This window comes from Crocuta crocuta, unplaced genomic scaffold, assembly GCF_008692635.1.
Source record: "Crocuta crocuta isolate KB4526 unplaced genomic scaffold, BGI_CrCroc_1.0 scaffold242, whole genome shotgun sequence".
NCBI lineage: Eukaryota > Metazoa > Chordata > Mammalia > Carnivora > Hyaenidae > Crocuta > Crocuta crocuta.
This window is the reverse complement of record NW_027528614.1, coordinates 465007-528736: the sequence shown is the minus strand read 5'-3', so window position 1 is coordinate 528736 and position 63730 is coordinate 465007. Positions and strand designations below refer to the sequence as shown.

Genomic DNA, 63730 nt, shown 5'->3' with positions numbered 1-63730 from the left:
CCATTGGATACTCTTCCTTTCTTTCTCAACGACTGCTTGGCTGTCGGTCTTTGGGTCCAATTTGGGGTTCTCCGTTCGAGTCCACAGGTCTCGGGGTCTCTTTTTGTGCCTNTTGTTGAGGAGTTGGGCGTCTGTATTCCTCAAGGAGATTGGCCTGTAGTTTTCTTTTTTTGGAGGCGTCTATTCTGGTTTGGGAACCCAAGTGATACTGGCTTCATCAAATGACTCCGGAAGGTTTCTTTCGGTTTCTGTTCCTTGCAATAGCTTGAGAAGAATGGATATTCATTCTGTTTTCAATAACTGGGGTAGGATTTCCCAGGGCAGCCATCTGGCCCAGGGCTCTTATATGTTGCGATATGATTTGGAGAACGGAATCAATGTCTTTAGGAGCTATGGGTCTGTTCTGATTTTCTCTCTCTTCCAGTGTGAATTTTGGTAGTGAGTGGGTGTTTAGGATTTTGTCTCTTTCTTTGAAGTAGTCCAGTGTGCTGGCACATAATTTTTCATAACGTTCCTTGGTCATTTCTTGTATTGCTGAGGGGTCGGTGGTCCTAAGTCCATTTTCATTCATGATTGGGTCTCTTGGAGTGCTCTCTTCTTTTTCAAGAGCCTGGCAAGAGGTTTGTCAATGTGTTTCTTTTTGCAAAAATACCACCTCTTGGTTTCATTGATCTGTTCCATTGTTTCTTTGGTTTCTGTTTTTTTCTTTCCGCTCTGATTCTTTTTTTTTTTTTTTACTATTTCTCTTCTCCTCCTGGGTTTGGGTCGCTCTTGTGGCGCTCCCCCTGGTTCCTTTAAGTGAGCTGTAAGTGTCTGCCTTTGTGCCTTGCTGACTTCTTAAAATAGGCCTTGAGTACAATGTACTCTCCTCTTAGGACTGCCTTTGCCTCATCTCCGAGAGTTGGTTGTTAGATTATCGTTTGCATTTTTTTCCGTATAGTTTTGTATCTGAATGCAGAATTCAAATGGTTCCCTCACAGTGTTCTTTCCAATGTGGAGTATATAACACTTAGCTTATATTTCCAAAAATCACTAACTTAGTGAAATAATATGGTAACAGAACGGTGCATTCAGCAGAGCGTTGTTACTTAGAGCTTTGGACCCTGCACGCCCTTCACTGGTCTCCACATCTGTTTTCTAACACTACTAACTTAGTGAAATAAGATGGTCTTTAATGATGGGTTCCTCACAGTCTTCATTTACAGAGTTGAGTATGTATCATTGACCTTATACTTCCATGCATCTGGTTTCAAACATTCCTTTCTTTGTGAAACAAGATGGTAACTGAATGTTGCATTCAGCACAGTGTGGTTTCACAGCACTCGGGAAACTACACTTCCCTTAGTGGTCTCAGCACCTGTTTTCTAACACCCCCAACATAGTGAAACAAGATGTTAGTTGCATGTAGAGTTACACAGCTTTTTGTTTCAACGAGTTGAGTATCGAATACCTACGTTACATTTCCATGTTTGTGTTTTCAAGCATTACTGAATTAGTGAAACAAATAGTAACTTAAAGCTGCAGTCGGCATAGTGTTCTCCTTTGCGTGAGGGCACTACACTCCTCTTATTAGTCTCCACATTTGTTTCCTAACACTACTAACTTAGTGAAACAAGATTTTAGTTGAATGATGGGTTCCCCTCAGTGTGGTTTCACAAACTTCAATCCATCACACTTACCTTATATATAGCTCCATGTATGTGTTTTCAAACCTTTGAACTTAGTGAAATAAGATGGTAACAGAATGGTGCTTTCAGCGTTGTGTTGTTTCACAGAGCTAGGATACTGTACGTCCCTCATTGTTCTCCGAATCTGTTTTCTAACACTCCTAACTTAGCGAAATAAGATTTATTTGAATGATGGTTTTGCCACACAGTGTTCTTCTCAAAGTGGAATATATAACCCTTGCCTTATAGTTCCATGCATGTGTTTTCAAACATTACTAACTTAGAGAATCAAGTTGTTAACTGGATGCTTACATGCCGCTCACTGTTGTTTCGCAGAGCTGAGAATACTACACTATTCTCATTGGTCTCTGTATCTGTTTTCTAACACTTCTAATCTAGTAAAACGAGATGTTAGTTGAATGATCAGTTCCCCTCCCCCCAGTATTTTTTTTCGTAGAATTGAGTATAGATCACCTACCTTAAACTTCCATGCGTGTGTTTTCAAATATTACCTACTTAGTGACATATGGTACCTGAATGCTACACCCTGCACAGCGTTCTTCATAGAGCTGAAGAGTCTCCGCGTCTGTTTTCTAACACTTCTGACTTAGTAAAATCACTTGGTATTTGAATGATGGGTTGCCCACAATGACCTCTTACAGAGTTGAGTAGATAACATTTATCATATAGTGCCATGCATATGTTTTCAGATATTCCTAACTTAGTGAAAGACAATGGTAACTGAATCCTGCATTCCATACAGTGGTGTTTTAGTGAGAGGAGGATACTGCACTTCTCTCATTGGTCTCTGCATCTGTTTTCTAATGCTACTAATAGAGTGAAACATGTTAGTTGGATGATGGGTTCTCCACAGAGTTCTTTCACACAGTTGAGTATAAATCACTTACCCTATACACTAGGCATATGTTTCCGAACATCCTTAACTTAGTGAAACAAGACAGTAACTGAATGTTGCATTCTGCACAATGTTGTTTCACAGAGCTCAGGAAACTGCACTTTCCTGAATAATCTCAGTATCTGTTTTCTAATAGGACTCACATAGTGAAACAAGATGGTAGTTGCATGTTGGTTTCCACACAGTGTTCTTTCAAGGAGTCGAGTATGATACACTTATGTTACGCTTACATGCTTGTTGTTTCAAGCCTCACTAGTTTAATGATACAATATGGTAACTGAATGCTGCATTCTGCACACTGTTCTTCCTTGAGCTGAGGATACTGCACTTCTCTCATTTGTCTCCACGTCTGTTTTCTAACACTTCTAACATAATGATACAAGATTTTAGTGAAATGATTAGGTCCCTAAGTATCTTTCACAGAGTTGAGGATATATCACTTATCTTTTATTCCATGCATGTAGTACAATCATTACTACCTTAATGAAATAAGGTGGTAATTGAATGATGCATTCCATACAATGTTGTTTCATAGAGCTGAGGATACTGCAATTTCCCTATTGGTCTCCACATCTCTTTTCTCACACGACTCATTTCGAGCGATAAATTGGAATTATAATAATGGGTTCCCCACTGTGTTCTTTCACGGAGAAGAGTACATAACACTCACCTTAGAGTTCCTTATGTGTGTTTTCAAAATTACGAACTTAGTGATACAAAATGGTGACAGAATCCTGCATTCACCCTAGTGCTCTTTGTCAGACTTGAAGATACTGCACTTATTCTTTGGTGTTGTATATGTTTTCTAACACTACCGACATAGTGAAACAAGATGGTAATTGAATGATGGGGTCACCACAGTGTTCTTTCACGGTTTTAGGTACATAACACCTACCTTAACTTCCATGCATGTGTTTTCAAGCATTGTTTGGTGAAATAAGATGGTTACTGAATGCTGCATTCCACACAGTGTTCTTTCACATGACTGAGCATACAGCACTTCCTTCACTGGTCTTTGCATCTGTTTTCTCTTTTTTTCCTTAAATATTTTATTGTCAACTTGGTTTCCATAATACCCAGTGATCATCCCGACAAGTGCCCTCCTCCATGCCCATCTCCCCTCTTCCTGTCCCCCCCAAACTCATCAGTCTTCAGTTTGTTCTCCGCATTCAAGAGTCTCTCATGGTTTGCCTCCATCCCTCTCCCTCACTGATTCCCTCCCATTCTTCTCCCCCACAGTCCTCTGTTAAGTTCCTTCTAATCCTCCTATATTTGCAAACATATGGTAGTTGTCCCTCTCTACGTGACTTTTTTCACTCAGCATAATACCCTCAAGATCCATCCATGTTGCTACACATGGCCAGATTTCATTCTCATTGTCATGTAGTATTCCATTGTACAGATAAACCACATCTTCTTGATCCATTCGTCCGTTGATGGACACTTAGGCTCTTTCCATGTTTTGGCTATTGTTGAGAGTGTTGCTATGAACATTGGGGTACATTTAACCCTATGCGTCAGCACTCCTGTATCCCTTGGGTCAATTCTTAACAGCTCTATTCCTGGGTCATAGGGGGTTACATTGTTAATTTTTCCCATCTGTTTTCTGACACTACAAACATAGTGAAACAACATGTTAGTTGAATGACAGATTCCCAACAGTGTTTTTAACAAACTGAAGTATATAACCCATACACCTCCATGCATGTGTTTTCAACTATTCCTAACTTAGTGAAAGTTAGATAACTGAATTCTGCATTCTCCACTTTGTTTTTTCACACAGTTGAGGACACTGCACTTCTCTCCTCTGTCTCTTCATCTGTTTTCTAACACTTTGAAAACAGTATAACAAGATGTTAGTGGAATACTAACATTGCCCACAGTGTTTGCTCACAGAGTTGAGTAAATGACACTTATTTTATACATTCATGCATGTGTTTTTGAAACATTCCTGACTTAGTGAAACAAGACAGTAGCTGAATGTTGCATTCCACACAGTGTTGTTTCACAGAGCTGAGGGAAATGCACTTCATTGACAATCTTAGCATCTGTTTTCTATACTACCAACATAGTGAAACAAGATGTTCATTGCATGTTGGGTTCCCCATAGTGTTGTTTCGATGAGTTGACTTTAGAACCCTATGTTACACTTTCATGCTTGTGGTTTCTTTTTTTTTTTTAATTTTTAATGTTTATTTATTAAGAGAGTGGAGAGGATGTGCAAAGGAGGGACAGAAAGAAAGAGACAGAGATCCAAAGCAGACTTTGCACAGTGAGCACAGAGCTTAACATGGGTTCAGACTCCCAAACTGTGACATCATGATCTGAGCCGAAGCCAGACTCTTAAATGACTGAGCCACTCAGGTAACCCCAAGCTTGTGGTTTAAAGCATTGCTACTTAGTGAAACAACATGGTTATTGAATGCTGCATTCTGCACAGTGTTCTTCCTTGGCTTGAGGGTACTGAATTTCTCTCATTGGCTTCCTTATCTATTTTCTAACAATACTAATGTAGGGAAACAAGATTGGAACAGAATGGTGCATTCAGCACACTTGATTCCCATAGCTGTGGATACAGCACATCTTTCATTGTTCCATGCATCTGTTTCATAACACTACTAACTTAGTGAAATAAGATCTTTGTTAAATGAGGGATTCCCATAGTGTCTTTCACAGTGTTCAGTAAATGACATGCATGTGTTTTCACACATTATTAACAACTTAGTAAAACAAGATGATAACAGTGCTGAATTCCTTACATGTGGTCATAAAGGCCTGAGGATACTGAATTCCTTTATTGCTCTCTGCATCTCTTTTCTAACAATACTAACATAGTGAAAAAAAATGTTAGCTCAAAGATGGATTCCACCAAGTGATCCTTCACAGAGTAAATAACACTTACCTTATACTCCCATGCATGTGTTCCAAACGCTACTCACAAGACGTTAACTGAATGCTGCATCCCCAACAGTGTTGTTTCTGCATCCCCAACAGCTGAGGATACTGCACTGCCCTTCTTGGTCTCTGCACCTGTTTTCGAACTCTTCTAACATAGTGAAACAAGATGTTCCTTGAATAATGGGTCCTCTACAGTGTTCTTTCACAGATTTGAGTATATATCACAAGCCTTTTCCTTCCGTGCATGTTGTCCAACCATAACTACCGTAGTGAAAGGAGGTGGTCACTGAATGATGCCTTCTGGACAGTATGGTTTCCTAGACTTGAATCCACTGCGTTTTCCTCATTGGTCTCCAGATATGTTGTCCAACACTCCTGTTATAGTCGAACGGGATGTTCATTGTAGGATGGGTTCTCCAGAGTGATCCTTCACAGAATTGAGTCAGTAACACTAGCCATATACTTTTATGCATCTGTTCTCTACCATTGGTAACTTAGTGAACGAAGTTGGAAACTCAATGATGTCTTTGCACACTGTCTTTTCACACACTGGAATATACTACACTTACCCTTTTGGTCTCCTATCTGCTTGCAAACATTTCTAACTTCGTGAAACAAAATGGGTACTGAATGATGCCTTCTGCACAGTGCTGTCTGACCGAGTTGTGTATAGTGGACCTCATCATGGGTCTCCACGTCTGTTTCAAACACTGCTAACATAGTTAAATCAGAATTGTGGAATGATGGTTTTCTAGCCGTGTTTCTTCCCAGGGTTGAGTGTATAATAACACTTAACTTATAAATCCATGTATGTGTGCTCAAACATGACTCACTCAAGAACAAGGTGGCAGGTGAGGGTTCCATTCCGCACAAAGTTGTTTCACAGAGCTAAGGATACCCCTTTTCCTCATGATCCTTGCATCTGTTTTCAAAACACTGCACACTTCTTGAAACAGGCTGTTTGTTGATTTGTTTCCTACAGTGCTCTTTCCCAGAATTGAGTGTGTATTACGTCCCTTATCCTTCCATGCATGTGTTTCCAAAGGTTACTAACTAGTGCAACAAGAAGATGACCGAATGTTACTTTGGCCAGAGTGTTGTTGCACAGAACTGAGAACACGGTACTTCCTTCTTTGGTCTGCGCATCTGTTTTCTAACAGTACTAACATAGTGAAACAAAAAGTCAGTACAGCGATGGGTTCCCCACAGTGTTCTTTCACAGAGTATATAACACTTACCCTATACTCCCATACATGTGTTCCAAACATTACTCACTTACAAGATGCTACCTGAATGCTCCATCCCCCACAGTGTTGTCACACCTAGCTGAGGATACTGCACCGTCCTCCTTGGTCTTCACACCTGTTTTCGAACACTTTTAACATAGTGAAACAAGATGTTCCTTGATTAATCTGTCCTCTACAGTATTCTTTCACAAATTTGAGTATATATCACAAGCCTTATCCTTTTCTACATGTGGTCTAACCGTAAGTGAAAGGTAATCCTCTGATTTGCTCATTTTTAGCCACTCTGACTGGCGTGAGGTGATATCTCAGTGTGGTTTTGATTTGTATTTCCCTGATGTGGAGATATGTGTTTCATCTGTCAGTTGGCCATCTGAATGTCCTCTTTGGAGTAGTGTCTGTTCATATCTTCTGACATTTCTTCACTGGATTGTTTGTTTATTGGGGGTGGATTTTGGTGAGTTACTTATAGATTTTGGATACTAGTCCTTTATCTGATATGTCATTTGCAACTCTTTTTACCCATTCCGTCAGTTGCCTTAAATTGGTTTTATGGATTGTTTCCTTTGCCGTGCAGAACCTTTTCATCTTGATGAGGTCCCAAGGGTTCATTTTTGCTCTTGATTCCCTTGGGTCAAGGAAGAAATAGCTGCAGTTGAGGTCAAGGAGGTTGTTTCCTCTAGGGTTTTGATGGTTTCCTGTCTCACATTCAGGTCCTTTATCCATTTTAAGTTTATTTTTATGTATGGTGTGAGAAAGTGATCTAATTTCATTCTTCTGCATGTTGCTGTCGAGTTCTCCCAGCACCATCTGTTAAAGAGGCTCTGTTTTTTCCATTGGATACTCTTTCCTGCTTTGTCAAAGATTAGTTTTCTGTACACTTTTGGGTCCAAATGTGAGTGCTCTATTCTAGTCCATTGGTCTATGTGTCTGTTTTTGTGCCAGTACCATACTGTCTTGATGATGACAGGTTTGTAATAAAGGCTAAAGTCTGGGATGGTGATGCCTCCCGTTTTGGTTTTATTCTTCAATATTGCTTCGGGTATTCGGGGTCTTGTGTGGCTCCATACAAATTTTAGGATAGTTTGTTCTAGTTTTGAAAGAATGCTAGTGTAATTTTTGAATTAGATCGCATTGAATGTGTAGACTGCTTTGGGTTGTAATGCCTTTTTAAGTATATTTATTCTTCCAATCCATGAGCATGGAATGGTTTTCTATTTCTTTGTGTCTTCTTCAATTTCCTTCATAAGTTTTCTATAGTTTTCATCATATAGATCTCTTATGTCTTTGGTTACATTTATATCCTAGGTATTTAATGGTTTTTTCACAATTGTGAATGAGGTCAGTCTCTTGATTTCTCTTTCTGTTCCTTCATTGTTAGTGTATAAAAATGCAACCGATTTCTGTACGTTGATTTTGTACCCAGCAGCTTTGCTGAATTCATGGGTCAGTTCTAGTAGGCTTCTGGTGGAGTCTGTCAGGTTTTCTATGTAGAGTATCATGTCACCTGCGAAAAGTGAAAGTTTGACTTCTTTTCCAATTCTGATGCCTTTTATTTCCTTTTGTTGTCTGATAGCTGATGCCAGGACTTCCAGCACTATGTTAAACAACAGTGGTGAGAGTGGACATCCTTGTCGTGTTCCTGATCTCAGGGGGAAAGCTCTCAGTTTTTCCTCTTTTAGGATGATGTTAGCTGAGGGCTTTTCATAGAAGACTTTTACGATGTTTAAGTAAGCTCCTTCTATCCCGACTTTCTCGAGGGTCTTTATTAAGAAGGGATGCTGTAGGGGCGCCTGGGTGGCTTAGTTGGTTAGGCATCCGACTTTCACTTAGGTCATGATCTCGCAGTTCGTGGGTTCGAGCCCCGCATCGGGCTCTGTGCTGACTGCCATCTCAGAGCCTGGAGCCTATTTCAGAGTCTGTGGCTCCCTCTCTCTCTGACCCTTCCCTGCTCACGCTGTCTCTCTCTCTCTCTCCTAGAAATAAATAAAAACTATTTTTTTAAAAAAAAGAAGGGTTGCTGTGTTTTGTCAAATGCTTTTTCTACATCCTTTGACAGGATCTTATGGTTTTATCTTTTCTTTTGTTGATGTGATGGATCACATTGATTGGTTTGCGAATATTGAACCAGCCCTGTTACCGAGGAATGAATCCTACTTGGTCTTGGTGGATAATTCTTTTTATGTGCTTTTGAATTCGATTTGCAAGTATCTTGTTTAGGATTTTTGCATCTGTATTCATCAAGAATATTGGCCTGTAGTTATCTTTTTTTCTTTTTCCTTTTTTTTTTCTTGGTCTCTCTCTCTGGTTTGAGAATCAAAGTGATGCTGAATTCATAAAATGAATCCGGAAGTTTTCTTTTGATTTCTATTTTTTGGAATGGTTGGAGAAGAATGGGTATTAATACTGTTTTAAGGGTCTGNAACCGACTAAGCCACCCAGGCGCCCCATTTGTTGGGAGATTTTTGATAACTGTGTCTATTTCCTCACTAGTTATGGTTCTGTTCAGGTTTTCTATCTCTTCCGTGTGAATTTTGGTAGTGAGTGTGTGTTCAGGAATTTGTCCATTTCTTTTAAGTTGTCCAACTTGATAGCATATAATTTTTCATAATATTCTCTGATAATTGTTTGTATTTCTGAGGGGTCGTTTTTAATTAGTCTATTTTCATTCATGATTTTGTCTATTTGGGTGCTCTCTCTTTTCTTTTTGAGAAGCCTGGCTAGAGGTTTGTCAAATTTGTTTATTTTTTCAAAAAACCAACTCTTGGTTTCATTGATCTGTTCAACTGTTTCTTTGGTTTCTATATTGTTTATTTCTGCCCTGATTTTTATTCTTTCTCTTCTCCTACTAGTTTGGGTGCTCTTGTTGCTCTCCCTCTAGTTCCTTTAGGTGTGCTGTTAGATTTTGCACTTGCTCTTTTTCTAATTTCTTGAAATAGGCCTGGAGTGCAATGTACTTTCTTCTAAGGACTGCCTTTGCCATATCCCATAGTATTTGGATTGTTGTATTTTCATTTTCACATATTTTTAAATTTCTCCTCTAATTGCCTGATTGGCCCACTCATTTTTTAGTAGGGTGTTCTCTTACCTCAATGTTTTGGGAGGTTTTCCAGACTTCTTTCTGTGGTTGATTCAAGTTTCATAACATTGGGATCTGAAAGTGTGCATGGTATGATCTCAATTCTTTTATATTTATTAAGGGCTGTTTTATGTCCCAGTTTGTGATCTATCTTGGAGAATGTGCCATGTGCACTTGAGAAGAAAGTGAATTCCATGGCTTCAGGATGTAGAGTTCTAAATGTATCTGTCAGATCCATCTGGTTCAATGGGTCGTTCAAGTCCATTGTGTCTATAGTGATTTTCTGCCTAGTTGATCTCCATTGCTGTAAGTGGAGTATTAAAGTCCCCTGCTATTAGCACATTCTTACCCATCAGATCATTTCTGTTTGTGATTATTTGTTTTATATATTTAGGTGTTCTCATATTCAGTTCATAGACATTTATAATTGTTAGTTCTTCCTGATGGATAGACCCTGTAATTTTTATATAATGCCCTTCTTCATCCTTTGTTACAGCCTTTACTTTAAAGTCCAGTTTGTCTATGTAAGTATCTACTCCAGCTTTCTTTTGCCTTCCAGTAGCATGATAGATATTTCTCCACCCCCTTACTTTTTTTTTTTAAATGTTTTTTTATTTATTTCCAGGAGAGAGAGAGAGACAGCGCGAGCAGGGGAGGGTCATAGAGAGAGGGAGTCACAGAATCCGAAACAGGCTCCAGGCTCTGAGCTGGCAGCCAGCACAGAGCCCGACGCGGGGCTCGAACCCACGAACCGCGAGACCATGACCTAAGCGAAAGTTGGACGCTTAACCGACTAAGCCACCCAGGCGCCCCTCCACCCCCTTACTTTTAATCTAAAGGTGTCCTCCGGCCTAAAATGAGTTTCTTGTAGACAGTAAATAGATAAGTTTTGTTTTTTTTATACATCCTGCCACGCTATGTCTTTTTATTGGAGCATACAGCCCATTTACATTCAGTGTTATTATCGAAATATATGGGTTTAGAGTCATCGTGTCCTTTGTGGGATCCATGCTTGTGGTGATGTCTCTTGTATCTTGTGATCCTTGCAACATTTCCCTCAGAGAGTCCCCCTCAGGATTTCTTGTAAGGCTGGTTTAGTCGTGATAAATTCTTTCAATTTTTGTTTATTTGGAAAGACTTTATCTCTCCTATTCTGAATGACAGGCTTGCTGGATAGAGGAAACTTGTTGCATATTTTTTTCTGTTCATCACAGTGAAGATTTCCTGCCATTCCTTTCTTGCCTGCCAAGTTTCAGTAGATAGGTCTGTCAGCACTCTGATAAGTTTCCTTTTGTATGTTAGGGCCGTCTTCTCCCTAGCTGCTTTCAGAATTCTCTCTTTGTCTTTATATTTTGCCAGTTTCACTATGATATGTCTTGCAGAAGGTTGATTCAAGTTATGTCTCAGGGGAGTTCTCTGTGCCTCTTGAATTTAACGTCTACTTCCCTCTCCAGGTTGAGGAAGTCCTTTGCTATAATTTGTTCCAGGACTCCTTCAGCACCTTTTTCTCTCTCTTCCTCTTCTGGAGTTCCTATGATATGGATATTGTTCCATTTGATTATATCCCTGAGCCTTCGAATTCTTCTTTCATGTTCCTGAATCAGTTTATCTCTCTTTTTTCTCAGATTCCTCTTTTTCTATAATTATGTCTTCTAAATCACTTATTCTCCTTTCTGTGTCTTCAATCCGTGCATTGGATACCTTAATTTTATTATGTATCTCCTTTATAGCATTTTTTAATTCATCACAACTATTTTTAAACTCCATAGTCTTTGTAGCAATAGTTTCTCTGATGTCTTCCATGCTTTTTTCAAGCTCAGTGATTAATTTTATGACTGTTGTTCTGAATTCTTGTTCAGTTATGTTGCTTACATCTGTTTTGAGCAGTTCTTTAGCTGTCATTTCTTCCTGGAATTTCTTTGGAAGAGGGTTCTTCTGTTTCGTTATTTTGGTTAGTTTTCTATCTCTTGTTAATTTTAAAACCTTGTTGTGCACTTTGCCCTTGCAGGTTCTGCTGTAATAAAGAGGGCTTTTGACCCTCAGGGTCTGCCCATTCAGGATGTGTTCTTTGAATGGTGTCTCTTGGTTTCTCTTGTTGAGACTTTGGTTATTTTGTTTTCCTACCCATAGTGGTATTTGGGACTCTCCAACATGTGTACTTTGGCTTGCTTCTTGAGGTAGCCTTGGAAAAAGAAAACAGACAACCACACAGGGAACAAAGGTACACAAACGCACAGACAAATCCAAAAAACACGCAAACTCAAAGAGAAAAAGAAAAAGAAAAAAAGAATGGGACAAAAAACCAAAACAATACAAAAAAGAAAAAAGAGGAAGAAGGGCAGACAGATAACAAAAATCAAAATTAATAAAAAATTGAAAAAAGAAGGAAGAAAAAGATAAAACCCAAAAGACAAAGGACAATCTAAAGGCATAAAACCAGAATTCCCAGCTACAAATAAACAGCCAGGTGTATGCAGTGTTGACTGAAGAGCATACAGAAAAAGAGAAATGACAGGGCGGGGATGAAGCCAAACTGGAAATGAAGTGATCAGGTAGAGAGAGTAAGAGGCACTCAGAGAAACTATATAGTCTGATTACTCCAGAGAGAGAGAAAAAGGTAGCGGTGGAGGTGTAGAGTGTACATCTAGAGAATGGATTAAATGTGACTGTTTAAGCCAACAAGTGACCAGAGTGCCCCAACCAGCAGAGTGGAGGGTTACGAATGAGAAAATGGAGATTGTATCTGAAGAGAAAGAATTATCTAAGATTAATCATGGCAGTGCATCCATGTTGGTCTTGCTCTAGGCTCAGGTGCAAAATAATAATAATAAAAACAACAACAACAAAAACAGCTCTCTGGCAGGGATCGTCGTTGTGTTTTGGTGTAGGCAGGCCTCGCCTCCACTGTGTCCCACTGACGCTGGCCGCTCCCTGAGGCCCCGCCTTGGTGGTTGTGGGGAGAAAATGGACTTGCTTCAGTCCCTTCTCAACCTAGCGTTACAAATCACTCCTTTGAGTCTGATCTCCCTGTGCTGAGGATGTAGCCAAGGTGGGCTGAGTTCTATGCCCCACGCCCCACCTTGTTTCCAGGTCCCAGTCTGCAGGCTTTGTTTATATGGCCCGAAACAGTCCCACAGGTCACTGCCTCCCTGCTGCTGGGGGTTGAGTGCGAGGTGGGGGAAGTGTCGCAGCCTCAGATCCGCAAGGGTCAAGCAGGGATACAACCTGGGATCGAGGCCTCCGTGCCCAACATGCATGCGGGGATCGCAGCAGGCTCAGGCCCCATATCCCTTCCACATTGATCACATTCCTATTAGATGGAATATTGATTGCACTTTGGTCCAGGCTGGAACTATTCCCTTTCCTTTACTGTCATTCTGACTCAGTCTTTTTTCAACCTTAGGAGCCATGGAGCTGGTACTCAGTGGGCACCAAGGGGTGGGCGTTGGTTACCCATTCAGTCCCATGCTAGCAACAGCCATGAGCATCGGAGATCCCAAAGGAGAATATCCCTTATCCCTGAGCTTATGGAGGGGTTGTTTGTAGCAAGGGGTGGGGGAGAGGGGACGGTTTGCCTCATTAGTCTGCCTGATGGAGGGGCCTTCCTTCTGAAAAGCAGACAATTCACACAGGAGCAGGAGGCTCCAGAAGGTGATCAGCACAGAAAGAGCCCTTTGCAGGAAGAGGACCCTGTGCCCCTTTCCACACTTTGAAGGAAAACCCGGGGGCAACGGAAGGCTACAGCACTATCACTGCTTACTCCATTCAATCATGGGAAAAGTAAGAAAAAGCAAAGTCCAGAGCTCCCTGTTGCTGACAGGATTAGCAGATGCAGACACTAGATGGCGGTGTTACCTAAGGCTTCTGTGGTTTCTTCTTCCCATAGCCAGGTTGCCAGGAGCTGGTGCTGAACACTTCCTACTCCATGTAATTCTTCCAGTGTCTGAAGAGCTCTGACCCTCCTTATCCACCTTTACACATTTTTGTTCTCTTGTAGAAACAAACTTCTTCCCACAATCCGTTCAGAGTCAGTGTCTCACGGTCATAATCCTCTGCCTTCCACCTGGGAGTCTGACTCAGTCCTGGAGACTGTGGGAAAGATTTTGGTCACAGGACTCCATCTTTATTAATTCTTTGGACTCCAGAACTATGTGGTCATTCAGAGACATAGGTCAGCAGAGAATGTTTGTATGTAGGTTGGGTGAGTGATTTGGGCACAGAGCTGGCCTTCTTTGGGGCCAATGGCAAATGAAGTAAGACACCTTCTTTCCAAATCGATCCCAATTCTCACTGGATATGTCGAGCTTTGGCCCTCCTTGTGCCCATTTCCTTCACCTTGCTGCATTTCCGGCAATTCTTTTGTCTCCCTTAGGTGTTATGGCACTATCAGAAACTCAGGTAGGTAGACATCAAACTCCCACTCTACTCCTGAGCTCAGGGAGAGCTCTCGGCCTCTGAACTAACAAAGGAAAGATGGCCTTTAGTCCCTGGAAGATTGGTAATTGGCCTGCGGTAGTATGGAAGGGGAAGGGGCCAGCCTACATCATTGTCCTGGATGACTGTGTTGCCTTCATTCTCAGAAGCAGACAATTTGCACATGAGCAGTATGCATAAGGAGAAGGTCAGTACACGGGAAGCCCTTTCCAGGAACAGGGAATGATTTCCTTGTTCCATGCTCCTGAGTAGGAGCCAGCAGAACGGAATATCGAGAGCTCAAAACTGGGGCTGGCATCAACTGATAGAACATGTAGGAGGGATAGACATAGCTGAAATCTCTGTCTTCTAAGAGCAGAATGCAAGGTTCCCAAGTGTATTCCTTTAGAGGGCTCCCTTTGCCTAAGCCCACAGGCATTTCTTATTCCAGATACAACCAGGTTGATAGGACACTGTGCTGGGTACTTATTCTCAAAATTCCCCATATCTCATGTGTGAAAAAGAACTCTGGCAGTCTGTGCCTCAATGTCCACCACTTACCGTTTTCTTGAAAAACAGTGCTGCATGAATTTATCAGAGCCAGTGTCTTTGAACAATATCCTCTTCTTACAGCACCAGAGTCCGGTGATGTCCTTGTGATTATCATGTAGATATTGCAATAGGCCCCTCTTAATTTGGTTTCAGAATTCTGTGACCATCTGCAAACCTAGGGTGTGTGAAGGTTCCCGGGCAAAATGCTTGTGGGTAGGCTCAGCCAGAAGTTTGGGGTAGATCCTGCTTCACGTGTTCTTAGAGGCTGAGGGAAGATAGATATCTCTTTTCTCGATTTGAACAGTGGCCTTTTGAATGCAGAACTTTGACTCACCTGGTAGTCATTCTTATCCCATTTCTGCTTTTCTAATTTGACCTTACCTCACATTTCAAGACCCTAGGGCTGTCCTGTAAGCAAGCAAGTTCCAAGGATAGGCATGTAGGTTCCAGACCACACCTGAGTCAAGGCAGGGCTCTCAGAGTCTGATATCACTAAGAAGAGCTATATATTCTGTCTTTAAGCCCTCAGGTTCAGGCTACTGTATCATGGGAATGGGTAGCCACATGGACACCCAACTCTAATTGATGGACATGCCCTCATGTGGAAAAAAAGTCAGACTGTGCATGAGCAGCATACTCCATGACCTGACCAGCGCTCAAAAAGTATGTGGGCTTTTGAATATTTCCTGTACCAGGCCTGTTCCCACAACTTGATCCTCCCATGGAAGCACATTCTTCATATCTCAGTGTCACTAGGGTCTCTCTCTTCTGATATGATGGGCAGAAACACACAAAAAGCCACTGTTTCCCTCTACTTCTTAAGGGAGAATGTGGGTCTCTTGCTCACAGGGCTCCAAGTGGCTCCCTTTGGACAACTCCTGTACATATCCCACAAAAGGTCTGATTTCTCAGCAAGCCAGCTTGCTAATATATTGTGTCAGTCCATTTATTCTAAACATTATCTTATTCTCATCCTTAATGAAGAAATCTTGCCCTAGGCTTATCAAGTCTCCTGACATTGCTTTTTATACATCAAGGTTTATCTTGGGCTGCATACAGATTCAGTCTTGCAGACTCATAGATCTGCCTTGCAAATATCCAATGTGGACCACCCCTTGTGACTGTGGGACAGGTTGAGGTAAAGGCGCCAGCATATTAGTTTCAGGACTACACAGATATCCAGAGACTTAGGACATGGAAAGGGATCCAACCCAGATCATTTTCTGTGGAGGATGGGTCAGAGAGGTATTAGGCACGAGCCGGGCTTCATGTTGGGCCTAGGGGAAATGAGGTTGAACATGTGCCATCACATTGATCACATTCCCATTGGATGGAAGTATTGCACACTTGGGCCTTGGCTGCAGCCATTCAATTTCCCTTAATGTCTTTCTGACTCAGTCTTTGTTCACCTTACAAATCATGGAGCTGGCAGTCACTCAGCGGGCAGCAAGGGGTGGGCATCGACTACCCACTTGGTCCTGTGCTCAGTGACAGCCCTGAGCATCAGCTATTCCAAAGGAGAATAGCCCTCCAATCCCTGAGCTTAGTGCTTGACTGTTTGTAGCAAGAGGTGGCAGGAGAAGAGCCAGCTTGCCTCATTGCTCTGCCTGATGGAAGGGCCTTCCTTCTGAAAAGCAGACAGTTGACACAGAAGCAGGAGGCTCCAGAAGCTGGTCAGTCCAGAAAGAGCTCTTTACAAGAAGAGGGCCCCAATACCCCTTTCCACACTTTGGAGGAAGACCTGACGGCATCTGAAGTCTATAGCACTATCACTGCTCACTCCATTCAATAAAGGAAAAAGCAAGAAGGGCAGCCAAAGTCCAGGGCTCTCTAAGTCCTTGTGAATGAAGAAGACAAGCCTGTTGCTTTCAGGACTCTGAGATGCAGGCGCTAGAGAGCACTTTTCACTAAGCCTAGGAGTGTTTCTTCTTCCCATAGCTAGGTTGCCAGGAGCTGGTGCTGGGCCCTTCTATCAGCATATAATTCTCCTTCCAATCTCTGCAGAGCTCTNTGATGCTAGGACTTCCAGCACTATGTTAAACAACAGTGGTGAGAGTGGGCATCCCTGTCGTGTTCCTGATCTCAGGGGGAAAAGAGCTCTGGCTTTTCTTACCCACGTTACACAATGTTTTTTCTCCCTTGGGAGCCATGGATCCATCACTCATTCAGCTGCCACCCCATGATAAGCCGCAAACTCCCACTCTGTTCCTGTGCTCGTTGAAAGGCATCAGGCTCTGATCTAACAAAGAAAAGATGGTCTTTAGTCTCGAGTGCGTGGCAATTGGCCTGCTAGGGTCTGAAAGGGGAAGGCTAGGTAGCCTCCCTCATTGACCTGGATGACGATGGAGTTGTCTTCATTCTGAGAAGCAGATAGTTTGCACATGGGTGGTATGGGTCAGTATGGGGCCAACACAGAGAAAGCTATTTTGAGGGACAGGGGAAAAACAGTCCTTGTTTCAGACTCTTGAGAAAGAACCAGAAGAAACCAGTAGCTACAGCTCAACACCGATAGCTCCATCAACTCAGAAAAAGTGGGAGGGAGAGACATAGCCAGAAATCACTGGCTCCAGAGGAAAGAATGCAGACTTCTTGCTGACAGAGATCCTGATGTAGTGGTTCACAGGGTTCCCTTTCCCTTTCCCTATAGTCATTTCTTATTCCAGACACAACGAGTTGATAGGAGCTTGTGCTGGGTACTTCCATTTCAACATCTCCTACATCTCATGTGTGATGAAGAACTCAGGCTGTCTCCATGTGCACCCATTACCCTGCTTTTTAAATAAGGTTCTGAATGTCATGTATTTAGAACCACTGTCTTAGAGGAATATTCTCTTCTTTCGGCTTGTCAGCCTGGTGGAGTCCCTGTGAATGTGAGATAGGTATTGCGATGGGCCACTTTCAGTCTGGTTTCAGAACGATGTGACTATTGCCAAACCTTCTTAGTGTGAAGGCGCTGAGGCAGTACTTGTGGGTAGACACAGCCAGAGGTTAGGGGTGGATCCTGCCTCATGTGTGGGAAGATAGTAGGGATGATAGACATATCCTTCCTCGATTGCACCCGCAGAGCTTTGGCTGAACTGGGAGTCATTACTGCTTTTCTAATGTGGTCTCAGTTCACACATCAAGGCCATGAAGCTGTCTCATTCACAACCAGTGTCCATGGACTGGAGGTGAGTTTCCAGGCAGTTCCTGAACCAATGCAGCATACTAACCTATGCTACTGACTGTGTCCCCAAGTCTCAAAGCTTCTCAAATGAAGGACAGAAAAAAAAATGACACCTCTAAGCCAGATGACTGTCTAGAAGACCTTCACATACTTGAACATTATCCTCATCTCTTAAACTCATTGAATTATTTTAATCACACTTATCTCAGTTGTGACCCCACTAGAATAAACACAAATAACATAACTTAAGGACTTCAATGGAGTGCTCCAGAGTCAGGGAACTCTTTTATCTTTTTTTTTTTTAATGTTTATTTATTTTGAGAGAGAAATAGAGTGTGCAGGGGAGGGACAGAGAGAGTGGGAGAAAAAGATGCAGAATGCTCACCTCTGTGAAAGTACACTGCGGAATGCAGCATTCACTGCTGTGAAACACTCTGTGTTGTTTCACTAAGTTGGCAATGTTTGTAAATACATGCTTGGAAGTATAAGCTAAGTGTTAGATACTAAACTCTGAATGAACACTGTGGGGAATGTATCATTCAACTAATTTCTTGTTTCTCTATGTTCGTAGTGTTTGAAAACACATATAAGAGACCAATGGAGGAAGTACTATTGGGCTCATCTGTGAAACACCACTCTGCGGAATGCATCATCACTGAGTTACCAGGTTGTTTCACTAAGTTAGTAATGTTTGAAAACACATGCATGGATTCATAAGCTAAGTGATATATACTCAACCAGGTGCATGAACACTGTAGGGAACGCATCATTCAACTAACGTCATGCTAGTATTGTTAGAATACAGTTGCGGAGACCAACGAGGGAAGTGGGCTGTGCTAAACTCAGAAACAACACGGTACAGAATGCAGCATTCAGCTACCATGTTGTTTCACTAAGTTAGTCATCTTTGAAAACATATGCATAGAAGTATAAATTAAGCGTTATATACTTACTCTGTGCAAGACAACTGTGGGGAATGTATCATTCAGCTAACGTCATGTTAGAAGTGTCAGAATCACAGCGGAGAACTTTGAGGGAAGTGCAGAGTGCTCAACTCTGTGACACAACACTGTGCAGAAAGCAGCATTCTGGTACAGTCTTGCTTCACTAAGTTAGTAATGTTTGAAAATACACGCATGGATGTATAAGGTCAGTGTTGTGTAGTCAACTCTGTGAATGAACACTCTAGGGGACGCCCCCCACTGGCTCAGCTGCTGAGCCCCCCTTTGCTCGCCTTGGACTGGGGGTGCACAGGGAGGCCCTCGTCGCCCTCTCTGTCAGAGCTGCAGCCGCTGACGTCGGTGATCTCCAGCTCCGAGTCGCTGTCCTCCTTCCCACCCAGGGCAGTCTCTGGACCCCCAGCTCCAGGCAAGGAGCTGCTGCCAGGCCTGAGGGGCCCTCAGAGCCCAGGCCTTCCCCCCCGTCGCAGCCAGCAGGGGTGAAGGCCTGGGGCCTCCCCCGGTCCCTGCTGAGGGCAGGTGGCCCAGGGAACCGGCCAGAGGGTTGGGGTAGAAGTGTGGGGGGTAGAGAGAGGGGACAGCTTGGGGAAGGGGCCAGTGAGGTACAGGTTAAAGTTCCAGGGGTACTCATGGAAGGTGCGGCCATAAGGACCCAGCAGGGGTCTAAGATTCTGATGCCTGAGATGACAGCTAGCACTCCTTTCCCTGAGCCCTCAGTGCTTAGTAGGTTACAGTAACCAGGAAATTGGTAGCCACATTCAGAAGAATGGTCAATCTGTGCATGTGCAGTGTGCTGCATGACCTGATCACCACCCAAAACAACCTTTGTAAATAATAGTGCACTAAGGCCTCATTCCCACCTCTTGATCATTGCATGGAAGCACCCTCTTCATACCTCAAAGTCACCGCTGCCCCATTTACTGATAGGATGGGCAGAAACACACCAAAAGCCATAGTTTCCCTCTCTTTGTTCGGGGAGAATGAGGCTCTCTTGCTCACAGAGTTCCAAGGAGTATCCTTTGGAGTAGTCCTGTAGCCCACAAAAGATTTTTCTAACTCCTGACCAAGCCTGCTTGCTCCTCTATTGTTTTGTAAACATCATGTAATTCTCATCCCGAATGAAGATCTCTGGCCCTAGTAGTATTGAGCTTCATGAGAGTGCTTTATTATCCATCAAGGTTCATCTTGGGGTCCATACAGTTCTGTCTGTCAGAACAACAACTCCGGGGGCGCCTGGGTGGCTTAGTCGGTTAAGCGTCCGACTTTCGCTTAGGCCATGATCTCGCGGTTCGTGGGTTCGAGCCCCGCGTCGGGCTCTGTGCTGACTGCCAGCTCAGAGCCTGGAGGCTGTTTCAGAGTCTGTGACTCCCTCTCTCTCTGACCCTCCCCTGCTCACGCTGTCTGTCTCTCTCTCCTAGAAATAAATTTAAAAAAAAAAAGAACAACAACTCCGGCTGCAAATGTCCCATATGGACCAGCCCTTGTGTCTGTGGAACAGATTGAGCCAAAGCAGCCCTGGCATTTTGGTTTCAGGACTCCATGGAGGACATTTGAAAGGATCCGGCCGAGAACTGTTTGGGTGGAGGCTGGGCCAGCTATATTAGTGGGGAGCTGGCCTCCCTGCTGGGTCTAGGAGAAATGAAGTTGAACATGTCCTTTTCACATTGATCACATTCCCACTGGTTGGACATATGAAACTCACTTTGATTCTGGCTTCAGCCAGTCTCTTCGCTTACTGTCTTTCTGACCCAGTCTTTGTTCACCCTTATGAGCCATGGAGCTGGCACTCACTCAGAGGGCACCAAGGGATGGGCTTCAGGTGCCCACTCAGTCCCTCGCTCAGTGACAGGCATGAGCATGGGATATCTGAAATGAGAAAAGCCCTCCAATCCCTGAGCTTGGTGCTTGGCTGTTTGTAGTAAGGGGGAGAGGGAGAGGTGCTCAGTTAGCATGAGGCCTGCACTGTTCTTTCAGAAAGAGAAGGAAGGCTCCTGACCTTGGCTCCTTTGTATGCCTCAGGGCATCGAAAGGACAGTGATTCAGTATGCAGGTTAGTGCTCCCATTGGTAGTTTAGATATTGTAACCAAGTTACAGTGCAGTATTCCTTGTAGGGGCTTTTGGGGGGGCTGAATTGTCCTGCAGAATACTGTGCATGCCTGATCCATCTGTCTTAGAAGATGAAGACATCGAAATCAGCGAGGGGAGGGAGGCAAGCTGGCTCCCCATCACAGAGATTACCAGGGGCAGTCAAGCAACAGGTGCTTCTAGACAGTAGGGTCATTCTTCTTTGAGATGAAGTAACTGATTCCTCTCACACACCACAGGACCAGAGTTGTAGTTTATCAGAAATCCTGGATGTTGGCTTCTGTGGCTGATTGATCAATTTCTCCTGGTTGTGACCTATGACCTAGTTATGAAAACAGAAAATGATTGGCAAGGGCTAGAAGTAAGGCTAAGGTTCTACATTACAGAGGAGATTAGGATAAAGCTGAGAATAAAATGTCGAATATAGTTTCTCCTTCAACCAGAAGTGAGGCCAGCTCAAAATCATTCCTCTTTTTTTTTTCAAGATTTCTTTTGTTATTTGGGTTCTTTTGTTATCCCATACAATTTTGATCATTTGTTCTGTGAAAGATTTCAGTGATAGTTTGATAGGCTTTGCAGTAAATGTGTAGATTGCTTTGCATTTTATCCATGTTTGTACTTCCAAACCACGGGCATGGGATATTTTCCAATTTCTTTGTGTCTTCTTCCATTTCCGTCATAAGTTTTTAGCGTACACATCTTATACTTCTTTGCCTAGGTTTATCTCAATGTATCTTACAAAGTATCTTTGGTGCAATTGTCAATTAGATCAATTCATTTTTTTCTTTTTCTGGGTGGGTGGAGGATGGGCTGTGGGTGATGGGCATTGAGGAGTGCACTTGCTATGATGAGCCTTGGGTATTGACTGTAACTGAGGAATTACTGAATTCTAATCCAAAAACGAATATTGCGTTGTATGTTAACTAATGAGAATTAAATAAGACTTTGGGGGAAAAAAAGAGGAAAAGCATGAGCAGATGATTTGGTCTAAGTCCTTATAACTCCATTTTGACCCTGCTATCCTGACTCAGACTTTTTATCTTGGAGAACTTTTCTCACACACATGAACAATTTTGTTTTGGTGCTGTGCTTCATAAACATCAAAGTCAGAAATATACCAACATGGGATGTTTGTGGATAAAGTGTTTTACATGGAAAAATAATAAAACATTTCAATCACCTGATCAGCTTAAAACACTATAGCTCAATGTACAGGTTCTAGTTTATCTGAATTTATTTTATAATTAGTAATTTTTTTTCAGGGCCAATTAATTTTTATATAAAGAACTTGATGTTCTATCCACAGAATAATGCATGAAATACAGATTCTGCTTTTTTAAATTTTTAGAAAGGAAATCATATACTAAGATGTTAGAGCAGGGAGATCAATGGTATATGATCTCCCATGGTGGGCAATCCATAATGTGGTACAGACCACCCACATTCAGTTTTCTTTTATAGGAAAAAAAACCCCAAATCTGTATTCTTTTTCCTACTTAGACATCTACTACAGGGGCTCAAATGTAACCCTAATCAAAACAAGAACTTTACTTTTGGAGCACTGTGTGACTTTGGAAAAGATCTACGTCCTACTGAAGGACAGATCTCTGTATGCCTAGCAGCAGAGGCAGGTGTGGAAGTAGACTGTATGATTCAGAGATATAGTGTTTCTGCCTGGTTGATATCCATGCCTTCTCTACTGGGAACAGTTGGTGGTGGGTGGGGTGGTTGCTGAAGGCCTACTTCTTGAGCAGAGTATTTGCTGCATTACCTTCCATCATAAGGCAAAGGAGCACACTCATGTACTGCTGTGTTGGTGATGTCCTGCATAGCTGGTGGTGGACACAGACTTGATTTTTCTTCACTGACTCCACACATTTGCCTGTTTTATGCAAGTTTTTATGGCTGTATAAAGTAAACCAGAATACTTAGTATACAGGTGTGGCTGAGCACCCCCCACTTGACACCCCATCCAGTGTTAAAATGGAGCTTGACATCACATCCTCTGGAGAACTGGCTTTTGCTCTCTCTGTACAATGGGGTAACTAATCTGATCAAGAGACTATGACTGGCCCAGATCACAGGAGGTGGGAAGAATCCAGAGGAGAAGGCTGGGCTCTGCCATTCAAGGCAATGGCTCAAACGTCTCCCATCATGTGTGCTTTATGAATGAGAGAATCTAATACTCTGGAAGGAATCATGCCAGCACTTGCTGTCCATTTGGGGTCATTTTGCTCTCCAAATCCTGACGTGTGCACTGGCATATCCACACTAAAAGGTATGCTCAAGAAAGAGTGGACACTGGGGAAATCACAAGGTGGAAAGAAGAAAGAGGTTACAGAGAGCTCTGCCATGGGGCACCAGCATCCATTTTCATAGCTTCATGCACAAAGACTCAAAGATGGGCAAGGAATTCTTGAAATTCGTAGGATTCTGCTGGACCCAGGGCCATCCTTGGCCCAGCCTCCTGTGTCTAGGAAAGGACTAGGGTCCTGCAGCCCAACTCTGTGGGCACCTGGAATGATGATGAGCTAACTCCCCTTGGTTTAGACAATAGCTACAGAAGAAAGGTTTCTATGTTCTCCCATATAATGTTTTGTTACCAGTGGGTTTCTCCAGAGTTCCATATAATCATAAAGTATCAATTGGCCCTGGTTCTCCATTAATGACTCACTGTGTTCTGAGATATTAGAGAAGTGCTTGAAACTTGTCAGAAGACTTTTAGAAACTAGAGAGGCTTGGAGACTAGGGTTAGTGAGGACTTGGGATAGGGAAGGACATGTCAGAGCACTGTACACTGAGTCTGGATTCCCAATACAATACCAGTCCATGTTGGGCCCCCAGGCTCTTCATTTAGAAATAGGGATCATTGTCCTGGCTGACAGGAGGATGCTTCATGAATCAAGAGTATATACTGTGGATGTACAGACAAAGGGGAATAGCAGAAGCCTGAGATTCTGTGTACAGCCCTGGAGCCTCTAAGTCCTGACCTTTACCCAAGGACCTTAAAGGGCCACTGCTTTCATGTCAGCCACATAAAGGTGCTGATTTTGTTTGGGAGACTTCATGCCTGTGGCTCCAGTGCTAGCCCTGGACACCAGGGAACAGGCAGCCTCCTGTGTCAGTGGTGCCCACTGAGTTTTGCTGGAGGCATGCAGCAAGGAAAAGGTCATGCAGAGGACATTCTGGATTTCCCCTGCCTCAGATACAACAGGAATCTCCTATTACTAGCAGTTACCTCCACAGAGTGAGCCGGTCAAAATCTAGACAGAGGGATCCACAGTCTTTCCATTTATTCATTCAGTAATTACTCTAAGCACTCCTCTTGTGTTAGGGGATCTGGTGGGCCTAAGTGCAAGGCTTACAATGATAAAGTCGTCGTTGCCTGCCAGGTCTTCACAGTCTGGTAGGGAGATGAACAAAGGTATGAAAGATAAGACATGTAAAAATAAAAGGGGGAGGGCAAGAACTTTAATAGTGAAAAGAACAAATGTGCTGTGAGGACAGGCTAGGGAGTCATTGGAGGGTATGGTGAACAAGCTTGGAAAATGCACCTAGTCCCGAAGGATGAATATAGGGCTCAGAGCTAATAACAGGAACCCAGGCTGAGACACGCTTTCTAAGTACGAATAAAGAAGAGACATTTAATTGGGTGATGTTATCACTACTTGTGCATGACATAAACCAGCCCTGGGAGGTATAGATATTATAATTATTTTCTAGTTGTTTTATCTGTAAAGTGAAGGTAGCAAAGAGAACGTAGGGAGAAGGGACACAAAGAGTGATCTATTCCAGTTGATTGTGGTGCAGAGAGGCCCAAGTTATATTAATATGTCGATTTACACAAATTTCATTGTGGCTGTGAAAAAGGGAAGGCCTAGCTTCCAAAGATTAACAAGTCAAGGCCCTTTTAATTTCCCTTTATGGGCAGAAATTAGAGGTCCAGACAAGCCTCCATCTTTCCAAAAACTATTCTCCCTACTAGACTGGTCAAAGGATATGGTGTTATTTGAATATTTTGTTTCAAGGTGTCCTTTAAGACTCCTGTCGAATTACCAGTGAATTACCTCTCCATAACAGGTTGTCCAAGAAATACTATTCCAGGGGTCGTCTGAATATTTGTGACTAGAGCAAGCTATAACATTGTGAGTGTGAGATATGTTTCTTTTTGGAGGTGTATCAAAGCTTGTGGCTGAGAAAAAGGTAAAACTGTCTGGCCTTGTAGAGGTTCTGGTCTGTACATGCAAAATCCAGTTGACTTTTAGTTCGAAACCATCAGGTAAGTTGTTAAGTTTAGTAACACATATAAGAGGTGCTGGAAGAAGCCACCATTGAGGTCTTGGCATAGAAGCCAATGCTCTTGTTCAGTTGGGAAATGTGGGTTAAGATTGGTTCTTTCCATGAACTCTGTCATTACTGCTAAAAGGAATATCCCAGGCTAGGAATGTGAAGTTATCAAATATAGGTGGGTTAAGGAGATGAGCCCAATATGAATATTAGGCTTGGGCTGGACAAATGAGAGCAAGGAGAAGAATCAGGATTACACCTATCGAATTTTTGTTAATGACAGAAATCATGGCCATCAGATGTGAATCTGATGAATCTGTGATTCTGGTGATATCATTGTGTTGTAAGTGAATGCCGGCCTCTTTAGACAAGCATTTAAGGTTTCCCCGTGTTATATCAGGGGCAAGGCCTTGCATTTGTGGAGTGGCTTCATGATGAGGAGTCCATGAAGAGGCTTCTTTCATCTTGAAAAATGGAGGCAGTTGCTGCTCAGTCATTCTCTGGAAGTCCTGCCTCACTGGAAGAAATCCTGGGGGTCTCCACCATGATATGGCAAGACTTCACCAACTGAGAGGAAATCCACAGAAGTCCAGAATCTGAAGAACACAGGTATATCCACTACTCCAGATGAGAAGTTTAGTGGACCCAGTCTATGTGGGCCCACTTTCGGAGGTTTTGCATTGCACCATAGGGTGAGAGGGTTTATCTTATTTTGAAGAATGTCACTCAGCTGCAGTTAATCCTTGAGGATTAAGATTTTAAAAGTTAAGAATAATCATAGTGTGATCAAGAAGGAGGTGAGGTTGTAATGCAGACAGACAGGTGTATCTCCTTATTTTGTTTTTTAAACATGTTTATGAGTGTATTATGTGCTTATTTTACAATTGCTTGGCCTTGTGGATTAGAAGAAATGGGTCTTTCAAACCAAGGCTTAAGTGAAACAACTTAAAAGGGCATGTTGTCCTGTTGTTTTACCCTTTTGTTAAAATTATGTTTATTTAGGGGGGCAAGATGGCAGAGAAGTAGGGAGCTCTGTACATTGCACTCGCCCCCATATCTCACACAGAAAAGATCTGAAGCCATTGGAAACCTTACAGAACCCAAGAGATTGGGAGAAAAAGGATGGAGAATCCACTGAGAAAACCTTCTAATGTGAGTGCGAACTGGGGAAGATAAAATCGGGCAGGGATCGGAGACTCAGAGGGTTGGGGGTGATCCCCTTATGCGGGGAGTGAGAGGGGAAAGAGAGAGTCCAAAACAACTCAAGACACGATCCCAGTCGCTGGGGAACAGAAAAACCTCCACTGGGGCACAGAAGGAACATGCACGCCAAATCCCTGCATGCCAGGTCCCCGCGTGCCAACTCGTCCTGGAGGGGCCATGCGCCGACCACGCCATTGTGCTTCTAGCTGGCTGGACCCCTAGAGGGAAGGCGAAGGGCTTAAAACTGGGAGATTTGCCTGCGAGTTCGTGTTTCGGGTGACTAGACACAGAGGGACCCAGTTTCCCGCTCTCCAGTGGGCCCGGCGCGCCTCCCAGGCAGGCCCCCGTGCTTGCTCGACAACCCGACCTGGAGGAGAAGGGAGCAGCGATTCTGGCTCCACCCCCAGGGCTAGGCAAGAGGCTTGGAATTGCCCTGAGGGGATCGCCTGCGAGGTTGTGTCTATGGCAATTTCAGTGGGGCACACGGACTGAGATTTGGAAACTAGGCATGGCCTGGGTTAAAGAGCGCGACGCACTTTGGCTGCGCCCCTGGCACGGGGAGTTTACACACCCAAAAAAGTAAGGTGCAGTGCTTGGTTCAAGAAGGGACTGGAGCCCCACCACTCTCCTCCCCACAACCGCCAAGGCAGAACTCCTGCGTGACACATTGGATCACACCACGCCCATCCCTGCTAGAGAGCTGCCCTCCTCCTTTTTTTTTTTTTTCCAGAACACTGACCTGATTAACTCTGGTCACTGGCTTGCTTAAACAGTCACATTTAGTCCATTCTGTAGATGTAAATTCTACACCTACCTACCTTATCATCTCCTTCTCTCAAGAGTAATTAGACTATATAGTTTCTCTGGATAACACCAGCATCCTTCTCTCATCTATCCAACCATATTCCATCCTTTAGTTCTTTGAAAAAAGCTTCTTATCCCTTCTGTCTGTTCATTCTATTTCCAATTTTGCCTCATCTCAGCCCTGTCTTCTCTCTCTTTCTCTATGCTCTTCAACCAGCACTGCATGTACTGGCTATTTAATGGTAGCTGGAAAATCTGGTTACATGCTTTAAACCATTCTTTGTCGGTTTTCTTCTTTTTCCTTTTCTTCTTTTTGACCTTTTTATGTATATTTATTTTCTATTATTCGCCTTCCCTCTTCCATCTTTTCTCTTAACTTTTTCATTTTCCCTCTCGGTTTGCATGTTTGTTGGATTTGTCTGTGCGTTTGTGTGCCTCTGCTAGCTGTGTATTTGTCTGTCTGTTTTCCTCTCCAGGGCTACCTCAAGAAACAAGGCAAAGTACACATGGTGGAGAGTCCCAAATATCACTACGAATAGGAAAATAAAATAACCAAGGTCTCAACAAGAGAGACCAAGAGATACCATTCAAAAAACACTCTCTGAAAGGATAGGCCCTGGACAGTCAAAGAGTCTTCTTGGGTACAGAAGCGCTCACAGGTGCAGAGAGCATAACAAGTCTTTAAAACTAACAAGAGACAGAAAGCTAACTAAAATGACGAAATGAAAGAGCTCTCCTCCAAAGAAATTCCAAGAAGAATTGACAGTTAATGAACTGTTCAAAACAGATATAAGCAGTATAACTGAACAAGATTTTAGAACAATAATCATAAAATTAATAGCTGGGCTTGAAAAAAACATAGAAGATATCAAAGAAACTATGGCTATAAACAACATGGAGCATAAAAATAGGCATGATGAATTTAAAAATGCGATAAATGAGATACATAATAAATTGGAGGCGTCCAATGCACCGATTGAAGAGGCAGAAAGGGGAATAAGTGATTTAGAAGACATCATTATAGAAAAAGAATAAACTGAGAAAAAAGAGACAAACTGATCCAGGTACATGAAAAAAGAGTTCAAGAGCTCAGCAGTACAGTCAAACGCAACAATATCTGTATCATAGGAATCCCAGATGAGGAAGAGAGAAGGAAAGGTGCTGAAGGAGTCCTGGAACAAATTATATCAGAGAACTTCCCCAAACTGGGGAGGGAAGTAGACGACGTTGAAATACAAGAGGCACAGAGGACTCCCCACAGACGTAATTTGAACCAATCTTCTGCATGGCATCACAGTAAGAATGGCAAAATATAATGACAAAAAGAGAATTTTGAAAGCAGCTAGGGAGAAAAGGGCCCTAACATACAAACGGAAACCTATCAGAGTGGTGACAGACCTATCTACTGAAACTCGGCAGGCCAGAAGGGAATGGCAGGAAATCTTCACTGTGATGAACAGAAAAAATGTGCAGCCAAGAATCCTCTATCCAGCAAGCCTGTCATTCAAAATAGAAGACAAATTCTTTGAATTTGTCTAAGCCAGCCCTACAAGAAATCCTGAGGGGGACGCTCTGAATGAAATGTTGCAAGGAACAAAGATACCAGAGACACCACCACAAGCATGAACCCCACAAGGGACACAAAGACTCTAAACCCACATATTTCAATAATAACACTGAATGTAAATGGGCTGAATGCTCCAATCAAAATATATAGGGTAGCAGAATGGATAATAAAAACAAAAATCCATCTATATGCTGTCTACAAGAAGTTCATTTTAGACTGGAAGATACCTTCAGATTAAAAGCATGTATAGGAATATTAGGAGGAACTTAACTGAGGACCATGGGGGAGAAGAAGGGGGGAAATGGTGAGGGAAAGGGAGAGNGTGGGGGAAAGGGAGAGAGGCAAACCATGAGAGACTCTTGAATGCTGACAAAAACTGAGGACTGATGGATGTGGGGGGGAGGGGGGATGGGCATGGAGGAGGGCACTTTGGGGATGAGCACTGAGTGTTATGTGGAAACTAATTTGACAATAAACTATTTGTAAAAAAAAAAAGAAAAGAAAAAAGAAAAACCGGACTTTAAATTAAAGACAATAACAAGAGATGAAGAAGGGCATTATATAATAATCACAGGGTCTATCATCAGGAAGAACTAACAATCATAAATATCTAAGCACCAAATATGGAAGCACCTAAATATTTAAAACAATTAATCACAAACAGAAACAATCTTGTAAATACGAATGTGCTAATAGCAGGGGACTTTAATACTCCGCTTACAGCAATGGATAGGTCAACCAGACAGAAAATCACTAAAGAAATAATGGACTTGAAAGACACATTGGACCAGATGGATCTGACGGATATATTTAGAACTTTACATCCTGAGGCCAGGGAATTTACTTTCTTCTCAAGTGCGCATGGCACATTCTCCAAGATAGATCACATACTGGGACATAAAGCAGCCCTCAATAAATATAAAAGAATTGAGATCATACCATGCACACTGTCAGATCATAATGCTTTGAAACTTGAAATCAATCAAGGAAGAAGTCTGGAAAACCTCCAAAAACATGGAGGTTAAAGAACACCTTACTAAAGAATGAATGGGCCAATCAGGCTCTAATTGCCTGAAGAAATTTAAAAATATATGGAAACAAATGAAAATGAAAATACAATAACCCAAAATTTATGGGATGCAGTAAAGGCAGTTCTAAGAGGAAAGTACATTGCACTCCAGGCCTATTTCAAGAAATTAGAAAAAGNCTGTAGCCAGGCTTCTCAAAAAGAAAAGAGAGAGCACCTAAATAGACAAAATCATTAATGAAAATGGATTTATTACAACCAACCCCTCAGAAATTCAAGCAATTATCAGGGAATACTATGAAAAATTATATGCCAAAAAATTGGACAACTAGAAGAAATGGACAAATTCCTAAACACACACCTAAACACACACCAAAATTCACACCAGAAGAGATAGGAAATCTTAACAGACCCATAACTAGTGAAGAAATCGAATCAGTTATCAAAAATCTCCCAACAAATAAGAGCCCTGAACCTGATGGCTTCCCTGGGGAATTCTCCCAGACGTTTAAAACAGAATTAATACCAATTCTTCTCAAGTTATTCCAAAAAATAGTAATCGAAGGAAAACTCCCGTACTCATTTTTGAAGCCAGCATCACTCTGATTCCCAAGCCAGACAGAGATCCAGCAAAAAAAGAGAACTACTGGCCAATACCCTTGATGAATACGGATGCGAAAATCCTCAAGAAGATACTTGCAAATCGAATCCAACAACACATAAAAAGAATTATCCACCAAGATCAGCTGGGATTCATTCCTGGGTTACAGGGATGGTTCTACATTTGCAAATCAATCAATGTGATCCATCACATCAACAAAAGAAAAAATAAAAACCATATGATCCTGTCGATAGATGCAGAAAAAGCATTTGACAAAATACAGCATCCCTTCTTAATAAAGACCCTCAAGAAAGTCGGGATAGAAGGAACTTACCAAACATCATAAAAGCCATCTATGAGAAGCCTTCAGCTAACATCATCCTCAACGGGGAAAAACAGAGCTTTCCCCCTGAGATCAGGAACACGACAAGGATGTGCACTCTCACCACGGTGGTTTCACAAGTGCTGGAAATCCTAGCATCAGCCATCAGGCAACAAAAGGAAATAAAAAGCATCAGAATTGGCAAAGAAGAAGTCAAACTTTCACTTTTCACAGTCGACATGATACTCTACATAGAAAACCTGACAGACTCCACCAGAAGCCTGCTAGTACTAATCCAAGAATTCAGCCAAGTTGCAGGGTACAAAATCAACGTACAGAAATCAGTCGCATTTTTATACACCAATAATGAAGCAACAGAAAGAGAAATCAAGAAACTTATCCCATTCACAATTGCACAAAAAAACATAAAATACCTAGGAATAAATCTAACCAAGGTTGTGGGAGGGGGTAGATGGACATGAAGGAGGGCACTTGTGGAGACGACCACTGAGTGTTATATGGAAACCAACTTGACAATAAACTATTTGTAAATAAATAAATAAATATGTATGAATCTAAAAAATAAATAAATTTCCTGATTGATTTTTTAAAAATTATGTTTATTTATAAATAAATATATTTATACATTAATTTACTTATAAACAAACATTTATATATTTATTTATAAATGAACATATACATTTATTTATTGAATTAATTATTTAAGTATTAGCTTTAACAAAAATGCATTTTTATTTTTTATATCTTTTTAACATATCTCTTACATTTTTTATATAGGGAGTTACTTATTTCCATTAGCCTTAATTGCATTTAGCAAAATTTTAACTCTTGGAAATCTTAGTCTCCAGTGAAAACTAAGTAGTAAACAATTGTGACCTGTCTGTTACATCAAAAAATGTTTTAGGTGGTCAACTTATAAATCCATTAAGCATAAAGCATGTTTTTTTAATGGATTAAATATTTTTAGTGGGTTTTCTTTTTGCCATAAGAAGTCAAAAGCATCAACCTATATTTAGTAAGCAGTGCTTCAGCATTCCATTTGATTTGGAAGAGGCCTAATGAGCTTAATTCAATTTATCTTTTAAGCAAAATGTTCAAGTTTTAGGTTACCAAAGACCCTGAAAGCCACTTTAACAATTACCCATGAAAGCTATGAGACAGACAAAGTTAACTATTACTTTAATTCATCCTTTTGCTAACAAATTAGAACAGAGATAACAGGAGCTTATTTGACCTTAAGTAAACCTTTGCAGAAAAAAGTTTTATACTTTAAAAGAGGATGCTTATCTTAATAATATTTTATCTGTGTCCCCTTAAAAATTTACTATTGCAAATTTTTCCCATGGAACCAGTGAGGAAATCTGAGGTCTAAGGGAGAATTTTTTGCTTTTCAACAATGTGAGGAGGAGGAGCTAATGCTACCTGAGTCGGTGAAGAGCGAGATATGCTTGGAGCACCTCAGGCAGCACAGAAATGGGAGGAAGGGATAGGGAAGGCATAAAAGGTGATGTGCTGACCACCAAGCAGCCTAAAGGCAGGCAAAGGCACCGAGGCAGAGAAAAGAGTTCACATGGTCCTAAAGCCTGTCAACACAGATAGATGAGCAGATACCTATTTTTGTTTTGGTTTGGTTTGGTTTTCACTAGTGGAATTAGGCAGTCCATGTTGGGCCAGAGAAGACAGGGAAGTTCCCTGAAACACAAGGAATTTTGGCAGCTGCTTGGGAATATTCCTTAAAGTCTTCATCCTGAGGTAGACTAGCCAGAGACCATTGGCTCTAATCATCATAGTCATTAATCCAGGAAAAGAATGAGGGGGAAGCCCCCACATATAGTTAGAGCAACCGAAGTGTATAGGGAGAAACAGTGAGAGAGTTAGAGTCACCTATATTAGGGATGGCCTGTGTAAAATGCACCACATTATTTCAGTGCATTGTTTTACTGACAATGTTTGGAAGCCAGGCTTTTTGCCTTGGTTGGGAATACTGCCCCGTACCAGATGCATAGCATGAGCCACGCAAGCATGATGAAACTATTGGGCACAGACAGCATACTGGGGTGGGGTCAAAATGATGCTCATAAGAGAGCCCCAATCTCAGGCACACGTGGAATTAAGTACCACAAATATTTTTTAAGCCGATTATAAAAGGGCTGTGATGAACATACAGCTGAACTGATTTTTGCAATTCTTTTACACTTGGAAAGAGCAGGCCTTCATGGATGTATTGCCCATCTTGCCTGACAACAGGAAACAGCTGGAATTTACAGGCCTTATGGGCTTCCTTAACATAGGGACATTGGGGCGAGGACATTATCAGAACTGGTGGATGAGGTTTTTAGAAGCTCAATATGGCCCCACCCTTTTGAGGGAGAGGGAGTATCTTTTGACTGTAAAGGCCCCAAAGGCACAGGCTGACTATAAAAAAGCTCAGGATTTTCCTCTATTTGGGGTAATTTACATCCTTATATAATCCTGAAATGAAGGGGAGAGGGGCACTATGGACAAGGGACCAAGTGAGGATTAACTCAGGGGGAATGTTAGCCCCCTCAGAATGCTGAACTTTTAACGTTTTCCCTACTTGTTCCCAAATATCAAGACCACAAGTTCCTTGTTTTGAGAACCAAGGGCAGTGTTGCTGGATAATCATTGATAATTTAAGGAGTGCTTTCTGATTGAGGATAGTGTCAGCCACCTTTTCTGTTTTCTTTTTCTTTTTTTTTTACACTGTTTAATTTATTTCTGAGAGAGAGAGACAGCATGAGCAAGGGTCAGAGAGAGAGGGAGATACAGAATCTGAAACAGACTCCAGGCTCTGAGCTAGCTGTCAGCACAGAGCCCAATGTGGGGCTCGAACCCACAACCGTGAGATCATGACCTGAGTCGAAGTCAGACGCTTTACCAACTGAGCCACCCAGGCACCCCTTAGCCACCTTTTCCAATGACTGTAAAAGTGTAATGTATTGTTCCTGTTTGGGGATACGGAGTCTTCCATAATGAATCTCTTAAAAGTTCTGCGGCAGAGAATACTAATAGAGTTTCATTTTATCACTTACCTTTTCCCCTTTGCTTCATTGTTTCTTCAATTCCACATATGAGTGAAATTATTGAATGATATATGTCTTTTTCTGACTGACTTATTTCACTTAGCATACTATCTAGTTCCATCCATGTCCTTGTGAATGGAAACGTTTCATTCCTTCTTTTGGCTGTATATATCCATTTATATATCCATATATATATCTATATATTCATATATATTTAATCCATATATATGTATCATGTATGTATCCATGTATATCTATATCCAAATATATACATATATATCCATATACATCCATGTATATATCCATATATATGCATATATATGTATCCATCTATCTATATCTATCCATATATATCTATCCATATATATATATCCATATATATACATATCCATGTGTGTGTGTATATACATCCATTTATAGAACATGAATGGAGGTAGAAAGTATAATGTTGAGTGAAATAAGCCAATCAGAAAAGGACAAATACCATCCAACAATTTTACTCATATGTGGAATTGAAGTAACAAACAAGCAAATGGAAAAAAATGAGAGAGAGGGAGAGAGAAAGAGAGATAACTGACAATCAAAAAACAGACTCTTAAGATTAGAGAATAATCTGACAGTACCAGTGGTGGATGGAGGGGTTGGTGAAATCGGTGATGGGGTTTAACTGTGTACTTGTCATAATTAGCACAGATCAATATATGGAATTATAGACCTGAAAGTAATATGGAAAAAAAAGAAAATTAACTGAGAACCTATCCAATTATTTACTAGGTGAATTGCATGAAAACTGAGAAATGGAACTCTTGCCATGCCTGCTGTGGGTTAAGAGCTACCTTGGAGGAAGTTACAGTATCCTCTAAGGCTCATAGCACAGAGACTCCTCCTCATGTGGCCTCCTCCTGCTACCTTGCATGCAGAAATATTTAGCAGGAATTGTGCAGGCATTTAAGAAAAATCAGAAGGACAATATTTTAGATAGATAAAAGAGGCTTTGCAATGGAAGGTCAGTGGGAAACACTCCGTGCATGCCATCATAGGCCTGTACTTGTGACCCTCTTTACCCACCTCCAGTACAGGTTCATTTTGTATGAACTCCTTTAACCACCACCCATCCTTGCTCTGGGCCCAGTACTATAGCTTTATTAGTGACCATGACAAAACATGACCTGTGCCATGTGGAGATAACTTCCAATGAAGAGGACAGAAGTGAAAGGGGGGTCCATGTGCAGCGATGGTGGAAAAGAGCAACGGACCATTTAAAATAGAGACTTGCACATCAGAGGNTATTTATTTATTTATATAAATTATATAAATATATATTTATATGTTTATTTATATAAATTTATATAAATATATAAATATAAATATTTATTTATATATTTAATATACATATTTTTAATTAATTATATATAATATATAGTTTTAATTAATATATATATTAATAGTTTATTGTCAAGTTGGTTTCCATATAACACCCAGTGCTCGTCCCAACGCCCTCCTCCNCTGTACCAGTTTACATTCCCACCAACAGTGTAGGAGGGTACCGTTTCTCCACATCCTCGCCAGCATCTACAGTCCTCTGATTTGCTCATTTTAGCGAGTCTGACCGGCGTGAGGTGGTATCTCAGTGTGGTTTTGATTTGTATTTCCCTGATGAGGAGAAATGTGTTTCATGTGTCTGTTGGCCATAAATGGACTAAATGCCCCAATCAAAAGACATAGGGTAGCAGAATGGATAAAAAAACAAAATCCATCTATTTGCTGTCTACAAGAAACTCATTTTAGACTGGAGGACACCTTCAAATAGAAAGTAAGGGGATGGAGAAATATCTATCATTCCACTGGAAGGCAAAAGAAAGCTGGAGTAGCTATACTTATATCAGACAAACTGGACTTTAAAGACCGTAAAAAGGGATGAAGAAGGGCATTATATAACAATTACAGGGTCTATCTATCAGGAAGAGCTAACAATTATAAATGTCTATGCACCAAATATGGGAGCACCTAAATATATATAAAACAATCACAAACAGAAACAATTTTATGGATAAGAATGTGCTAATAGCAGGGGACTTTAATACTCCACTTACAGCAATGGATAGGTCAAATAGACAGAAAATCACTAAAGACACAATGGACTTGAATGACACATTGGACCAGATGGATTTGACAGGTATATTTAGAACTCTACATGCTAAGGCCATGGAATTCACTTTCTTCTCAAGTGCACATGGCACATTCTCCAAGGGAAAACTATATTTTTATATTGAACAAAAGGTGTGTGATAATCTCATCTGTGTACTTATTACTAGAACAAATAATTCAGCTGGAGTGGACCAGGGATCTGTCCGGCATTTTTCACACCAATTATAGCATTTTGGCAGAAATCTTCTAGTCCTCTTTAATTGTTCCAAGGGCTTCTCTAACTCTGTGACAATCAAATCATTCTCTTTGGAAACCTCCAGTGTGTCATCTTCCTTATCGACTTTTTCTTCTTTGTTTATGAAGCAGCTTAACCAAACCAGGATACAATTGCCAGCAGCTTTCTGTATTATTTGGAAAGACAAAATAAGGATAAGGAAGAAAATAAAAATCCTGGCATTCAAAGACAATCACAGCCTAAACTATTTTTCTACACATGAGCATTTTTTTTCACAGATTGGAATCATGATGTGAATTTGGTTATTTGATTGGGTAAACTGTTTATTTGTTTTTGTTTTGTTTTCATTTTAACTGAGGTACCTCTACTCCATATCTTAAAATATCAATTTATATTGGCTTTCAATTTTTTTTACTCTACTCATCATAGGGAAAAAACTTCACCTGCTGACAGTGCTCTAAATAGTACACAGAAATGAGAACAACAAGTAACCATAGAAGGAGGGGTGCTTTCAAAATTTTCCTTTAAAAAATCATAACAGAGTGGATGCACCATTTGCATTCCAAACCACAGTGCAAGAGTGTTCCCTTTCTCCATATCTCACAAACAACTGTTGCTTCTTGTGTTGTTAATTTTAGCCACTCTAACAGGTGTGAGGTGGTCTCCTAATGGTTTTGGTTTGCATTCCCTAAAGAACAATGATGTTGAGCATCTTTCCATGTGTCTGTTAGCCATCTGGAAGTCTTCTTTGGGAAAGTGTCTATTCATGTCTTCTGCCCAGTTCATAACCGGGCTGTTTGTTTTTGGGGTGTTGAGTTTGATAAGTCATTTCTAGATTTTGGATCCTAGCCCTTTATCAGATATGTCGCTTGGAAATATCTTCTCCCATTCTGTATGCTGCTTTGAATTTTGTTGACTGCTTCCTTCACTGTGCAGGAGCCTTTTACCTTGATGAGAATATTACACAGTCATCAAAAAGCATGGATTCTTGCCATTTGTAACTCCATGGATGGAACTAGAAAGTATTATGCTAAGCGAAATGAGTCCATCTACAAAGAAAAACATCATGTCTTTTTATATGTAGAATTTTATATGTAGGATTTAACATATGGGAAGGTGTGGAAGAAAAGAAAGGGTGTCTCTTAATGATAGAGAACAAACTGAGGGTTGATGGACAGAGATGGATGAGAGATGGGCTAGAGTGATGGGTATTAAGGAGGGTACCTGTGGTGAGCACTGGGTGTTATATGTAAGTGACAAATACTGAATTCTACTTCTGCAACTAACATGCTAACTAACTAGCATTTAAATTTAAAAAAATAAAAAAAATCTTAACAGCCCACTCACTTGTTCATGGTCGATTAAAGGGTTTTTTTAAAAAAAAATTTTAATGTTTTATTTATTTCTAGGAGAGAGAGAGAGAGACAGCGTGAGCAGGGGAGGGCCAGAGAGAGAGGGAGTCACAGACTGAAACAGGCTCCAGGCTCTGAGCTGGCAGTCAGCACAGAGCCCGACGCGGGGCCCGAACCCACGAACCATGAGATCATGACCTAAGCGAAAGTCGGACGCTTAACCGACTAAGCCACCCAGGCGCCCCTAAAGGGTTTTGACAGTGTGAGATATTCTGTCTAAACATCATTTTATATGGCTGTATTATGGTCCTCCTGCCAGAGGAAAGGGTTCCTCTCTTTCTGAGGAAGTGTCCCATTCAGGGCTCTTAGTGTCAAAGCAGAGAAGATACATGTTTACATGAATTCTTTGTGTAAATCTCTACTCACTGTCTTTGATTTCTAGAAGCAGACCCCTCCCCACCAGAATAAAACTGATGACCGCTGAAATTGTGAAATCCCCCTCCAGTAACAAGTTGAGGTCCCTCTCACTATTGAAAACTGAGTGCCCTTCACTTGTGGGGATGAGCACTGGGTGTTATATGGAAACAAACTTGACAATAAACTATTTGGAAAGAAAGAAAGAAAGAAAGAAAGAAAGAAAGAAAGAAAGAACGAAAGAAAGAAAGAAAGAAAGAAAGAACGAAAGAAAGAAAGAAAGAAAGAAAGAACGAAAGAAAGAAAGAAAGAAAGAAAGAACGAAAGAAAGAAAGAAAGAAAGAAAGAACGAAAGAAAGAAAGAAAGAAAGAAAGAACGAAAGAAAGAAAGAAAGAAAGAAAGAACGAAAGAAAGAAAGAAAGAAAGAAAGAACGAAAGAAAGAAAGAAAGAAAGAAAGAAAGAGAAAAGAAAAGAAAAATGAGTGCCCTTATCTCTAATGGACAAAAAGGGATCTAGTTTCATGGGTTTGTTGAAATAATTTTGCTGGTTTGGTGCATGAGAAATTATACCAACTCCATTGTCCTATGTTCACTTTTCTAATGATGAGTGAGGCTGGAAGTTCATCACTTACAGCCATTTCCAAAATGTCACTCTTCTCAGTTCTGGGGTGAAACAGCTGAAAGTACTCTCCTGGACTTCCTCAGCGGACACAGACAGTGGTCCATGTCCAGCCAGTAAACTTCACTCTTTGTGAAACCACTAAGCTGTCAGTGACTGACTTCTAACCAGCAGAACATACTTGGAGTGATGGGAGGTCAGTTTCAAGATTTCATGACACAAATTCTATCACTTTCTTCTTCTGTTTATTCCATCTCTCTATATTTCTCTCTGCTTCTCTTTATCTCTCCATCCTTCTCTCTCTCTCTCTCTCTCTCTCTCCCTCTGCTTTCTGTCCTCATTTGCTCCTTCTCTCTCTCCTCTACCCATGGAAATGGGGGATCTAGCACTTAAGTCAGGGGCTACCGTATGAAAACCCTGTAGAGGAGAGAAAGAAATAGGTTCCCGGATCAAAAGATTGAAATAGGTTCTCACTTCAACCTGAATTCTGACATTGCCCATGTGAGTGGGCTTGGGAGAAAAATTTTCACCCTGTTGAGTCTCCTTTGAGACCACAACTCTGGCTTCATAGAGACTTGAGGCAGTGTCACACAGCTACGCTGTGCCTGGATTCCTCTGCCACAAAAATTTGTGAGTTATTAAACATTTGTAGTTTTAAGAGTCAAGGTATTTGGATAATCCTGTCGGAGAGGAATGAATAACTTAACAGTCTACTAGGTTCCAGCATCTGGTCTATGCTCTGGCTCCTCCCTGCTGCCTCTTCTCTCCTAGGAACCCGCAGCCACATTTTCCACCTTTCTAATGTTTCTAATAGACAGACTCAATTCTGTCTCCTAGTCTCTGCACCAGCTGTATCTTCACCCTGACACACTGCAGTCATGTGCAGTGTAGTTCCCTTTTGTTATGCTGGTCCCAGCAAAATTCACCTCACTGAGGCCTCTCATGCTCTCCAGTGACTCCCCAGCCTGTCTCCATGGCACACTCGTTCTTTTCACTTCTTTTCTTTTCTTCACATGTCTTGTCTTTCATATCATTGTCCATCTCCGCTCCAGACTGTGAAGACCTGGCAGGCAGAGACCACTTTGTCATTGTAAGCCTTGCTTACAATCTGGCCCACCAGATCCCCAAGCACAAGGTGAGTGCTTGGAGCAGTTACTGAATGAATGAAGTAGAAGGACCATGGAGCCCTCCATCTAGATTTTGACCAGTTTAATCTGTGGAGATAACTGCTAGTAATGGGAGATTCCTGTTGTATCTGAGGCAGGGGAAATCCAGAATGTCCTCTGCATGACCTTTTCCTTGTTGCATTCCTCCAGCAAAACTCAATGGGCACCACTGACACAGGAGGCTGCCTGTTCCCTGGTGTCCAGCGCTAGCACTGGAGCCACAGGCATGAAGACCCCCAAACAAAACCAGCACCTTTATGTGGCTGACATGAAGGCAGTGACCCTTTAAGGTCCTTGGGTAAAGGTCAGGACTTAGAGGCTCCAGGGCTGTGAACAGGATCTCAGGCTTCTGCCATTCCCCTTTGTCTGTCCATCCCCAGTGTATATTCTGGCATCTTTATGAGGCATCCTCCTGTCAGCCAGGACAATGACCCCCTATTTCCAAATGAAGACCCTGGGGGTGCATCAAGGACTGGTATTATGCTTAGACGCTAGACTCAGTGTACAGTGCTCTGACATGTCCTTCCCTATCCCAAGTCCTCACCAACCCTAGTCCCCAAGCCTCTCTAGGCTCTCAAAGATGTCCAGAAAGTATAAAGCATTTCTCTAATATCTCAGAACACAATGAATCACTGTTGGAGAGCCAAGGCCATTCGACCCTTTATGATTATATAGAACTCTGGAGAAACCCACTGGTAACACAACACACTACAGGAGCACATTGAGCCCTTTCTTCTGTAGCTATTGTCTAACCTAAGGGGATTTAACTCATCATAATTCCAGGTGCCCAAGAGTTGGACTGCAATATCCTAGTCCCTTCCTCTAGAGACTGGGCCAAGTACTGCCCTGGGTCCAGCAGAAACCAACGAACATTAGGAAATCCTTGCCCATCTTTGGGTCTTTGAACAGGCAGCTATGAAAATGGATGCTGCTGCTCCATGGCAGAGCTCTCTCTAACCTTTCTACTTCCTCTTTTGTCACTTCCCTAGTGTCTGCTCTTTCTTGAACACACTGTCAGTATGTGTGTACCAGTGCAAGTGTGGGGATTTGGATAGCAAAATGGCCCCAAATAGAAAGCAAGTGGGCAGGATTCTTCCCAGAATATTAGAGTCTCTCATTTATAAAGCAAACTTGATGGGAGGGGTTTGGGCCATAGCCTAAAAAAGGCAGAGCCCAGCCTTCTCCTCTGGACTCTTCCCACCTTCTGTGATCTGGGCCAGTCCTAGTCTCTTGACCAGATCAGTCACCCCACTGTACAGTGAGACCAGGGATGCATAACTACAAAAGCCAGTTCCCCAGAGAATGTGATGTCAGGCTCCATTAACCCTGGATAGTGTGACTGATGGGATGTTCAGCCAAATCTGTATACTAAGTATACTGGTTTACTTTTGACAGGCCTAAAAACCTGCAAAAAACAGGAAAGTGTTTGGAACCAATGAAAAAAAATCTGTGTCCACCACCAGGTACCCAGGACATCACTAACCCAACAGTGCATGAGTGTGCTCCCTGTTTTATGAGGCAAGGTAATGCAGTAAAGACTATTCAAGAAGTATATCTTGGCCAACAGACACATGAAACGATGCTCAGCATCCCTCCTCATCAGGGAAATACAAATCAAAACCACACTGAGATACCACCTCACGGTGGTATCTTNGTAAAAAAAAAAAAAAGTATATCTTAAACAACCATCCCACCACACTACCACTTACTGTTCCCAGTAGATAAGATATGGATATCAACCATACAGAAGCATTATTTCTCAGAATCAGTCTACTTCCACACCTGCCTCTCCTGCTAGGCATACAGAGATCTGTCCTCAGGACATAGATCCTTTCCAAAGTCACACACCTGTAGTAGATGTCAAAGTAACAGTAACACAAACAAGCCACAGATGGTCTTCTTCTTCACACAAATGAGACACAGACGTGGCTAGTCTATAACTGATTATGGATTGCCCACCAAGGGAGATCACATATCATTGATCTCCCTGCTCTAACATTTCAGTATTACATTCATGCATGTAAAGCCCATTTGCTGAGAAGGTTAGGGCACAAAAATACTCAAAGATGAAAATATCAGAGTCGAATCTGAAGACTTACCAGGAGCAAGAGCCTACGTTGTGAGTCACAACTATGTCTGTCCACAGAAAGGAAGAGCTTGAAAGCTGGTGATTGCTTGACACATTCCTGAACTTATTGCAGTTGGGGTGCATTAACTTGGCCTACAGAATCCTGGGTATCCCCAGGGGATGTTCTACTTCTGTTCAGCCACAGGTCTTTCCTATTCCTGGGACACCAAATTGTGCTGGTAACATTATTTCCAGCTACATTCTGTTCTCATCTTAGATGAAGAGCTTTAGCCTTCAGTGAATCCTTTTCAATTCCCTTACATCCTAACTGTGTGTTCACTGTGAGACATTCAGGGCCAGAGTCTGGCAGCCTTTTTCTCCCATTTAATTGTGGAGTCATGCCAAGTTCCCATATGTTTGGAATTGCTTGAGGAACAAACAGGTGCCCTTGGGGTGTCTGCCAGATCTATCTTGAGAACAGAAAGTATTGGGGACTTGAATGCGTTAAGCACAAAAGGATTGCTTGTGGGTAGGGACAGGTAATATTCGGAGACAGTGGCCTTAGTTCTGTGTGGCAAATGCTGATGGAGATGAGACCTTCAGAGACAGAGTAAGAAATTTAAAAAAAAAGAAAAGAAAAGAAAAGAAAAGAAAAAGTCACACAGATAGAACTAATTAACTCTGAGTGAGCATACACGAAGGGTGTTTTCTATCCCCTTAACAACTAATTTCTGATATCAGGGGAATAATGTTGCCCTCCTAAAATCTTGGGACATTGAAGTCTTTTTTTTTTTCTTAAATAGTTTATTATCAAGTTGGTTTCCATATAACGTCCCGTGCTCATTCCAATAAGTGCCCTCCTCCATGGCCATCACCCCTCTTCCCCTCCCCCCCCCACATCAGCCCTCGGTTTGTTCTCAGCATTCGAGAGTCTCTCATGGTTTGCCTCCCTCCCTCTCTCCCACTATTTCTCCCTTCTTCTCCCCCATGGTCCTCCGTTAAGTTCCTCCTAATCCACCTATACGTACAAACATATGGTATCTGTCCTTCTCTGCCTGACTTATTTCGCTCAGCATAACACCCTCAAGTTCCACCCATGTTTCTACACATGGCCAGATTTCATTCTTTCTCATTGCCATGTAGTATTCCATTGTATAGATGAACCACATCTTCTTGATTCACTCGTCAGTTGATGGACACTTACGCTCTTTCCATGTTTTGGCTATTATTGAGAGTGCTGCAATGAACATTGGGGTATATGTGCTGCTATGCATCCATACTCCTGTATCCCTTGGGTAAATTCCTAGTAGTGCTATTGCTGGGTCATAGGGGAGTTCTATTGTTAATTTTTTGAGAAACCTCCACACTGTTTTCCAGAGGGGCTGCAAGAAGTCTTATGTTTGTGCAGTGACCTTATCTGTGTTCTGTGCCCCTGTCATAGACTGTCTACACATCCTGCTTTCGGATCCTCTAAGGTTGCCGCATGCCTAGTCCATTTCCACGTAGGTGAATGTGAAAGAAACTACTCAAAACCTAAAAAATCAGAACCGTTTCCCACAGACTTGGGCACCCATCCATATGGAGACTCTTTGCTCCAAATTGTACTGCTTTCACCCCGTCAGGAAAAGCTGCAAAGCTGGCAAGTGCCCCAAGCCCTCCTACACTGCTTGAGGTTAATTGTAGCATTTCTTTGCTACTTTAGGATTCCCAGCTGTAGCTAAAATGTATTCCATTTCTCTATAGCCCACAGGTTTTCCAAAGCCCTAGGACACCAAGCTTCCCTGGGGATTTGTGCCAGTCATTTCATTCACAGCTTTATTCCATTATCACCTGACACAAAAAATTTGGACCCAAGTGCATCCCTTCCAGTTCCCTTATTTTTTTTTTCTAAACAGGTTTTCCTGTCGGGCTCTCCTGTTGAGAGTCTGAGCCTGGAAGTATTTCTCTCCAATTTTTATTGTGGAGTCCTGGTAAGTTCCCCGAAGTCCAGGAGAACGTGGGCAATGGGTTCTCCATGGGCTCACCTGTGAGACCTGTCTAGGCAACAGAAGACAAAAAGCCTTGGAAAGGGGCCAGTGTTATTGGGAGGGAGCCATCCTCACTTCTGTGCAAGGGGAGATGGAGATCAGAGGTCCAAGTCAGGAACCATGTGACTGTTAGTCAGAGAGTGTCCAGCATTCATAACCAGCTAACACATGGTGATTCCTAAGGATATATTTCCCTACTTTATGAAGATCTCTGCACTTGGCAGGGTTCTGTTGGCCTGAGTGGGGTTGGTTACCCTGATCTCACTGGCCCCTGTGAGGTTCCTGCAATCTGAGATCAAAGTTTGAGCATGAGCATAGTTCTTTCCCAGATGGTCAGGGCAGAGAGTCCATTCGAGGACTCTGGGACCAGAATCCAACTCCACAGACATGGCTGCCAGCGAGCACAGAGAAGCCAACATTCAAATTAGATCATGAGTGTCTCTACCCACTGAATAGAAGAGGAAGTCAAGAGATAGAAGCCTTCCTTCCCTATCAAGGTCAGGACACTATGTTCTTGTTGGTTGTGCTTCCTTTCATCCCAACCCCACAGATGTTTCTGTCTTATTCTCAGGACATCATGTTGTCTAGGAAATGGTGCTCATGTCAAAGGACCCAGCTTCATTCTACTTTTACCTGAGGTGAACAACTTTGGTCCTTAGTACGTTTCTTCGGATTTATTATTATTATTATTATTTTAATAATGTGAAAAATGACTGGATATATAACATAGGCTTAGGGAAGGTAAAGTCAAGTGACAAATGGCAAGCACTTTCATATTCTAAAGACCCACAGATTACTGGAGGCCTAGCTATTGTCAAGCAAAGGTTATTTTTCACTCAAGCTTAACATTAAGACCCTAGAACATTCCTAGAGAAGCATTTTACTCTACCAGCCTCAAGTATTTGTCAATAGGCTGCAGGTGACAAGGAAATTAAATTTTAATTTTTTAAAGGTTTATTTTTGAGAGGGGGGAGAGAGAGAGAAAGGGAGAGAGATGCACAGGGAGAGGGACAGAGAGAGAGGGAGACAGAATCTGAAGCAAACTCCAGGCTCTGAGCTGTCAGCACAGAGCCCCACACGAGGCTAAAACTCACGAACTGTGAGATCATGACCTGAGCCAAAGTTGGAGGCTTAAAGGACTTAGCCACCCAGGGACCCCAGGAAATTCAGTTTTATCTGCCATTTCCTTCTTGCTTTTGTTCTTTGCATCACTATGGTGGACAGGGTGATGTTGGGACTCCAGGAATCAGAGTCCATAGGTTTCTGGAGATAAGGTCACTGCTTTTTTCTTATGACTTACTAAGTAAGAGACTTGTCAATTGATGGAGGCTCTATCAGTTTAACCGTTTGTTTTCCATCCTTTCCTTTTCCTTGGGCAGCCAGAAGTGCCTGAGAAAAGTCACACATATCTCTCCTGGGGGTGGGGGCAGGGAATGCTAGCTTGTGTTTGGCCCTCAGCTTGCCTTCTGCTCCCCTGTCAAGCAGATTGATGCTTCCCATTTACCCATCCCTCGTGTGTTTGTTCCTTCAGAAAACAGAGAGCTTGCCAGGAGATTATGCTATTCTGTTTATTCCCATAATTATTCCATTCTCATCTGATGAATATCTTTGGCTTTCTATGTACCCATTCCCATCCCCTGCCTCTGTTTTTTTTTGTAAGTCTCCACTGTGGGGAATTCAAAGGCCAGACCTAAGAGCAATGATCTGTCATTTTAACTGGGGAGCCTGGCCAAGTTATCCTGACTCTGGTATAGGTTGGGCAAAAAGCCCCTTGGGACTTGCCTTTTCAAAATATTTTGACAATAAGAAGACCTAGGGCACTTGAAGGTTGCCAGACAAAACATTGGTGTATAGGCAAAGCCAGAAAATTGGGAAGAAGCATCCTCATTTGTGGGGAGAAGAGCAACAGAGCTAGTCCCTTTCTTCTCAGTTTTCTTCCATTCTCTGCTGAAATTATTTAAAGCATATACCTGGATTTCCCAGCTACAGTTAAATAGCCGTGTATATGCAGTGCTGGTTGAAGAGCATAGAGAAAGAGAGAGAAGGCAGGGCGGGATGAGGCAGAATTGGAAATAGAATGAACAGGCAGAAGGGATAAGAAGATTTTTTCAAAGAGGTAAAGGGTAGAATAGGGTTGGATAGGTGAGAGAAGGGTGCTGGAATTATCCAGAGAAACTATATAGTCTAATTACTCCTGAGAGAAAGAGCTGAAAATGTCGGTAGGTGTAGAATTTACATTTACAGAATGGACTCGTTGTGATTGTTTAAGCAAGCTGGCGACCAGAGTTAGTCAGGTCAGTGTTCTGGGGAAAAAAGAGAGAAAAGAGAAAGAAGAAGAAAAAAAGAAAGAGGAAAAAAAAGGGGGAAAAAAAGAAAGAAAAAGAAAAAACAAAAAAGGAGAAAAAAAGGAAAAAGAAAAAGAAAAAGAAAAGGAGGAGGGCACCTCTCAGGCAGGGATGGGCGTGGCGTGATCCAATGCCTCAGGCGGGAGCTCTGCCTTGGCGGTTGTGGGGAGGAGAGTGACGGTGCTCCAGTCCCTTCTTGAACCAAGAGCTGCGCCTCGCTCTTTTGGGGGTGTAAACTCCCCGTACCGGGGGCGCAGCCGAAGTTGGTTGCACTCTTCAACCCAGGGCAGTTCCAATCTCCAAATCCCAGTCCGCGTGCCCCGCTGAAGTTGCCTTAGACACAGCTTCCCAGGCAACCCCCTCGGGCAATTCCAGGCTCCCTGCCGCGCTCTGGGGGCGGAGTCAGAATCGCTGCTTCCTTCTCTGGGTCAGGCTGGCGCGCTTGGGCGGAGGCTTGCCTGCCGGGTGCTCTGAGCCCGAGTCCGGTTAGAAGGCTCTCTCAGTGGATTCTGCGTCCTTTTTCTCCCAATCTCTCAGGTTTTGTAAGGTTTCCAATGGCTTCAGATCTTTTCTGTGTGATGTATGGGCGCGAGTGCAAGTACGGAGCTCCTTACTTCTCCGCCATCTTGCCCCCTTCCATTCTCTGCTGAAATGAAGACATTTGACCCATCACATGTCCATCATGATCCCCTACCCGTTTTTCTAAGAGGTCTTGAGTCACGTCTCAATGTGTTGGGGCTTTTACTCACACAGCAAATGCCCTGGGATTGGTGGCCAGCTCCCACTGCTAGCCTAGAGCAGTCAGTGTTTGCTATCCCCAAAGAAAGATTTAAGTACCTGTTTACTGAGATTGTGGGACTTGGCAGCAATGGGAGTAGGGACAGTGGTGGTTACCCAGTTTGCCTCACTCCTCTGGGTGTGTGAGATGACTTCATATGAAAAAGCAAATGGTTCCCAGATGGATATTTAGCTCCCAGAACTGGCCAGTGTAGTGCCTATTAAAGGAATGCTTCCACAAAGCCTGATTCGAAACATATAAGTGTCAAAACCGATTACAACAAAACCACTGAGGACCATATCTACTGTAGGTCCTGGTAAGAAATCCACTAAGTGCCAGAAGCTTCTCATCCCTTTCTGAAGCCCCAAGAGAAGAATTCTTGCAAAACTGGTTACCAGCATAGCCATTGGAGGTTTCCTTTGCCCCAGCCAAGATGTGATTCTGAAAGCGAAGACAGCCATCTTACCAAAAGAGTTTGTTGGTCACTTCACCCTCAGGCTTATCCCATACTCCTTTGATAAGGAGAACTTTGGCACTCTTTGTATCCAATTCCATCAGTTTGCCCTTATTCAAACTAGGTCTTCCCTGTGAAACATTCCCAGTCAGTGTCCAAGAAAGATTTCCTCAGCTTTTAACTGGAGAGTCTTGTTGAACTCATCTTTCTCAGGTAGAGGTTGAGCAACTGAGTAGACTTGCCTTTCCTAACTATGTTGACATTGAGAGGCCTAAGGCATTGGAAGGTGCCCAGAACCGAATTTCTGCCCATAGACCAAGTCCAGAGGAGCTGGGAGGGAGCTGGCCTCCGTTGTGAGACTAGAAGAACCGTACCAATTCATTTCATTCTCAGCTTCATGCTGTCCTCATCTGCAGTGAAGAACTTGGGCCACTGATGTCTTCTCCATTCCCATCCCCTTGCACTTTTTCTACTTAGGCATTCACTGTGGGGATTCAGGGCCAGAATGAAAGAGGAATGTCCGCCCGTGTCAAGTGGAAAATTGGGCCATGTTCTCCCAACTTGGACAAAAGCCACAGGGCTTGTCTTTCAGACTTGCACTGATCACAAAAGACACAGGGTATTTGAAGGAACCCAGGACAGAATCTTTGCAGTAGGTAGGAAACAGAGGAGTGCGATGGAGCCATGAAGGGGAAATGAAGCAAGGCACCCCATTCTAAGGGATATCCCATATCTCTCTTAAAATAAAGAACTCTGTCCCTCCATATGTTCCCATCCCTTTGCAGAATTTCTAATGAGGTCTTGGGTCACATTCAGGAGAAATGGAATTGTCACTCACATAAGAAGCAGTCAGGAATTACTAGAGAGCTACCCCTCACTGCCTGTGCTAGCCAAGACTTTTTTTTTTTTTTTACGAATAGTTTATTGTCAAGTTGGTTTCCATATAACACCCAGTGCTCATCCCTACAAGTGCCCTCCTCCATGCCCATCACCCGCCCCCTCAGTTTGTTCTCAGCATTCAAGAGTCTCTCATGGCTTGCCTCCCTCCCTCTCCCCAACTATTTTCACCCTTCTTCTCCACCATGGTCTTCCATTAAGTTCCTCCTAATCCTCCTATACGTGCAAACATATGGTATCTATCCTTCTCTGCCTGACTTATTTCATTCAGCGCAACACCCTCGAGTTCCATCCATGTTGCTACACATGGCCAGATTTCATTCTTTCTCATTGCCATGTAGTATTCCATTGTATACATAAACCACATCTTCTTGATCCATTCGTCTGTTGATGGACACTTAGGCTCTTTCCATGTTTTGGCTATTGTTGAGAGTGCTGCTATGAACATTGGGGTACATGTGCTCCTATGCATCAGCACTCCTGTATCCCTTGGCTAAATTCCTAGCAGTGCTACTGCTGGGTCATAGGGGAGTTCTATTGTTAATTTTTTGAGGAAACTCCACAGTCTTTTCCAGAGGGGCTGCACCAGTTTCCATTCCCATCAACAGTGTAGGAGGGTGCCCGTTTCTCCACATCCTCGCCAGCATCTAGAGTCCTCTGATTTGCTCATTTTTAGCCACTCTGACTGGTGTGAGGTGATATCTCAGTGTGGTTTTGATTTGTATTTTCCCGATGAGAAGGGATGCTGAGCATCGTTTCATGTGTCTGTTGGCCATCTGGATGTCCTCTTTGGAGAAGTGTCTGTTCATATCTTCTGCCCATTTCTTCCCTGGGTTGTTTGTTTTTCGGGAGTGGAGTTTGGTGAGTTCCTTATAGATTTTGGATACTAGCCCTTTGCTGATATGTCATTTGCAACTATCTTTTCCCATTCCGTCAGTTGCCTGTTAGTTTTATGGATTGTTTCCTTTGCCGTGCAGACGCTTTTCATCTTGATGAGGTCCCAAGAGTTCATTTTTGCTCTTGATTCCCTTGCCTTTGGGGCTGTGTCAAGTAAGAAATTGCTGGGGCGCCTGGGTGGCTTAGTCGGTTAAGCGTCCGACTTTCGCTTGGGTCATGATCTCGCAGTTCATGGGTTCGAGCCCCATGTCAGGCTCTGTGCTGACTGCCAGCTCAGAGCCTGGAGCCTGTTTCAGTCTGTGACTCCCTCTCTCTCTCTCTGACCCTCCCCTGCTCACGCTGTCTCTCTCTCTCCTAGAAATAAATAAAACATTAAAAAAAAAAGTAAGAAATTGCTGTGGTGGAGGTCAAGGAGGTTGTTTCCTGCTTTCTCCTCTTGGGTTGTGATGGTTTCCTGTTTCACGTTCTGGTCCTTTATCCATTTTGAGTTTATTATTGTGTACGGTGTGAGAAAATGATCATCTACTTCCATTCTTCTGCATGTTGCTGTCCAGTTCTCCCAGCACCATCTGTTAAAGAGGCTGTCTTTTTTCCACTGAATACTCTTTGCTGTTTTGTCAAAGATTAGTTGTCTGTACACTTTTAGGTCCAAATCTGAGTTCTCAGTTCTATTCCATTGGTCTATGTGTCGGTTTTTGTGCCAATAGTATACTGTCTTGATGATGAAAGCTTTGTAGTAGAGGCTAAAATCTGGGATGGTGATGCCTCCCGTTTTGGTTTTCTTCTTCAATATTACTTTGGCTATTCAGGGTCTTGTGTGGTTCCATACAAATTTTCAGATAGTTTGTTCTAGTTTTGAGAAGCATGCTGGTGCCATTTAGATTGGGATTGCATTCAATCTGTAGATTGCTTTGGGTAGTAATGCCATTTTAACTATATTTATTCTTCCAATCCATAAGCATGGAATGTTTTTCCATTTCTTTGTGTTTTCTTCAATTTCCTTCATAAGTTTTCTATAGTTTTCATCATTACAGATCTCTTATATCTTTGGTTACATTTATTTCCTGGGTATTTTATGGGGTTTTTTGTGCAATTGTAATGGGATCAGTTTCTTGATTTCTCTTTTGGTTCCTTCATTATTGGTGAATAAAAACGAAACCGATTTCTGTACGTTGATTTTGTACCCAGCAGCTTTGCTGAATTCATGGATCAGTACTAGCAGGCTTCTGGTGGAGTCTGTCGGGTTTTCTATGTAGAGTATCATGTCATCTGCGAAAAGTGAAAGTTTGACTTCTTCTTTTCCAATTCGATGCCTTTTATTTCCTTTTGTTGTCTGATGGCTGACGCTAGTACTTCCAGCACTATGTTAAACAACAGTGGTGAGAGTGGACATCCCTGTCATGTTCCTGATCTCAGAGGGAAAGCTCTTAGTTTTTCCCCATTGAGGAATAAGTTAGCTAAGGGCTTCTCATAGATGGCTTTTAAGATGTTTAAGTAAGTCCTTCTATCCCGACTTTCTCGAGGGTCTTTATTAAGAAGGGATGCTGTATTTGGTCAAATGCTTTTTCTGCATCTATACAGGATCATATGGTTTTTATCTTTTCTTTTGTTGATGTGATGGATCACATTGATTGATTTGTGAATATTGAGCCAGCCCTGTAACCCAGGAATGAATCCCAGCTGATCTTGGTGGATAATTCTTTTTATGTGCTGTTGGATTTGATTTGCAAATATCTTGTTGAGGATTTTTGCATCCGTATTCATCAAAGATATTGGCCTGTTTCTCTTTTTTGGCTGGGTCTCTGTGTGACTTGGGAATAAGAGTGATGCTGGCTTAATAAAATGAATCTGGAAGTTTTTCTTCGATTTCTATTTTTTGGAATAGCTTGAGAAGAATGGGTATTAACTCTGTTTTAAATGTCTGCTAGAATTCCCCCAAGGAAGCCATCTGGCCCAGGGCTCTTATTTGTTGGGAGATTTTTGATAACTGTGTCAATTTCTTCACTAGTTATGGGTCTGATCAGATTTTCTACCTCTCCGTGTAAATTTTGGTAGTGAGTGTGTGTTTAGGAAATTGTCCATTTCTTCTAAGTTGTCCAATTTGTTGGCATATAATTTTTCATAGTATTCCCTGATAATCGCTTGTATTTCTGAGGGGTTGGTTGTAATTAGTCCATTTTCATTCATAATTTTGTCTACTTGAGTGCTCTCTCTTTTCTTTTTGAGAAGCCTGGCTAGAGGTTTGTCAATTTTGTTTATGTTTTCAAAAAACCAACTCTTGGTTTCATTGATCTTTTCAACTGTTTCTTTGGTTTCTATATTGTTTATTTCTGCCCTGATTTTTATTATTTCTCTTCTTCTACTGTGTTTGGGGTGCTCTTGTTGCTCTCCCTTTAGTTCCTGTAGGTGCACTGTTAGATTTTGCACTTGTGCTTCTTCTAATTTTTTTTTTCTAGGAGAGAGAGAGAGAGAGACAGCGTGAGCAGGGGAGGGTCAGAGAGAGAGGGAGTCACAGACTGAAACAGGCTCCAGGCTCTGAGCTGGCAGTCAGCACAGAGCCCGATGCGGGGCTCGAACCCACGAACCATGAGATCATGACCTAAGCGAAAGTCGGACGCGTAACCGACTTAGCCACCCAGGCGCCCCTAATTTTTTGAAATAGGCCTGGAGTGCAATGTATTTTCCTCTTAGGACTGCCTTTGCCATATCCCATAGAATTTGGATTGTTGTATTTTCATTTTCATTTGTTTCCATATATTTTAAAATTTCTTCTCTAGTTGCCTGATGGGCCCATTCATTCTTTAGTAGGATGTTCTCTTATCTCCATGTTTTTGGAGTTTTTCCAGACTTCTTCCTGTGATTGATTTCAAATTTCATAGCATTGGGACCTGAAAGTGTGCACGGTATGATCCTAGTTCTTTTTATTTATTGACAGCTGCTTTATGTCCCCGTACGGGATCTATCTTGGAGAATGTGCCATGTGCACTTGAGAAGAAAGTGAATTCCATGGCTTCAGGATGTAGAGTTCTAAATATATCTGTCAAATCCATATGGTCCAATGTGTCATTTAAGTCCATTGTGTCTTTATTGATTTTCTGCCTAGTTGATCTATCCATTGCTGTAAGTGGAGTATTAAAGCCCCCTGCTATTAGCAAATTCTTATCGATAAGAGTGTTTCTGTTTTGATTAATTGTTTTATGTATTTTGGTGCTCCCATCTTTGGTGCGTAGACATTTATAATTGTTAGCTCTTCTTGATGGATAGACTCTGTAATTATTACATAATGCCCAACTTCATCCCTTGTTACTGTCTTTACTTTAAATCCAGTTTCTCTGATGTAAGTATAGCTACTCCAGCTTTCTTTTGACTTCCAGTAGCATGATAAATATTTCTCCATCCCCTTACTTTCAATCTGAAGGTGCCCTCCAGTCTAAAATGAGTTTCTTGTACACAGCAAAAAGATGGATTTTATTTTTTTATCCATTCTGCTACCCTATGTCTTTTGATTGGGGCATTTAGTCCGTTTACATTCAGTGTTATTATTGAAAAAAATGGGTTTAGAGTCATCGTGTCCTTTATGGGATTCATGCTTGTGGTGGTGTCTCTGGTATCTTGCATTCCTTGCAACATTTCCCTCAGAGAGTCCACCTCAGGATTTCTTGTAGGGCTGTTTTAGTCGTGATGAATTCTTTCAATTTTTGTTTATTTGGAAAGACTTTTCTCTCTCCTTCTTTTCTGAATGACAGGCTTGCTGGATAGAGGATTCTTGGCTGCATGTTTTTTCTGTTCATCACATTGAAGATTTCCGGGCATTCCTTTCTGGCCTGCCAAGTATCAGTAGATAGGTCTGTCACCAGTCTGATAGGTTTCCCTTTGTATGTTAGGGCCCTTTTCTCCCTAGCTGCTTTCAGAATTCTCTCTTTGTCCTTATATTTTGCCAGTTTCACTATGATATGTCATGCAGACGATCGATTCACGTTATGTCTGAGGGGAGTTCTCTGTGTCTGTTGGATTTCAACGTCTGTTTCCTTCCCCAGACTGGGGAAGTTCTCTGCTATAACTTGTCCAAGAACTCCTTCAGTGCCTTTCCCTCTCTCTTCTTCTGGAATTCCTATGATATGGATATTATTACATTTAATTGTATCACTGAGCTCTCGAACTCTCCTTTTGTGTTCCTGTATCAGTTTATCTCTTTTTCTCAACTTCCTCTTTTTCTATAATTGTGTCTTCTAAATCACTTATTTTCCTTTCTGCTTCTTCAATCCGTGCATTGGACGCCTCCATTTTATTTTGCATCTCATTATAGCATTTTTTAAATCATCACAACTATTTTTAAGCTCCATAGTCTTTGTAGCAATAGTTTCTCTGAAGTCTTCCATGCCTTTTTCAAGCCCAGCAATTAATTTTATGACTATTGTTCCAAATTCTTGTTCAGTTATTTTGCTTATATCTCTTTTGAGCAGTTCTTTAGCTGTCATTTCTTCCTGGAATTTCTTTGTAGGAGAGCTCTTGTGTTTCATCATTTTGGTTAGCTTTCTATCTCTTGTTAGTTTTAAAAGCTTGTTATGCACTCTGCACCTGTGAGTGTTACTGTACCAAAGAAGGCTCTTTGACTGTGCAGGGCCTGTCCTTTTAGAAAGTGTTCTTTGAATTGTGTCTCTTGGTCTCTCTTGTTGAGACCTTGGTTATTTTATTTTCCTACTCGTAGTGGTATTTGGGACTCTCCACCATGTGTACTTTGGCTTGTTTCTTGGTGTAGCCCTGGAAAACAGACAGACAAACACACAGGTAACAACGGCACACAAACACACAGACAAATCCAACAAACAAGGAAACCGAAAGGGAAAACGAAAAAGAAAACAGGAAGGAGGGAAGTCGAATATAAGAAATAAAAATACATAAAAAAGAAAAAAGAAGAAAAGAAAAGGAAAAAGAAGAAACCCGATAGACAAAGGACAGTCTAAAGCATATAACCAGATTTCCCAGGTACAAATAAATAGCTGGGTGTATGCAGTGCTGGTGGAAGATCATAGAGAAAGAGGGAAATGACAGGGCGGGGATAAAATGAAAATGGAAATGAAATGAGCAGGCAGAAGAGGTAAGAGGCTTTTTTCAAAGAGAGAAAGAGTGGAATATGGTTGGAGAGGAGGTGAAAGAAATGACGAAGTTGCTACTCAGAGACACTATATAGTCTCCCAGAGAGAAAGAGATGAAAAGGTATTGGTGGCGGTGTAGAATTTACATCTAGAGAATGGATTAAATGTGACTGTTTAAGCAAGCCAGTGACCAGAATTAATCATGGCAGTGATCCATGTTGGTCTTGCCCCGGCTCCGGTAAAGAAAAAAAAAAAAACACAAAGAGGGCAGCTCTCTAGCAGGGATGGGCGTGGTTTGGTCCAGTGCGTCCTGTAGGAGTCCTGCCTTGGAGGTTTTGGGGAGAAAAGTGGTGGCACCCCAGTCCTTTCTTGAACCAAGCATTGCAACTCACTCTTTTGGATGTGATCTCCCTGTGCTGGGGGAGTAGCCAAGGTGGGCTGTGCTATGAGCCAAGCCAGGCCTCATTTCCAGATCTCAGTCTGCGCGCCCCATTGAAATTGCCCAAAATATAAACTCACAGGCGAGTCCCTCAGAGCAGTTTCAAGCCTCTCGCCTTCCCCCTGGGGATCGAGACAGACGCCCCTGCTCCCATCTCCTCCAGGTCGGGCTGGCGGGCTGGCGAGCGAGGAGCAGTTTCCCCCGGGGTCGCCTGTGAAGAGTGTGTACCGCCTAGGGTCAGCTGGACAGCAGGAAACCGGATCCTTCTTTGTCCCGAGCAGAGGTTTTTCTCTTCTCCAGAGACAGGGACAGTGTCTTGAGCAGTTTCGGCCACTCTTTTTCCCCCTATACTCACTGCGGCTCCCCACAGAGTGGGATCCTCCCCTCCCACTGTGTCTCCGGCCCTGGCCCAATTTTATCTTCCCCAGTTCGCACTCAGGCTATAAGGTTTTCTCAGCGGATTCTGTCTCCTTTTCTTCCCAAACTCCTGGATTCTGTTCTCCGTTTGAGAGATGGGGGTGAGTGAAATGTACGGAGCTTCCTACTTCTCTGCCATCTTGCCTCGGTATCTGGAAAATCATTTTTTAAACTACACTCATTTTGAAACATCCTAGCTGCAGCGCCTGGGTGGCTCAGTCATTTGAGCATCCAACTCTTGATTTACCCTCAGGTCATAAACCCAGGGTGGTGGTATTGAGGTCTGTGACAGGCTCCATGCTGGGCATAGAGACTGTTTAATATTCTTTCTTTCTCGAGCCTAAGTGTCCATCAACGGACGAATGGATCAAGAAGATGTGGTTTATCTATACCATGGAATACTACATGGCAATGAGAAAGAATGAAATCTGGCCATGTGTAGCAACATGGATGGACCTTGAGGGTGTTATGCTGAGTGAAATAAGTCAGGCAGAGAAGGACAAATATCATATGTTTGCACGTATAGGAGGATTAGGAGGAACTTAACAGAGGACCAAGGGGGAGAAGAAGGGGGGAAATGGTGGGGGAAAGGGAGAGAGGCAAACCATGAGAGACTCTTGAAGGCTGACAAAAACTGAGAACTGATGGATGTAGGGGGAGGAGGGCATTTGTGGGGATGAGCACTGGGTGTTATGTGGAAACTAATTTGACAATAAACTATTTGTAAAAAAAAAAAGAATAAAAGAGGTTATAAACTTAAAAAAAATATTCTTTCTCTCTGTCTCTCTGTCTCTGTCTCTCTCTCTCTTTGACCCTCACCTCTACTTGCATTCTCTCTAAAATAAAATGAATAAATAAAACATTCTAGCTGAAGCATTAAAAATTATCTTTACTAAATTATCTTCAAATCTGTTTTAAAAATATACGAAAACATGGGATATAGCCATAAGTCATTTCTGTACATTCCTAAGTACTTTTTCTCAAGGAATGTCATTTGTATGAACCAAAATAGCCTCTTTTTGTATGGAATGCCATTTTTACTTGAAGGAATGAATGCCACAGAAACTTGGATTATTTAGACTTGTGTGGGTGGCAGACAGTTTCTTGAAAATGAACATGAGCTTGTCTCTTCAAGAAAATTAACTGACAGATGACAATTGATAGTTACTTGTTGCCTTGATAAAATTTCAGTTCCTTAGACAAAACCAGAATATTGGAGAACTGTGTACTACCAGTAAGGTTAACAGGTTCCCAGTACTGACAAACTTTTCTGTTGGGTCCTATGTTAATATTAAGACCAATGTGATTTTTTTTAAATAATTTGACTCCAATGTAACCAATACTGGAAGATCTATATAATTTAATGAAACAAAGCCTTTCTTTAAAATCATTAATTAGGAGAGACTGGGTGGCTCAGTCAGTTAAGCCTCTGACTTTGGCTCAGGTCATGATCTCAAGAGTTAGAGGTCCACATTGGGCTGTCTGCTGTCAGCACAGAGACTACTTAGGATCCTGTCTGCCTATCTCTACTCCTCCACTGTGCTATCCTTCTCTCTCTCTCAAAAACAAACATTAAAAAAATAAGTAAATAAAAACATTTAAATTAAAATTACATTAAAATGATAATAAAATAAATAAAAATCATGAATTACTACAAGATCCAGACAAGGAGCAAGATAAGCCTATAGATTTCAATATAATAGAATGAGAAATACTCACTGATACTTTTTCAGATTCCACTTTGCAAATAACCTTTGAGAAAGTATGACTTGTGTACTTTTTATTATCAAAGGTGAATATCCACAATTATCTGAAAAGGTATTAAAATACTACGCCTACATATTTGTGCAAGGCTGTATATTTCTTCATATACTTCAACAAAAATAACAGATTAAATGCAGAAGCAAATATGAACATCTGGCAGTCTTCTAATATGATAGACACAAAAAAAATACCTGCAAAACCGCAAAGTATACAAAGATCCAATCTTTTCACTGCCCTGTTTATTTTGGGATGTAGTTATTTTTCATAAAAATAATTATTTACTTAACATACAATGGCTTATTAATATCATTCAAAATGAATTCATAAAAATTATTTTAAACCTGTTTTATTCCTACTATGGTAAACACTGATAGATATAACCCACATACACAAAATTATCCTGTTGTAAGACTGTATAGATAGCCTGAAAATAAAATGACTGAGAATTACTGACTCAGTAGGGAGACAATGTGACAAGAACACTCCCTGCCGGGCAAAAGCTGTCAAAGACAAAGTCCGAAATCCCTAGGCCTGTCTCTCAGGGTCTCAGGCCCTAGGGCGGTGTCGGGGGTGGGGAAGCCCAGTGTGGGGAATCCCTATCTCCCCTGGTTTCACTTCTCCCCGTCGCAGCCTGTGTCAGTTCCTCCTGACTGGATACTCATGATTCGGTCCCAGTTAACTCTCCCATTGGGTCTCGGATTTCTAGAGAAGCCAATCAGTGACACCATGGTTCCGGGTTATAGTGTAATCACTGGAAGGGCGGAGACTTAGCTTTGACGCAAAACAAGTGGATGTCAGTCTTGCATCCCGGAACCCTCCTCCTGCTACTGTCGGGGACCCTGGCCCTGACTGAGACCAGAGCAGGTGAGTGCAGGGTCAGGAGAGAAAATGCCTCAGCGTGGGAGGAGGCAGGGGACCGCTAGACGGAAGGGATGCTCCGCCGCCTCGGACGCAGAGCTCTCACCTCCGTCTCGCCCACCCCTTGGTCCTGACTCTTCTCCAAACTGCCACTCCTCTTCCGTCCCACGAGTCCCCTCGCCCCCTGCCCTCCCAGACGCCTCCACCTGGGACCCGGGACCCGCGCCAGGAGGATGGGGCAGGGTCTCAGCCCCTCTGCGCCTGCAGGCTCTCATTCCCTGAGGTATTTTCACACCACAGTGTCCCAGCCTGGCCATGGGGAACCCCGCTTCATCTCTGTGGGCTACGTGGATGACACTTGGTTCGTGCAGTTTGACAGCGATGCCCCGAGTTCGAGAATGGAGCCGCGGTCGCTGTGGGTGGAGCAAGAAGGGCCCGAGTATTGGGAGCAGCAGACGCAGGACTTCAGGACCTACACACAGACTCTTCAAGTGAGGCTGAACGAATTGAGTGACCACTACAGCCAAAGCAAGGCCGGTGAGTGACGTGTGTCCGGGTCCAGGTCATGAACCCCGTCCTCACAGACGCGCTGAGGTCGCCCCGAGTGTCTNCCCCCCCCTCGCTCCCTCACCTGTCCCCAGGTCCTGTGAATGGGGAAGAAGTCCTGGGAACTGTATTTGGTTTGGTTTTCAGTTTAGGCTTTAAAGACTGCAGCTCGGGCTGGGGGCGGGGCCAGGGTCTCACACCTTCCAAAGGATGATAGGCTGCAACCTGGGGCCTGACGGGCACTTCTTCCACGGGACCTTCGTGAAGCCTACGACGGCGCGGACTACATAATCCTGAACAACGACCTACGCTCCTGGACCGCGTCAGACACAGCGGCGCAGATCAGCCGCCGCAAGTGGGAGGTGGCAGGTGAGGCGGAGCGCTTCAGGAATTACCTGGAAGGCACTTGCTTGGAGTGGCTCCTCAGGCACCTGGAGAACTGGAAAGAAACGTTGCTGCGAGCAGATACTGGGGCCGCGAGGCCTACCCGATCTCCCCCCGACTGGGGCTGGCTTTCCACAGGGAAAATAGACTCAGTGTCAGAATAGGTACCCTCCCACGGATGGGAAGAGGGAGATCTGCTTCGGTGTTTATATTCCTAATAGAGAGTGACTCACCTAGAGGGTGCTTCTCTCTAAAGGACAGTGAAGGATCCAGTCTCCCTCTGGGACGTAGGCTGAGACCATCCCTTAAATAACCCATCAGCAGTTCCCTTTGACCCGGGCAGCCACCTTGTGAACCATGACTTTTTCTGTCAAGGCCTTATTCTCCATCTGAGAACATCTTTGGAGATGTGACTCTGTTTTCTGAGCTACTGACCCTCCACTGCAGTCACAAGACCATTAGAGTGTTCCCCACGTTACACCTGCACACTTCTATCCTGTGCACTCTCCCTGATTCTAAAATATAATTCCACATCCCAGAGAGTCTAGGCTGGTCTCTGGGTTTTGTGTTTTTACCTTCCAAACCAATTATCTTTTCCATCATCGGGATGGTCACATGAAGGTAACCCAAAGCGTGATTTTCTGATTCTTCTTCCTCAGAAACCCCAAAAGATATAGGACCCGCCATCCCATGAGGTCCCCCTGAGGTGCTGGGCCCTAGGCTTCTACCCTTCAGAGATTATCCTGACCTGGGAGCGTGATGGGGAGGACCACACCCAGGACACAGGAATTGTGGAGACCAGAACTGCAGAAGATGGGAACTTCCAGAAGTGGGCAGCTGTGGTGGTACCTTCTAGAGAGGCGCAGAGGTACACTTGCCATGTGCAGCACAAGGAGCTGCCCAAGCCCATCACCTTGAGATGGAATAAGGACGGGTTTGGGATGCAGCCTCTTCTCAAAGTAGCTCTTCTGCAGAACATCAGCGAGGAAATGACCCAAGCCTTAAGTCTGGGCTCTTAACCTTCCTTTCTCTTCCCATAAGCTGCCTCCTCAGCCCACCATCTCCATCATGGGCATCATTGCTGGCTTGGTTCTCCCTGTGATCACTGTAGCTGTGGTAGTTGGAGCTATGATGTGGAGGAAGAAGCACTCAGACTGGGAAAGTAGTTGGGAGGAATCTGAGTTTTCTCGTCCCACAGGGAGATTTCAAATCCCAGACTGAAGTTTGCTCTGCTTTGTTAATGTGCGTGCTCACTGTGTACCCAATTACTAACTGTTTAGTAGACTTGTGCAAATGAAGGACACATTTTTCACCTTTATATCTGATGTTGGGGACCTATCTCCAGCAGTTGAAGGTAAAGGGAAATTCCCTGATGTAGACAGACTTCCAGAAAGACAGTTGGTCCAGTGCCCCTATATATCCTTTCTTCATGTTTCCCAATACAGCCGTGACTCCTCAGTAAGAATTTTGGAAACTGATTTAGTACGGGACTAGGGTATTCCTCTGGATACCACGGCCCAGTCTTCTCCTTGGCCTCTGACATGATTTCTTCCCACAGTGGAAAAGGAGTATGCTACTCACAGGCAGAAAGTATGGAGGGAGTGATCCTTGAGACCTTGGGTAGTGTAGATGGGACCCCATGGGATAGCTAACCCACATCATAGCTCCACCTTTAATCTCTTATGGATTCTGACTACATCCTGTTTGTTCTACAGGCAGTGACAGTGCCCAGAGTTCTGGTGTGTCTCTCAGAGCTCCTAAAGATGAGACTCCGGAGGGCCTGAAGTGGGGAGGGGTTGGGGCAGAAGGGACATGACTGGGTTATGAGGATTCTTTGAGTGGGACTTTATAAGCAAGTGGTGGGCTGTTGAAATATAAACACATGATTGACCTGAATTTGCTCATGATTATTTTCTTTCAGTGTGAGCCAGCTGCTTCACGGAGGACTGAGTGATGCAAGATTTGTTCACACTCCCACCTTTTTGATATCAAGAGCCCTGGACATTTCTATCTGCTAAGAATGTCTGAATGTGTCTGTGTTTCTATTAGCATAATGTGAAGAGGTGGGAAAATTGTCCCACTGCTACCCATCATGACCCCTCCCCAAACTCACCTGTTTTCTCTTCCCTGATATGCTTTCCTGTTCCAGCAGAGGTGGGACTAAATCATCTCCATCCCTGTCTTTACTTCATGCTACGCATATCTCTATTAGATATGGGTTTTTTTTTCTATTCTTCTCATATGGGACCGATGTGGTAATAAAAGAGAAGACTCCTAAAGTTGAGACAGGAAATAAATAAAAGCACTGAGAATCTTTCAGAATCTGCGTGATTGCTGTGCTGAGTCTGTTGTAGTTCAGATATAAGGCTGTGAGAAGCCAAGTGTGGATGGAACTGTGCCTGGACAGTGGTCAGTGCTTTGTGGGCTTTGACATGATCACTCCTCAGCTGAGTCATCCTTGCTACTCCCTTGTCCTTGTCCCTTCCGTGGAACCTTGTCCCACCAGGACTTGTGATGACAGGGACTCAGACATCACTGTCTCTTGGACCATGGGCAGCAAGAGCTTCCTGTGACCAGGTCAACCCAGGCTCTAGCTTGGATCAGGCCACAACTTTTGTCCGCTCCCCCCACCTCCCCGTTTATATAGAGAATGAAGCATGTTCTTATTCTTGTGTATGAACTGTGGTCTAATTTTCCCTTGATGACCCCCAGTCTGTGGCCATCACTAGGGTCCTTTGGCCTCTCATTGTTCCCACAAACCCCAGTAAGCCCTTGCACACAGAAGTGTCTGTGGTACTGAAAGATTAATTTTCAGACTTCCATTTCTTCTTCTAGAGCTCTTCTGGAAAAGATTCTTTTAATCTTTTCCCCATCATTTTTAAAAAGCAGATTCTGGGGACAGAGAAAGGGTCCAATAGTTTCTCATTCTTATTAAATATCAGGGGGAAGGAGTCCAAAATCTATAAAGAACTTAACAAACTCAACACCCAAGAAACAATCCAGTGAAGAGATGGGCAGAAGACATGAATAGACACTTTTTTTAAATGTTTTTATTTATTTCTAGGAGAGAGAGAGAGAGAGCGTGAGCAGGGGTGAGTCAGAGAGAGAGGGAGTCACAGACTCTGAAACAGGCTCCAGGCTCTGAGGTGGCAGTCAGCACAGAGCCTGACGCGGGGCTCGAACCCACGAACCGCGAGATCATGACCTAAGCGAAAGTCGGACGCTTAACCGACTAAGCCACCCAGGCGCCCCTAGACACTTTTCCTTTTATTTTTAAAATAAAATAGAATTTACTGTCAAATTGGCTAACATACAGTGTGTACAGTGTGCTTTCGGTTTTGGGGGTAGACTCCTGTAGTTCACTGCTTACATACAACACCCAGTGCTCATCCCAACAAGTGCTCTCCTCAATGCCCATCACCCATTTTCTCCTCCCCTCCTCTAAGTATTTAAGAGTCAGTTTGTTCTCTGTATTTAAGAGTCTCTTGTTTTGCCTCCCTCTCTCTGTTTGTAATTATTTTTTTCCCATTCCCTTCCCCCATGGTCTTTTGTTAAGGTTTTCAAGTTCCACATATGAATGAAAACATATATCTTTGTCTTATTTCATTCAGCAGAATACCTACCAGTTCCATCCACATTGCTGCAAATGGCATGATTTCACTCTTTCTCACTATCAGGTAGTATTCCATTGTATATATAAACCACAACTTCTTTATCCATTTATCAGTTAATGGACATGTAGGCTCTTTCCATAATTTGACTATAATTGAAAGCACTGAATAGACATTTTTCCAAAGAAGACATACAGATGGCCAACAGACACATGAAAAGATGCTCAACATCACTCATCATCAAAGAAATACAAATCAAAACCACTTGAGATGTCACCTCACACCAGAGTGGCTAAAATTAACAACTCAGGGAGGGACCGGCAAGATGGCAGACAAGTAGGGAGCTCCTTGCATTTCGCTTGCACCCACCTCTCAAACAGAGAAGGCTGAAGATATAGGACACTGAGTCACAGGAGTTTAGGAAGAGAAAGAGACAGAATGCACAGGGAAGGAAACCTCATTAAGTGTATGAGTGTGAACTGGGGAAGATAAAAGCGGGCCGGGACCGGAGATATGAAGGGAGGGGAAGGAACCCAGCTTGCCTGCAGCTGCGGTGTGATGAGCCACAGCGAGCCTTGGTGAGCCACGGCAAGGGCAAGTCGAGGGGAAAAGAAAGAGAAGCTGAGATTGCTCATAGAACCATCCCTGGAGAAGAGAAAAACCTCGGCTTGGAAAGAGTGTTTTTTAGTTCTGGCGAGGGGGCTGACTTTAAACTAGGTGCCCCAGTCCCAGAAGGCGCCAGGAAAAACTGCTCTGCTGTGCTCCTGGGACCATCCCTGGCGGCGGAACGGACACTGCGGGCCTGAGGCAGCTTCCCTGGGATTGACGCCCAAGAAGGCGGAGACATTGGCTGAGGCTGCGTTCCCTGCATGCGAGGCGTGGAGGCCACATCCCAGGTTGTATCGCTGCTTGACCCCTGCGGATCTGAGGTTGCGAAACTTCCCCCACCCCTCACTCCCCACCCCGCACAGCAGGAAAACAGCGACCTGCGGTACTATTTCGGACCATATAAACAAAGCCTGCAGACTGGGACCTGGAAACAAGGTGGGGCATGGGGCATAGAACTCAGCCCACCTTTTCTACTTCCTCAGCACAGGGAGATCAGATCCTCAGATCCAAAGGAGTGATTTGCAACGCTTGGTTGAGAAGGGACCGGGGCAACACCATTTTTCTCCCCAACAACCACACCACCAAGTGGGGTGGGGCTCAGGGAGCAGCCGGTGCCAGCGGGACACAGTGGAGTCCAGACCTGCCTACACCAAACCACACCCATCCCCACCAGAGAGCTGTTTTTTGTTTTTACCTGAGCCTGGAGCAAGACCAACATGGATGCACTGCCATGATTAATCCTAGATAAT

At 42.8% G+C, this 63730-nt stretch overlaps 1 protein-coding gene and 1 non-coding gene across 2 annotated transcripts; one reads left to right on the top strand and one right to left on the bottom strand.

Annotated features, from left to right (window-relative positions):
- Nucleotides 1-24346: 24346 nt before the first annotated feature.
- Nucleotides 24347-61083, top strand: LOC144224108 (uncharacterized). Its single transcript, XM_077754940.1, has 7 exons — nucleotides 24347-24404; nucleotides 25155-25259; nucleotides 39678-39760; nucleotides 57717-57837; nucleotides 58132-58368; nucleotides 59421-59629; nucleotides 60683-61083. Exons 1-6 carry the CDS (start codon nucleotides 24347-24349, stop codon nucleotides 59453-59455), a joined length of 639 nt encoding a protein of 212 aa, XP_077611066.1. The 3' UTR covers nucleotides 59456-59629; nucleotides 60683-61083.
- On the bottom strand, nucleotides 33646-33729 carry TRNAR-UCG (transfer RNA arginine (anticodon UCG)). The gene has a single exon. It is a non-coding gene; the product is annotated as a tRNA-Arg (tRNA).
- Nucleotides 61084-63730: the final 2647 nt, after the last annotated feature.

Bases quoted from the DNA above. Each gene is read 5' to 3' on its own strand.
- LOC144224108 (XM_077754940.1), top strand. From the start codon at position 24,347: ATGATAAAGTCGTCGTTGCCTGCCAGGTCTTCACAGTCTGGTAGGGAG. The intron at 39,761-57,716 runs GTGAGTGCTTGG...TCCGGGTTATAG, and splicing joins ACCAGATCCCCAAGCACAAG to TGTAATCACTGGAAGGGCGG. The intron at 57,838-58,131 runs GTGAGTGCAGGG...TTCACACCACAG, and splicing joins CCTGACTGAGACCAGAGCAG to TGTCCCAGCCTGGCCATGGG.